General features: G+C 48.7%; 3 protein-coding genes across 5 annotated transcripts; 2 read left to right on the top strand and 1 right to left on the bottom strand.

Moving 5' to 3' along the window:
* The first annotated feature begins 11,518 nt into the window (after positions 1–11,518).
* On the top strand, positions 11,519–15,584 carry c23h12orf29 (chromosome 23 C12orf29 homolog). Of its 2 annotated transcripts, none has more exons than XM_036518234.1 (7): positions 11,519–11,704; positions 12,141–12,255; positions 12,511–12,597; positions 12,709–12,825; positions 13,802–13,999; positions 14,200–14,369; positions 15,084–15,584. In XM_036518234.1, exons 1-7 carry the CDS (start codon positions 11,615–11,617, stop codon positions 15,264–15,266), a joined length of 960 nt encoding a protein of 319 aa, XP_036374127.1. In that variant the 5' UTR covers positions 11,519–11,614; the 3' UTR covers positions 15,267–15,584. The 2 variants fall into 2 exon arrangements, with proteins under 2 accessions (XP_036374127.1, XP_036374126.1); XM_036518233.1 differs by having other exon boundaries at positions 12,138–12,255.
* Positions 15,585–15,853: 269 nt separating this feature from the next.
* cep290 (centrosomal protein 290) lies at positions 15,854–42,681 on the bottom strand. The gene is made up of 54 exons (XM_036517776.1): positions 42,470–42,681; positions 41,530–41,654; positions 40,959–41,036; positions 39,371–39,440; positions 39,114–39,160; positions 38,554–38,697; positions 38,141–38,194; positions 37,241–37,387; positions 36,971–37,153; positions 36,671–36,760; positions 36,294–36,416; positions 36,081–36,101; positions 35,629–35,752; positions 35,237–35,409; positions 34,811–34,973; positions 34,556–34,656; positions 34,342–34,408; positions 33,607–33,725; positions 33,430–33,514; positions 32,879–33,009; positions 32,089–32,253; positions 31,684–31,833; positions 30,573–30,688; positions 30,377–30,479; positions 29,991–30,221; positions 29,671–29,844; positions 29,390–29,501; positions 29,077–29,282; positions 28,645–28,796; positions 28,411–28,522; positions 27,611–28,066; positions 26,947–27,111; positions 26,368–26,475; positions 25,955–26,089; positions 25,307–25,573; positions 24,936–25,043; positions 24,591–24,790; positions 24,010–24,223; positions 23,776–23,913; positions 23,333–23,554; positions 22,353–22,481; positions 21,704–21,846; positions 21,292–21,447; positions 20,504–20,627; positions 19,452–19,586; positions 19,075–19,161; positions 18,792–18,956; positions 18,135–18,257; positions 17,771–17,943; positions 17,307–17,448; positions 17,040–17,113; positions 16,667–16,767; positions 16,279–16,388; positions 15,854–16,191 (listed from the first exon to the last, which is right to left on the bottom strand). Exons 2-54 carry the CDS (start codon positions 41,629–41,631, stop codon positions 16,006–16,008), a joined length of 7,404 nt encoding a protein of 2,467 aa, XP_036373669.1. The 5' UTR covers positions 41,632–41,654; positions 42,470–42,681; the 3' UTR covers positions 15,854–16,005.
* A 288-nt stretch (positions 42,682–42,969) lies between these two features.
* tmtc3 (transmembrane O-mannosyltransferase targeting cadherins 3) lies at positions 42,970–64,185 on the top strand. 2 transcript variants are annotated; one of them, XM_036517993.1, is made up of 14 exons: positions 42,970–43,349; positions 45,378–45,591; positions 45,934–46,152; positions 46,736–46,835; positions 49,446–49,561; positions 49,779–49,951; positions 50,640–50,892; positions 53,339–53,487; positions 53,998–54,118; positions 54,647–54,758; positions 56,844–56,947; positions 61,413–61,582; positions 62,112–62,338; positions 63,029–64,185. In XM_036517993.1, exons 2-14 carry the CDS (start codon positions 45,403–45,405, stop codon positions 63,895–63,897), a joined length of 2,802 nt encoding a protein of 933 aa, XP_036373886.1. In that variant the 5' UTR covers positions 42,970–43,349; positions 45,378–45,402; the 3' UTR covers positions 63,898–64,185. The 2 variants fall into 2 exon arrangements, with proteins under 2 accessions (XP_036373886.1, XP_036373885.1); XM_036517992.1 differs by having other exon boundaries at positions 53,983–54,118.
* The last annotated feature ends 5,542 nt before the right edge of the window (positions 64,186–69,727 follow it).

Below are 69,727 nucleotides of genomic sequence, written 5' to 3'. Positions count from 1 at the left end.
CAGCACAGACACTCAGCACAGATACTCAGCACAGACACTCAGCACAGACACACAGCACAGACACTCAGCACAGATACTCAGCACAGACACTCAGATCACTGCTCTTAGCAGGTTCCATGTGTGCTCAAGGCTGCTTCCTTTCATTTTGTTGGTTATTATTATTTGTATAAATGAATATAAAAAAATAATTTGACTTTTGTAAACTTTTCTCCTTTTGTGTTTTTGTGAGATGCATTGGTCAGCTTCTCCACAGTCACTGGGAAGCTATCTGAGCTGTTTAACAACAATTTTTTCAAGTACTGTGCTGAGAAAAGGTGGGTTTCCAACTGGGTGTAAAATTACTTCAAATAGGAGTATCTAAGTAAATCCTTTCAATAGCAGTTTGGCAAATTGAAAGGAAGCAGGAGGCTGAAATCGTGTGGCATCACTTACCCACCCCAGAGTCCTGGGGGCTGAAGCAATCCCAGAATTCCTCAGGATAGACACAGGTGTCCGTATCAGGGGAGATCTGGACCTCCAGATCATTAATGGGCCGCCTCCATCCCACGGCCGCTCGCACTGACCCTGAGAGCAGATCGTAACTGATGCTTCGCCAGGATTTTACACCTGTAGTCAGAGAAATATCATGAAACAGTTTCATTAATCAGGCCAATCCCAGACCGCTAATGCTCTCTCTGCAGGATCTGACTGATGTATCCCACCTCTGCTGCATGACATTCACAGACCTTCAGCGCTCTCTCTGCGGGGCAGACGGCGCTGCCAGATCCCAGCCCTCCGCCCACTGAGGCCAGAGGCAGCCTCCTCCGAACTTTAAACCGAGTGCCTGAGGACCAGGCTGCCCTGCGTCCTGCGCTGATCTTACCCTGCCCCGCGTCTGCACACTGATGTTTCCATGGTGCTCTCATGCATGGTGCTCATTTGGCTACAAACTGAGGAGAGATCTGACTGGTGTTTCGCTGTGCTCAGTCTGACCGCTGTTTCACTGTGCTCAATCTGACTGGTGTTTCACTGTGCTCAATCTGACTGGTGTTTCACTGTGCTCAGTCTGACCAGTGTTTCACTGTGCTCAATCTGACCGGTGTTTCACTGTGCTCAATCTGACTGGTGTTTCACTGTGCTCAATCTGACTGGTGTTTCACTGTGCTCAGTCTGACCGCTGTTTCACTGTGCTCAATCTGACTGGTGTTTCACTGTGCTCAGTCTGACCAGTGTTTCACTGTGCTCAGTCTGACCAGTGTTTCACTGTGCTCAATCTGACTGGTGTTTCACTGTGCTCAATCTGACTGGTGTTTCACTGTGCTCAATCTGACTGGTGTTTCACTGTGCTCAGTCTGACCGCTGTTTCACTGTGCTCAATCTGACTGGTGTTTCACTGTGCTCAATCTGACTGGTGTTTCACTGTGGTCACACATATAACTTTCTTTTTCACCTGCCTTCACCTTTCAAAGGAAGTGTTTGACTGGATTAAATTATTGTTGTGGGAGCTCAGGGCTGCCCCATGGGTGGGGTGTAATTATCACCCAGCAGCAGCAGCAGGAAATATGGGGGGGTTTATTCGGGAGACGGGGGGCCCTGAAACCGGGAGATAGCAAGTGTCAGCAGTGACACCTGCACTATGGTCGAGCGGAGCTGAGCTCGCGGGGAGTATCTGTCTGACAAACGCTCTTTAGCAGCAGAATTAGCCTCTGATCCGCTAATCAATCTGGAGCTAGGAGCAGAATGAGCAGCAAAGTTTCCATACCAGCCACCAATGAAATACTGCACCAGCTGATGGGGGCAAGGCCAACACAAACTGTAAAGTTTCTGTGCTTTGGAGTTCACATTGTAGCACAAATTTACAATAGAGTGAGTTCTCACAGCGCTTGGATGGGTCGATGATGGATTGACAGATGTCTGGATGTGGTCTTTATGTACCATTGCTGATTATGTCCCTGATGAGGAGCTGCTGTATAGTCCAACAGTAGTGTGGTAATAGTAACAGTAGCAGTAGCAGTGTTGTAACTCTTTACAAAGCCCAAACACCAAGTGATACATTATTCTGTTATTAGAGAACATGTTATTACAAGACATCAAAAAATGTTTGTATGCACCAGATTATCTCCCATTGGCTTTTTAGGGCCTGCATCTCACCATATCTGTCTGGTAATTAAAAACTGCATCTTAACCAATCAGAGCAGTAATTACTGCATCTTAACCAATCAGAGCAGTAATTGCTGCATCTTAACCAATCAGAGCAGTAATTACTGCATCTTAACCAATCAGAGCAGTAACAGTAAAACACTGGAAGACCCAATGTGGAAGAACCTGCCAGTGTCGCTATGGAGATGACAGGCTGCCTGACCATTAGGATGGTTCTAATCTCTGTTATTTCTCAGCCTGCTGGGGAAACAGGGAGATAACCTGGCAACCCACCAGCAGGACTACCTGCCAAACAGCATGTGGTCCTCCCTGAAGCTCAGGGTGATAAGACTGCGAGGCATTTAACAGAAGATTCTCTTTTTGAGCAGCGCTGTGATTGGTTAATCATTGCAGAGGTGTGATTAATCATGGCCCAGAATGAGAGCACTTTTGGGGAGGGATCCATGAATATTCAGCTGCTCTCCCAACACTCCTCGCTGCCCTGTTTTAATCACGTTTTTGACAATAATGCATCCTTCATCTGGCAGCGAGTTCCCCAGGGGAGGTCTCTGGCTCTATTCCTCGTTGTGTTAATTTCCCAAAATGCAGCATTGTTGCCTGGCAGGTACGAATATGGAAATGGGCCCTCATGGATCCTTCCGGATGTGGGAGTGTAACGTGTTCAAAATGACTCATTAGTTTTACACAGGATTCCACTGTGAATGTGGATCACCTTACACATCTGTGCCAGTGAAGTCTGTGTGTGTGTGTGTGCATGCATGCGCGCACACACCTGTGTTTTTCTGTGTGTGTGCGCACGCACGTGTGTGTGTATGTGTGTGTTAGTATGTGTAAGTGTGTGTGTATAATGCAGATTCTCACACAATGTATATTACAGCAGTGAAAAAATGCATGGTGTGATGCCTAATTTCTCATTGCCCTCCGTGATCAACTTCCACAACATTAAGGTCCATATTTTACCACACTGCTCCCAGACAGTTCCTCCACTGCCCTTGAGAGGCGTCGTTTTGGCTCCACTTTCTGGAAGTGTGTGACTGAATACAGCGTGTGAAGGGTTGGAGGTTGTAGAAGCAGTTCTGTGGTCAGTATGAAGTGGAGATACAAAGCGTTTTATGCGCAACCTTACAAAGCCAGTCATGCCCTGTGTGAAATCCAGACCCCTTCTCTGTACATCTTGTTCTTTTCTGCTGTATAAACTCTGGATGAATGGAGGGAAGACGCTCTCTCTCTGCTGTTTACGTTGTTCAGGAGCCGGCTGGGAGATGCAGGAGAGCTCATTATCAGCAGCCCATGTTGTTTGTGGGGGAAGCAGCACTGTGTCACACCAATTTCCGTCAGCCCCATTTATCATCAGGGGTCCTGCTGAGAGAGCAAGCTCAGCGAAATAACAGCGGGGAAAACGGCGGGTCTGGCGAACGTTCTGCTCACGTGCCTGTGATGCAGCGGAGATGCAGCGGTGACCACGACTCCTCCAGGCCGTTTCCACACCAGGAGGATGCATATTCATTTAATCAGGTCAGGGAACACACCGGAGCAACAAGAGGACACCAAGGTGTGTTCTCTGTAAAATAGTCAGTTACCCGGTGATTATCTTAAAACGCTGACACTGAAAACCTTTCTGTGGAAAGTCAATTCAAGTTTTTGTTTTTGTTTTTCACTGGCTGCACCAAGTACACACAAGCCAGGGGTACTTACAAAGTAGACTGAACAATGCTGGGTCCAACCAAACAGTTTCCCTGGGTTTGTTTCACACAGCACTACCCTGGGTTTGTTTTTAATGTCAGATGAAAGTTTCAATGACGTGACACACTCCTGCACAGCCTGAGCAGCAGAGGATTCTGGGATTGCTGAAGCAGACGGCTCCACTCAGCCTCCTGCATTAAGGCCGTCAGCGGCATGCGGGAGAGAGCAGCAGCTCAGTCCTCGCAGCTCCTGCAGCTTCCTGCGCTGCGTTTCAGGATTAGGGGAAGGTTTTTATTTTTCTCCTCAAATTCATGCTGTCTGGAGAGACGTCCAGGGTCACATCTCGCTCCCCCTGAGCTTTTGATCTGTGGGTGAGCTGGAGTGATTAATTAATCCTCTGACTCAGACAGCCGTCAGAATCACAGCAATGCACCATGGGACTGCACTGGCTTCTGTGGCTTCAGCGTCTGCTGGACCGTCACCTCGTTTGTGGAGTGAGTGTACCCATTCCCCCAAAAACTTAGCACTGTGTACCTCGGCTGCTCCCGGGCAGGGCAGAGCTGGAGGGGGAGGGGTGGGAGGCTAGACGACGCCCGCCAGTTAAAGTGGAAACATTGAGCCGCCCCGTTAAGGTAGCATAAGCGCCTCTGCGCTCTTCTACTTGCATTGATTAGTGTTTTTTCTACTTCGAAGGCAGTGGATCTCAGTGGAGCATTTTAGTGCTTAAAACCACTATGCATTTCCAGACAGCGGATCAGCACTGTGGTTCCTGAAGGAGTCAGCAGGGAGACATTGGCTTTCAGGCTCTGGGGGGGGGGGGGCAGAGAGGCAGCCAACCACTCCCGCCCCACCTGTGTATTCTTCATTCCCCCCCATCACAAACAGAGATTCGTTATGTTACCCACACCCCACGGCACTCCTGGTACCTTGTTTTGGTGTGTCACTCCCACTTCATGCATTTTAACACTGGAGACAAGGTGCTGGGAGACCCGTCAGCACTCCGCCTCTCTAGCAGGGGAGGTGTGTACGTCCTCATCTTATTTATAAGGATAAAGGATTGTGTTTTCAAGGCTGGGAATGTGTTTATCTAGTATTGTGTTGATACCACTGAATACACAATGCTGCTTGAGAAATCCTAAAACCAAACATCTGCAGAACAACTGGTGTGGCCTACTGAGGTTAGGCCCCCTGCGTCCAAATCAGGGATCCACTGGGGTCAGATCCCTTGAGAGCGAATCAGAGATCCGCTGGGGTCAGATCCCCTGAGAGCGAATCAGGGACCCATTGGGGTCAGATCCCCTGAGAGTGAATCAGGGATCCACTGGGCGTCAGATCCCCTGAGAGCGAATCAGAGATCTGCTGGGGTCAGACCCCCTGAGTCTGGTGCAGTGGGTTTGCTTTGTAGAACAGAGGGCAATATGATGTCTGGGTTTTGAATTGTACTCTTGCTATACACTCTTGCTAAATCCACAGCATTAATCTTTTAAATGAAAAATTGGTCTCAAATGATTATTCCAAATGTTACTACCACATGAAAAGAATAGTTAAATTATTGGGCATTAAAAAAGGAATTTAAAACATGACTCATTTTACGTTCCTGATGGAAAATTTCACTTCTTTCTGTTTTTGCTTGAAAATGTTATCTATTTTTCTCTGGTGATATCTCTGTTCTCTGAGAGCGATTTTTTCATATCCAATGGTGAACCTGAACGAAGCAAACACGTTGGAGCTTGAACCCAATCTTCTGTTTCAGAAGCGTATCTGGTTGTAAGCTGCTTCCCATATAACACCGTTGTGTTTTTAATGCCTGACACTGTGTGGCATGTTTGGAGCTGTCTGCCAGAAGGCTTTCCGGCCGCTTTCCCTCACAGACTGAGCAGATCTCAGGCCACTGCAATGAAACGGACCCTGTGATAATGTCATCACTCACATCAGCAGGAAGTCTCTCTCATCAGAACCAGATCATCTGCATTTCCTGTATGGCCTCTCTGGCTTCCCTGGCTGTTCTGAACAGAGACAGAGTGAGCGACTTTGCTGTCTGTAGCATCCAGAGGGAGCTCCAGGATGCTGGGAATATAATCCTCTCAGTTTAAAACAGCAAAGGCTGCACCTTATTGGCAACGGGTAGAAAGGAAATGTCACATGACCTTGTTCTGAAAGAGCTTTATGGCAGGTGAGGGTGATGGACCTGGCGTAGCGTTACGCAGACCGAGCTTCCTGTCCGAACACAGCGGACTGTTTAAACCTCGATGCACCGGAGCTGAACGTGTGAAGAACACAAGCAGCCATCTGCACCGCTGCCGCTCCCCTCCGAACACCGATGCAGTGTTTACACATGAATTACAAAGTCTGTGTCTGGGATTTCCTCTGTCAATAAAGGCTTAGTCTCTGCATTCAAACGCATGGAAAACAATCTGTGTGGGCAGAAATGAATCAGAATCCTCACTGTTTCAGACCCAAACTCCCCTCATGAAGGGCCAGAGCTGAGACCCTCTTCTCTGTCTGCTTCCGTTTGCACACACACACACACACACACACACACACACACACACACACACTGTGGTGGTGTCTTCCCCACAGAGATAACGATCACAGACACAGAACATGACCCAGGGCACTTTCCCAGTATAGCCTCATACAGAATTATAACTTTTTGTTTCACTAATTTTCCAATGTTCACTTTAAGAAAGACTGTATTTTATACTATTACCATTCAGCAAATGCATTGGAATTTAAAGGTGGAAAAATTGATGATTATCAGACAAGAAACTCCAGGGAAAGTGTTTAGTTGGCCATCCCGAGAGTGCTTGAAGCAGATTGGTGTATCCCTGTCTGATCCAATGCCCCACCGGGAATGCCTTTCATTCACTGTCTCACACACCCACCCGAGGTGCTTCATTTCCTCCCTCTCCCTCTCTGCTCTCTCTCTCTCTCTCTCTCTCCCGCCCCCCCCCCCCCTCTCTCTCTCTCCCTCCCTCCCTCTCTGCTGTCTCTCTCTCTCTCTCTCCCTCTTTGCTGTCTCTCTCTCCCTCTCTCTCTCCCTCTCTGCTCTCTCTCTCCCCTCCCTCTCTCTCTCTGCTCTCTCTCTCCCCTCCCTCTCTCTCTCTCTTTCTCTCCCCCCCCCCCCCCCCCCCCACTCTCTCTCTCGGTTCTGCTCCTGCTGATGCTCTCTGTCCGGGTCTCACCCCAGAGGCCCGATACAGGTGCTCTCCCCAAATCCAAACTGACAAACTGGCAGCTTGAGAACATGGAGGTGTTGCTTTGGCTGCATCTTTCATTTCAGAGCTCAGCTGCATTTAACCAGCAAATCCTCCACTGCCTACGACTGAAATCTCTCAGACATGTCTTTCCAAAAAAGCCAAACCTGTCTCCTTTTCTCTCCTCTCTCAGTCCCCAGACAGACCTCAGTGCTGACACAGAGCCTTCCGAAATGTCTCTAGCATTTAAACAGTCTGACAGCTGAAAGAAACAGCCCTGAAACGTCAGGGAGATTTTTTTTCAACCGAAGTTTAGGATAAATTACGCTTTCAGCAGCGTAACTACACTTCAGCAACCAATTAAGACCAAATAAGTAGATTGTTTGTTATTGCTATGCTGAACTTGGCAGAGTTTCAGAGGTCAGACTCTTCCTCTTTTTCAGCATCTCCCTGATTAAACTAGCACTGAAGGGTTTTAATCATTCACTACTTTATTTAACAGTGATTTCTAATCTAATCCAAAGGGTAAAATAATTACAATAAAATGCATACACACGTTTGACTGAAGGCCTAGCATGTATAGGTGAATGTTTCCTGCTATCTGTAGCCCAAAGGGTCTGGTTCCTCCCCAGACAGCACCAGGTCTCCCCACAGCTGGAGGCTCCCACATTACAGTACATTACATTACATTACATTACATTACAGTACATTACATTACAGTACAGTACAGTACACTACATTACAACAATGTAACAAACAGAGGGAAGCTCACTGAGAGCTGTGTGGCTGAACTCTGACCACAGGAAGTGCTTGGATTAACAGGAAGCAGGAAAAAGCTGGGAAACGGAGCAGGGGTTTGGGCCTCGGACGCTGGCAGACGTGAGAGGTGTTGAGACGCCAGTTTTAAAATCCTCTGCAGCATGGTCTGAGGTGTCCAGAAAGCTATCAGCACAATGCAGGCTGATCACACATGGTCAGTGTGAATCAATACTGTTTTAGTCCAGGTTGGCATCATCAGCAGGTGTGTGACAGGCACACTGTGCCTTGTGAACACTGGCAGGTTGGAGCTTATCATGTGGGAGCTTTCAGGCTGGTGGGGGGGGGGTAAGAGACTGCACAACCAGCAGTGGCAGAGAGATAAGCGATGGCTGGGGTCGAGAGAGAGAGAGAAGGAAAAAAAACAAGAAAATAGAGACATGACAACATATTAAAACATTGATTCCGGAGGCAAAACTGAGATGAGTTAAAGTTAACCTCAGATATCAAGACCAATAGTTTCTAGCTGTTTAGTTTCTATCCATTTTAAAAGTGACATTGATCCTCATATTAATGGCTGCAGGCCAGAGGCTCCATCCTCAGCCAGGGCCAGGCCTCTGCAGGCTGCATGTATTCCATTCGTTTTCTGTGGGTAACAGGAAGACTATAGAATGATGGGATGTTGGAGGACTGCCTACAGTCAGAATATGAAGGAGCACAGCTGGTGGTGCCTGCAGCTGACCTGTGTGCTGAGAGTGAATGCAGGATTTCAGAGGCAGTCAGCTGCAGGAGAGTACAGTGTGAGAGGACACGGTCTCCACACAGATCAGTACTGCAGCATTTGGTTTTAAATAAATAAACAACAGTATAATAAACAGCAGAAAATCTGTAACCTCTGGGTGGACTAAGGATTAGACACGCCTGCTTCAGGCACTTTATGCCTGTTAGGGGTGTGATCCCAGGAGGCTCTGACTGAGGTTAAAACTCTGATTATGGATGCAGGAAACAGACATCTAAAATACCATAAATATTGATGATTTTTTTTCTTTGCTTCAAAGGCCAAAGGAGAGGACAATTCTGAATGACATATTAATGATCAGTGGAGCAATCTTGAATTAAAAAAAAAAAAAAAACGCAACAAAAATGATACAACTTTACATAAACCCCAGATGTAAAAATTAAAATTCACATTCATGTGATGCTTAATGTCACCGGATATTATGAAAAGAGCAATAAAGAAAACTGGCACTTCATAAAAAACAGAGAAGTGAGTGAAGCATTGAGGTCTCCTTTCAAACAGATATGCTGTGCTGTGCTGAGGTTTGCCAGGGCATTGCCTGTGTTCAGACCATTTTCCTTACACATCACATTCTGTGTTAACTATGATTGAGTCCTGCTGGAGTTTAAAATATGCTGAGTCCGCATGTTTAAATAGCTAAGCTGGCAAAGCTCTATATTAGCGTATAATAATTACCCAGCAGTGATGTGGCTTGCGGATTTTGACTGGCCAATCAGAGTTAATTAAAAGCTAATGCCCATGATTACCTTAAACAAACAGAGCACTGGCTCTCACCCATCCGGCGTGAGCGTCATGCTTTTGCCAGAAGTCATCAGGGCCAGAGAACTGGATCACTTTCCCACCATTAATCCGCTCAAAAGATGATCTGAATTCAGAGAGAAACCTTCACATCTGCATCTCCGTCTTTTTAAAGAAAATGTGAGTGTTGAGTCTGAGGTCCGAGGGCCTTTCCATGGGAAGACTCCCTCTGGACCACAATGAGCACAGTGCACTAAAATGGCCGGCAGGCAACTATTAAGCTATTTTGGAGCTGAATTCTCAGAACAGCTGTCCGAGCTATGTGCTGTGCCCAATCCTAATTGAGCATATTTCATATTTCATATGCCACCATCCTCATATGAATAGTGTATTCACTGCCGTCAGTTGAGATTGCCACAGGGCTGTGATCACATCACCTCTCCTAAAAAATCACCGCTCTCTAAAGCTCAGAGCAGCCTGTCCTCAGACCCTGTGTTCTGGGCTCACTAGCGCTGGGTTCTGAAAATGAAAACCAGATGCACCACAATGAACCCTGGGAATGCTCCTCAGGTCAGATGAATATAAATGACCTTCATTAAAGGTCTGTGGTTAAGTGGTGACGGGTGATTGTCTCTGAGAGATGGGTGGTTTCGGTTTCCATGGAGTGGAGACTCTAAACAATGTTAGCAGTGAGCACCTTGAATCAAAGGCCTGGGGGAGGTGGGGGAGGGGGCTAGTGGAAACCGGATGAGAGGGTGATGAATGTACACTCTTTAACCTGTATCTGATCATACTTTATCTCGCATTGTATGCAAATGGATGTTAAATACATGAGGAATGATGTGGTAGCAGAACAACATTTGTGAACATCACAGTTCTTCAGTTCTTTTCCTGAACTTTGGCATCCATGGGGTGATTATTTGTTTATTTGAGGGATAATTCTTTGGATTTTGGAATTGCTTGCTGTACTGATCCAGGACCAGTGAGATTTGCACATCATATTTATACATTTCAGTGGCAACAGTGGGGGTGTTCATAACAGATATACACAATTCAGTTAATTATACTGTATACAAAATGACACTTTCAGATGTCTACAGCTCCATTGCAGATACCTATGCCTCAGTTACATATATCAACACCTGAATTATTGATGCATACTACTATGCAAATTACCCTGTTACTGTTACGGAGTACCTTCAGCTACGTTGTGAATAACCACTATTTTACTGTGGATATCTGTACTTTAACTGAAGATCTAAAGTGACTGATGGAATATGGAATCTGAAATCAAGTGGCATTTACATTTCAGCTTAAGATGTCAACATTTCAATGCAGGTCCATGCCCGTAACTAATTTCAGACATCCTTAAACAATCTAGCGATCCTTCACCTCTATTTTTCATTAATAAACTGATGCTGTGCATGTATTCTATACTGTCCCATACAGGGATAAAACACTACTATATTTGTCAGCATCACTCAGGTCTGTAACTCCACAAAAATCTGCATTCCATAATCAAATATATGAGGCGGTTTTGATCGTCCGCACAAATACTGTTCGAAAGAGAGTATGACTGAGACAATACTGACACCTGGTGGTACTAAACGATAATCCAACTAGTCCACCACAGTCTTTTCAAAAGCGGTATGTTAATTTTCTCAGTATTTGAATCTATTTAATTTGATTATTCTATTAAATTAAAGAATTAATTGTTGGAACACCATTGCAAAGTGTTTGCAGTTGTGTACAAGGTTTAAAATGATTATAGCACATCATGTGTGCACCATGTAGGCCTATATCGACAGCATTCTTTTTCCTACGATGTTGTCAAATGTAAGAACACGGTTTACTCTGATATGACGTACTTCTCTTGCACACTTCGTTGTTTTCATTTGGCTGTTTCTCGTCTGGTGGACAGTTTGTCGGCTTGATAAATATCTAAGCATATCAAGCTGTATTCTGGTCCTCTCGGTGACTACTGTATTTTTTTCGATCTGTCTGCTTATGATTTATCTCGTGTATTAGTTGTTGTGGTTCTAGTTCTACATGTAGAGATCGTAGTCGTACACATTTCTTTATAAAACAAGGCCCATTTGCGAACTTGCGCCACAAAAAAACTACAAATTCCTCCATGCAGTTCAGCGTCAGCGCTGCGCGTAGCACGCAGCCCCGGAAAGGGTGTTTTCAAAAAAAGGGGGTTTGGTCACATGTGACAGCTATTGTTAAATGCCAAAATACATGCTCATTGAAGGCCACTGTCATTACGTTATATTCGACGGCGATTAAAATATCAGAAATAATGCGCCGCCTCGGTGCAGTGCAGCAGAAGATGCCGTGTGTGTTTCTGACGGAGGTGAGAGAGGAACCATCGAGGAAACGCGAAAGTCAGGTCGGTGAAATAAGCCTACTAGCAGTTAGCCAGGCTAACCGCAGCATCTCTGGCAGGGGAGATCGCTAGCATGACTTACGTTTTCTAGGAAACACAGTGTTTTGCTTGTTATCCATCAGTACCACTGCGCAGCTGTTTAACGGAGAATGTTTTATTAATACTGTTATATTCTCCGTTTAGCATCGTGCAGAATCATTACTGTTATTTTAAGCCGCTAGTCAAGCCAGGGATGCGCCACATTGCCAGCGCTGTTGCAGCTGAGGAAAGGCCAGCGTTAGCCAAGCAGCAGTGCCGCGCAAAGGGCTGTAATGTTGGGCAAAGCCTGTGTGCAGCGTGCTGATGACGCCCACCTCGGAGGCGCCGGCCCGCTGCGCTGTGAGGTCCGGCAGGTCTGCAGCTCATGTCGCTGTCGCACGCCGTGTCTCCTGCGCAGCAGTTCCAGGTTGTCGCGACAGAGCGCGTGAACCCGCGGGCGCTGCAATCAAACATCCCCTGCGCCCTCGCGACAGAAAAGCTGGACGGCACGTGCTGCTACGTGTCCCTGTACAAAGGTGAGTTACCTGGAGTACAGTGCTCACTCAACACTGCTCTTACCTGTCGCCGTGTGTTTAGAAATGGAACACTGCCAGGATATTTAACGGAGCAGAAATTATTTCTTTTAAATTGAAAGTATAAACACTGAAATGAAGTCTTAACATGGTTTTACTTGTGATGAGTGCAGTACGTCTGATGTTAAGTTCTCTTGTGGTGGAAGTTGCTCTGGATAGGAGTGTCTGCTAAATGTACTGTAATGTGATGCTACACAGGGGAGCCATACCTCTGGGCCCGGTTAGACAGGAAGCCTAGCAAGCAGGCTGACAGGAGATTTAAGCAGTCGCGGAAGAACCGTGAAGGTAGGCCATTCCGCTTTCACTGTTCCAGTCCAGGTCCCGGAGACCCACTGTGTCTGCTGGTTTTCATTTGAGGTGAGCTCTCAGATTCATTAGGTTTCTTGTCTTGCTTAGAATTCACTTGGAATGTGGAGGAGGACTTCAGGAATGTCCCAGAATCCTGGATTCCAGCACACGGGGTCCAGCACTGTAATGGACGGCCCGTTCCTGATGAAAACGGACACATTCCAGGTAGGCCTCTGTGTGGGCCTCAAGGTGGCGTCACAGAGCAACTGCACCCTAAGTGTGTGTGTCAGATCCCCTAAAAACATTCAGTCTGTGTGGAACCAGCACTTGTGGAAGGAAATCACTGCTCCCCATTTCGTACATTGAGCTCTGTCATTTGGTTACAGGTTAATTCAGACTGTAATAGATAATACCACCTAATATCTGCATTTTTAATTGAAAGGGAGAGTATTGACACACTTGTTATGCAATGAGCCTAAAACTGGTCAGATTTCACTAAATGCCACACAGGCACCCTGTTTTGGGGGTGTCTGGCTGGGCGTGAATTAGCAGCAGAAGCTGTTCTGATGCTAATGGCCTCCCAGGGTGCATCAGTCACATTTAAAAGAATTACTGGAGCATGTGCGTATTCTGGCGTGGAGCTCTGATGGTAGGAACAGGCTGCTGAGGTGAATAATATTGTCCTAAATACCAGGTGCAGTCCTCTCCTCAGAGTCCAAGCCAAAGATAACCATTGCCGATTATAGAGGTTTCCGTACCACACATACTTCTCCTTACTAAATCATTGTAAATTAACAGCATTAAAGCCTTTGTGTGGGAATTTTCCACTGAAATCTGTGGCTGGAAGGACAGGCTTGCTAAAGGTGTGTGGTTTTTCCACCACCCTGCAGCTGTTTCCACATCCCACAAACCATCAGCTGCGTCCTTCACAGGGACCACCGCTGTGGGAACTCTCGCACAAGGATTTGCTCATGACCTGTTTGACTGGTGTGTTTGTTAGAAACTACAGAGAGCATTCAGAGCAACATTTTTTGAACTTTTTGTAAGGAATTGAAGCAGTCATTACTTATTACCATGATTATTTCTGTTTACAGATGTTAGTGCGTTGTGAGCAGGCATCAGAATGCAGTAATGGTTAAGCAGTGAGTAAAAGGTTACTTGCTGTGAGGATGATGTGCCTGAACAGCTCTCTCTCTGCTAGGCTGGGTCCCGGTGGAGAGAAACAGTAAGCAGTACTGCTGGCACGCCTCGGTGGTGAGTTACGACACCGGGACAGCGCTGGTGCTGAGGCCCGGCTCAGAGGACGGCGAGCTGCTGGAGGTCGCCGCCGTTCCCCTCTCAGAACTGCTGGAGCAAACGCTGGAGCTGATCGGCACCAACGTCAACGCAAACCCGTACGGTAAGCGTCCCCCGACCCCGTCCTGAGCGCGCGTCCCCCGACCCCGTCTTGAGCGCGCGTCCCCGACCCCGCCCTGAGCGCGCGTCCCCCGACCCCGCCCTCCGCGCGTCCCCCGACCCCGCCCTGAGCGCGCGTCCCGAGCTGTGCCCGGCGCGAGGCTGTCCGCCCATTCGCGTAGTTTACGCTGTCCTGTGCCGCAGGAATGGGCAGCAAAAAGCAGCCCATCCACCTGCTGGTGTCGCACGGAACCCTCCGCATCAGGAACGCGCCCGCGGTCAACTACCAGCAGCTGCTAGCCTGGTTCCAGGAGTGCGAGGAGGGCAGAGTGGAGGGCATCGTCTGGCACTGCAACGACGGCACACTGGTGAAGGTAAGCGGCCAATAATGGGACTCTGGTGAAAGTTAACAGCCAATAGCGGGACTGTAGAGAAGCTGGCCGCCACTTCTTTTATAAATGAGCTGAATAGAACAAAGGCTAAAAGAAACAATAATTTATTTTAAAATCCAAACAAAGACAAGAAACCAACCTATACAAACCAACAGCAGGAACAAAATGACCTCTGTCCTGCTCTCCAGCCACACCTGTATGTAATCAGCCTTCAATTAGTCAGGTGTGGCTTGTTAGCCAGTAGGCTTGTTTCCATACAAATTACCAGCACATGCACAATTAACATTTAGCTTCAAGGGAGAGGTGAAGGCTCCCCTGGGACCCTGATGAAGGTCAAACAGCCAATCAGAGCATGGCAATGGCTGCGTTGTAGCACTGCACCTTTTCATTTGGACTGAATTGGCTCATTAAATATTCACTCTCAAAATGTATGAATTGTAAACCAAGTTGCTCTGGTTAAGAGTGTTTTCTCAGCAGATAAACCTAGGATTAACTGTTGAGAAACAACATGGAAAAATAGTGCGGCAAGCTCATTAAGGCAGGTGTGAACCTCTTCAGATCTTTGACTTCTTAGACTTTGGTTTCTTAGAGGAGTTCTAATCCAGGTGCTGAAAGCTGTTATGCACCGTGAGCGTCGTGGAAACGGCCTCTTCCTTTGTGCCCTGCGGTGACAGACAGTTTGTTCTGTTTTTCCAGCTCCATCGTCACCACCTGGGCTTGAAGTGGCCGGATGGAGACACGTTCCTGAACAGGAGGCCTGTGGTCATCCGCGTTCCCTGGGAGAGTTACGCGCTGGACAGGGGGGCACAGGACTTGTTTGCTGCTTTCTCAAGCTTAAATGGGCGGCGTTTCGACAGTGTTCAGGATATTCGCTTTTAGGCATGAGCAGAAACACTAAGGACTGGAAACTGAAGGCATTCCTGCACACCCAGCACCCATAACCCTGTTTACATGGACTTTAGTTAGATTCCCAACACTAGCATGAAATGGCGCACTTCATTGGTGGTTGCTGAATAATGGAGTTCGCCGGTTTTATGTACATATATGAGGGCTTTGGAATCAACCCCCAAGCGCTTCATTTTGATTTGCACAACTTGCATAATTTAAAAAAAACAAATATTTCTCAATTTGTATGTGATTTTCCTCTGCACTTAACGGTTGCATTCCTCTGAGCCAAATAACCATAAAGATGATTTAAAATGCCAGATATTGAGTGATTTTTTTTAAATTGATGTTCTTGTAAATAACAGGCTTAATAATCAGTCAGGAATGGACATGCAGGACGAAGCAGCTACTTTAAACCACAGACATTTATTAACTCACAGACATCACAAACATAAATAATATTAAAAAGTAGCAAAAATACAATCCTTTACTACACATTTACAAATATACATGAGTCTATAAAACAAAACAGTAAAGCGGTAACCGTTCTACTCGTTATATTCTCTAAACTCGAGCTGCATACGTGAAATGGATTATAGTGAAACTCTACAGTGGAGTGTGACGTCCGTGGGGAACCAGTATCAGATACATCGAGCTGTGCAGCTACCCTGAAAAGGAGCTCATTTCCACCACTGCAGATCAACCAAGGCACTTCGGCAGCAAAACCACGTTATCATATGGACACGTTCGATGGAAGCTCCACTTCCACGCCAAGCTGCTCTGACATTTTCTTCAGCTGTTCCTCCAGCAGAATGTTCTTCTTTACCTCTAAATTGTAATTAAACTTCAGGTCCTCGATCTCTTCAAAAAACGTTGGATCGAAGTTCTCCAGCTCTTTCTTCAACCTTTTCACTTCACCCTAAAACATAAAGGCACCCTTCTGTCAGTGAAAGGAGAGATTCCCCCAGCAGTATGCATGTATGTGCGCTTGCCTGCCAGTCGGTACCTGTAACTGCCTCTTCTCCAGGTTTGCTGCCTTTAGCTGTTTCTGCAGCTCCAGCAGCTCCTCCTTCACCCTGCTCTGGGCTCCGCCCCTTTCCTGTATGTCTGTCTGTCCTGTAATCGGAGCACTAACAGCATGAGCTCTGGCCAGTGTAGTGGCCCTGTATCTGCTCGGTGTTACTGGTGCTCTTGTGTCTGATTAGAACAAACCAAGCAAGTCAGTCTTTGTCTTGCTGATTGTTCTGCTGATTGATGTTTCAGTACTGATTGGCTGTCAGTGTGTATCATCTAATTAATTATTGTCCAATAAAGGTCAAGTATACTATGTGAGGCCCAAGATTCTAGGTAGAAGCACAGAGTTAAGGATCTGGTTTGTCAGGTACACAGCTCACCTGTCTCCAGGGGGTTAGATTTCGCTCCTCTCTGCTCTCTCTCTGCACTGAGCTGCCGGAGAAGCTCCGCCTTCTCTCTCTCCAACTGCTGGTTGATCAGCCTATCAGAAACAAGATACATCATTCTGCAATCTGGGCATTGCATTTGCCACTCAATCTCTATTCTTAGAAAAATGCCAGCCGGTCACCGGAATCTGACATTCTTGTTTTGTGGAAAGTAGAATCTGTAATATGGCTATGACTGATTTTACAGTGTAGAATTTAGGCTGTAGCTTTTTCACCAGCAGATGGAGCATCTGAAGCAAGTGCTTTCGCCACAGCAACACCTGTGGTTGTGTCTCTGATACTGTAGTTCTAGAGAGTGCGTCTGTACCGTACTGACTGGAACTCCTTTGCGAGGCCTGCATCTGTCTTGGCGTCCTCGGGGAACTGCCTCAGTAGGTCAACCTTGGGAGAGAAGAGCGTGTTAGACGCAGGAGAGCTCAGTGCCCGCTCGCACGGTGAGCGCTGTGTGGGCGGGCGGTGTCTCATGCAGTGTCAGGGTGCGGGTGTGTGCGGAAAGCCTCCTGTGTGCTGACTGGCTGGCTGCCACAGTCCCCGCGCTGTGCGCAGGGAGGAGGAGGGAAAGGTGAAAGGTCACCTGCTCTCTGAGCTCGCTGATGGTCCGGGCGCTTTGCTGCTCTCGCTCCCCAGCTTCCCGCAGAAGCTGCTGGAGTTCTGAGAGACTGCGGTCCTTCCGGGCGATGTCACTCTCTAGGTCTCGCATTTTATTTTCGTACATTCTGGCAGGGGGTGGGGTAGATGGTGAGACTTCCACAATGTCCAAACTGACCTGGCCTGTGTTTGTGTGACACCTCGCCTCACCGCTCAGCTTACCTGGGAAAGGCTCAAAATCAGCTGTACCAGCTCTAAAATGAGGGCAGCTACCATGTGCCATCAATCACTTACTGGAACCAATCAAAAGGCTTTGCTTCAAATCAGTAATTCAGTGATGACACACGATGGCTCCACCCAGTGGGTTAGAGCTGATGAGGCCTCACTCTCACGCGACTGTGTTCGAAGGTGTTTGGGTTCTGTGCTGTGGGGGGGGTCATGGTGGGTCACCTGGTCACCACAGTGGCCCTGCCGGCCTTGCGGTCGGCTGCGTCTGGCGGGGGCTCCCTGTGCTCCGCCGGGGGCTCTCTGTGCTGGCTCTCCTCCAGCTGGGCCTGCAGCCTCTCCACGCTGGCCTCCAGGCTGCTCCTGGCTATTCTCAGCCTCTCGGCGCTCTCCGCCTCCTGCCCCAAAATCACACCGCTGCTCTGCCTGTTCCTGAACATTCTATACTTTTCAATTTACTGAATTAACTATGAACTCAGTATTATTTACAAAAAACACTTCCATTAATTTCTACTCTTAAGAGCGCAGTCAAAACAAGTGTAAAATGGTGAGGTGTGTGACGTGTGTCCGGTCTCGTTCGGTGGAAGACCTTCTTGAGCTCCTTGCGTAGCCTCTCGTTCTCCTGCAGGATCTTCTCCGTTCCTCTGGCCGCTGACTCAGTCCTGAGAACCTGCTGTCCTGCAATCTGCGCCTTCAGCCTCTCACATTCTGCCTGAAAACCAGGCAAACCAGGAAACATGACCACCAGCAAGTTACATTCCTCTGATATAATCAGATCAGACACTCTACTTCTTGACTGAAATAATGTCCAAAATTGCACCTCTGTCCCAAATATTTTCATTTCAAACAATGGCAGTTGGTACTATAAGACTCCACGTAAGCCCAAATGACCCGATTCTCAGCCATAGTGGAGTTTTTAAAAAAATTTTTAATTTTTTTAAATTTTTAAAATTTTTATTTTTGCATTTTAATGGACTGGGAAGTTGAAGGTGTGTAATGAACTCTAGTGCAGTCTATCTGAGGACCTTGGGTTTGTCTCTCTCCACTGAAAGGGCATCTCAAATGTGCGTCAGGCAATGGAGAGTTTGCATAACAGGTGTTACTTATGCCTTAACCTACACACCCTTCTGTCAACACTATTATTTATTCTCAACTGTGCTATGAGTTTTTATGTTCTGGAACAGCTTCTTCCTGTATGCAGGGTGAAAAGTTATCCCAGGTCTGAGTAAAGTGACCGTTTAGATACCCTGAGTTTTTGGTTGTCGAGCTCCAGGGCAGTCAGCTGATCCTGGGTCAGTGCCTCGGGGGTCCTTTTCAGCGCCTCGTTCTCCCTCTGCACGCGCTCCACCACCTTCTGCATCAGCCCGATGGTCTTCTCCAGCTCCGGCACCGTCTTTCCGCTCCGCCCAGACTGCACAGCAAAGGGTTAAACACGCACACTTAGGACACGGCACTCTGCACACCGACTCACAGTGCGGTGTGGCACGTGGTGTGTTGCGTGTGGCGTGTTGCGTGTGGCGGAGACTCACCCCTCGCACGTGTCCCAACTTCCTCTCCACCTCCGCCTTCTCCTTCTTCAGAACGTTACACATCTCCTTCAGGTCGCTCACCTGAGCCTGTGCAGTCATGCAAAGAAGACAATATCAGACATTATTAGATAATCACAGATCGCTGAACTGGTGAGACTGACATCCATCTACAGCTGAATACTGTCCAAAGATATGTTGTTTCTTTTTCTATGCTCCTTTTCACAATCCTCTAGAGATGACTTATTTTTTAAATCATGAATGAAGAGGTTTCAGATGGAAAAGGGGATATCCAGACAAACTCAGATATCTGTTTAAATGTGGGTATTCTTTGTGTGTCTGGGGAAAAGATCTGCTTCGCTGTGAGAGTGACGTCTGACCTTCAGCCTGGGCAGGTCTCTGTTGGCCTGCTCCAGCTGGAAGCGCAGCTCCAGGTTTTCAGAGGACAGTTTGAGGTTCTCCTTCTGCAGGTCCTGCTCCCTCTGTGAGGGCGTTCCAGTGCCTCTGCCAGACGTCTGAAACATCAGAGCCAGATGAGAGTTCACTCTGAGTGCCGGCGACAAAAATTAGCACAGATCCGAAAGTCAACAGGGGAGCTCAAGACAAAAGCATGTCCTCTGGATGAGACAGACAGACAGACAGACAGACAGGTGGAGGGAGAAGGCTGGATGCCTACAGCATTACTGATGCGAACTGACTTGCTTTTGCTTCTAAGGTAGGGAGGTCTACAGGCACAGTGGTTTGTACCTCGCGGAGTCTGGATAAAGACTTGGCCCTCCTTATGAGTGGTGTGACAGTCAGAGTCTGTGGTTTGGGCGACCGCTGTGCCCGCTCTATGCTCCCTGGAGCGCTCTGTGCGAAATCCTTGCGCCGGTTTCTGAAGGGGCTGCCCGGTGACAGAGCAGCTCTGGGGATCCTCTGTGGCTCTCTGATCACCCAGTCCTTGGGTTTGAGCTCAGCTGCGCCCTCACGGCCCCCCACAGTCCTCCTTCTGACCGCACCCCTTCCCCGCTCCCTTGAGTGATCTCGTTTCAGCGCAGGCTGATTCCAGCGCGAGTCTTTCCACACAGGGCCTCTGGCCTCCCCAGACTGCCTCTGTCTCTTCGGACTGGTGGCTTTCCCCACAGGGTCCTCTTTGGCTCTTTCAGGTTTGCCTTTTCCTAAATATTTTACGTTCTCCCTGTCAGAGCCCTCACGTGTGACATAGAAAGTCTGCGATCGAGAGGCCGTGGTTGTCTTCACACACAGAGACGAGGACAGCAGTGGATGGAGAGGAGAGGAGGGGGATGAGAGGCAGTGTGAAAATGGAGTGGCAGACAGTAACAGAAATCCGGAGCACTGGATCAAATTACCAACTTACAGTAAGATATGAAAGGGATTAAAGAAGCAGCCATGCTTGCGCTAGGTGCTTCCTCTTCCTGTCAGAACTTACTGAGGGTCTGGAAGGCGACTCTTTGGACAGCTGCCTTTCCAGGGAACGCAGCTTCTCCTCCAGGTATCTGTTCCTGAGCTCCACGGTCTCCATGGCTGCGTCTCTGGGCAAGGCCTGCCGTTGCCTGGGGGGGAAGGGGGGAGGGGACAGTGAGTCCTGGGAGAGCGGGGCTTCATCTGCCCCACGATGAGCAGGGCTACCACGGGCTGTCAGTCATGGGCGTACCTGAATGAATACTGCTCTGGCCACCACATTATAAAGAAGATTTGGAATCTCATGAAAAGTCAAATAGAGGGGCAATAACACTGGTCCTGGCTGTCAAACGGAAGTTGTGAAGAAGCTCAAGCTGCTTAATTTCTTTAGTCTCAGGAAAGCGAGACTCAGTGACGTTTAAAAAAGAGACCAATAAAGTGGAATACAGAAAATATTTCAGTTGGATTCTGTCGGAAAAACAAGATGTGAGAGAAGGAAATTGATAAAGGATAAATATTGCACAGAAAGTGCTACTAATGTGCATGCAGTAGACGTTCAACAGAGTAGTATGGGATATACTGGAGATTCACGCTATAAAAACGAAATCAGCCTCTATGTGCTAAATTGCCTGTATTAAATCTTTTGTCATTAAACTCAATGTTTACAAGAATGAAACATTCTGATTTGCTCATATCAGTCCCTGAGAACATAAGGCAGCTTTGTCTGTTCAGAGGCTTCCAGAATCCCCCCGATGATGTCACTCAGTGCACACTGACAGTGTTAACACTGTGTAACACTCCCCTCTGGAGACTCACTTTATGGTGATGATCTGCTGCTCCAGCTCAGAGTTCCTGCCCTTCAGCTCCTCGATCTCCCTCTCTGACTCCACAGTCCTCGCTCCCACGACCTGGTCTGCAGTCACACCGCGAATGCGGAGCTTCCTCTGCAGAGCGGCTTTCTCCTGGTCCAGTCTGAGGGGGAAAACCGTGAAACGTACGAGATCAGGTGCTGTGCCATCACTGCAGGAGGCTTACCAATGCACATTCACTCCCACAACAACCACAACAAGCTATCTGTGAATGGCTAGCCTTCAGTAGCTGATAGACTCTAACATTTATCTATGTAATAATTTATTTGTTGATTTTATGTGCTGTCATCATGTTCAGGTGTAACATTAGGACCAGCATGCAGACGCTGCAGTATCTGCACTTTGTGGCCGGCACTGACCTGGCGTACAGCTCCTTCAGCGTGGCCAGCTGCTTGGCCAGGACCTCGTTCTCGCGCTCCTTCTCTCTCAGTTTGCTCCTCAGGCTCTCCATCTTGCTCTGCCACCTCTTCCCCTCCTCCCAGCGCACCACCTCCTCCTTCGACTGCGGAGCACAGCACGATCAGGCACGCTCAGCCAACGGCAGCCACGACACCGCTACTCACACTGCTATTCACACCGCTACTCACACCGCTACTCACACTGCTACTCACACTGCTATTCACACTGCTATACACACTGCTATTCACACCGCTACTCACACCGCTATTCACATTGCTACTCACACCGCTATTCACATTGCTATTCACACTGCTATTCACACCGCTATTCACACCGCTATTCACACCGCTATTCACATTGCTATTCACACTGCTATTCACCCAGCTATTCACCCAGCTATTCACCCAGCTATTCACACAGGTATTCCACTAACTGATTTGTTTTTTAAGCACACTGCGGTCGGGCGGGGTGTGGGCCTTAGCACTGTGTAAATACTGTCCCGGGGCTGAAGGGAAGTGTGTAGATATGAGTGCAAAGGGCAGCAGTGTGTCAGGACTGCCCAATCTGCTCTCACCTGAGTGAGTCCACAGCGAGAGACACCTGTCTCACCTTGTCAGGTACAGGCTTCCTGTCTGCGGCCTCGGAGGCAGCCTGTCTCTCCAGCTCCGCCTCCAGCTTGCGGATCTTCTTCTGCAGCTCCTCCACCGATGGACCCCTCCCCTCTGACTCGGCTTTGAGCTGTCCAATCAGGGAGCAGACACTGCTCACGTTGCGTTTCACACTTTACATGATGTGCCTGATTTATACTGGACCAGTCCCCTGTGACCCACGCCCCTGCACATGTAGGTCAGGATCTGGCTTACTGACCGCAACATGAACTGACCTCACGAGCACTGCTGGGTCAGGCGAAGCACAGCTCACATGCACAAACACCCCACTGAGAACATTATTATTAATCATCACAAAGAACACTGTGTACAAATCTTCCTGGAATTTCAGATCCAAGGATCCATAAATTACAATCTATCTTTATGTTTGGGGTAACAGAGTTTACAAGACTGACCGGAACGAAATGGATTTAAGCAAGAAGTACATTTTTTCCATTCTAACACATCATCAAGAGTTTGGCAGTCCTTAGAATCAACAAATATAAAGAACTGAAGTAACACCTGCTTTAAATTCCTCACGTAAAGCTGAAGTCAGAGCAGCTCTGCAGTATCTCTGCGGTCTGCTCTTTCTCAAACTGCGCCCAGCCTCGATGGGCAGCGATGTCTCTGTCTACATCACCCATCAATCACTCAGCCCCTCCCCCCAGCACAAGCCCATCACCAATCAATCCCTTAGCCCCTCCCCTAACCACAAGCAGAGCACAAATCAATCACTTAGCTCCTCCCCTCACCATAAGAAACGCACCAATCAATCACTCATGAGAGCCCATCAGAAATGAGTGCAGAAATAAAGCAGGAGCGTTTGGGTGGATGTTTAATGTCAAGGAGCGGAGGGGGTATTCACTATGAGGAGACATATTCCAGTCCATCTCGTAAAAAACACACAAATCTATCCCATAATCCCTCAGTAATCCCACAAACCTGCAGGCCGCTCGTGAGCCTCTTGACTCGTTTTTTCAGCTCCTCGATCTCGTCCTCCCTCTCCTCCTTCTCCTTCTGCAGCCTGGCCTGAGCCTTCAGGCCCCTCTGCACCTCCCTGTTCAGGCCCTCCATCTCCTCCTTCAGAGAGCTCTCTCTGCCTTTCGCCGCACGCTGGCTCTCCTTCGCCGCCTGCAGGTCCTCACTCAGCTCCTGGATACGCGTCTGCGCCCACACGCGTGTGGAGGGACGAGAAACACACTCAGTGATGCAGACAGCGGCTGTGTCACGGCTGTGTAAAACGTGTGAGACGTAAGTATGTAAATCATGATAGTCACCCTTGATTAAGACAACTGAAAAGCAAGTAAATTCGGAAATGATTTCCCCCAGTGACTGTCAGGTTGGGCAGCGTGGTGTGGGGGTGACCGCGCCCCGCCCTGTCCTACCCGCAGCTCCTTGGTCTGCTTGTCCACCAGCAGCTGCACGTTCAGACTCTCCTCCCTCTGTGCGGCGCTGGCCATGACCTGCTGCTCCGCGTGCGCGCTCATCTCCGCCCGCAGGTCCAGCAGGGCCTTACTGAGAGCCTGAGAGAGAGGCACAGCGCAGGAGTGAGGGGTGAGGGAGGGGTGTGGGGGTGGGAAGGGGGAGGACTGTTCCAGGTCGTCATGGCGAGACTTTACCTTCTGCTGCTTCTCCTTCTGTGCCAGCTGGGCTTTGAGCCGCTCCACCAGGTTCTTCATGGTGTTGGTGGGGGAGCGGGTGTTCGCCTCCTTCTGGGCCTCCAGCTCCGTCTGCAGGTACTGCACCTCCTTCTCCATCTGTGCCGTCTGCACCCGCAGCTCCTCCACCTGCTGCTCCTGCTGCTTCAGCCGCGCAGCGCACTGCTCCTGCAGCCTGCGTTACAGCAGCGTCACTCAAACATTACACAAACGTTACACACACTCAGCACTGAAGAGCCCTAAGCAGCAGAGGCCAGGTGGTGCTACAGACCGTGTCATGGCTGGTCAGAGGCGGGCAGGATGAGCAGCAGACAGATGTAGCACCAGCAGAGCTACAGGTTCACATTCATTAGTAATGGGTGGGCGGTGTATCAGTCTCAGAACACAATTGAAAACCAGAAGGTTGCAAGATCAAATGCCGGGGCATTACAGCTGTGGCAGTGTAATAACTGAAGTGCATTTGGTGCTAGCCTGCCTCTGTGGTGTTCTGTCTGTGTGGTGTGGCTGCAGGAGGCCTGTCGCGTTCGGCTGGGGCGGCTTACTTTGCTTTCTCTGCGTTGTGCTCTTTGACCTTAGCGGCGACGATCAGCTTCTGTCTCTCCAGCTCGGCCGTCACGGCCTTCAGCCTTCCGCTGAGGGACGACAGCGAGTTGTCCTGCTCCGCCACCGTCTGCTCCATCTCCGCCAGCCGAACCAGGTGCTTCGGGGTGGGGACGTCTATGGTGGGTTTCCTCATCAGCTCCTGCTCCACAACGCAGACAAACACTTTACCACAGAGGAACTGAAGACACGTGTGGTTTAGCAGACGGGAATTTAAGTCATACATGTGCAGCATGCATCACTTCATATATCACTCAAACGCAGGGCTCCGATGGGGAGCTACTGACCAGGGCTGTCTGCTTGAACTTGTCCAGCGATATGTCTGTGTGCAGATCCAGCTTCTGGTGAAGAGTCCTCATCTCCTCCTCGTGCTTCTTCGTAATGTCTTCCTGGTCCTGTTTAAGGAGACCCATCAGGGCGCGTCAGATGCAGCTAACTGCAGAGACCCGGCAGCAAAACACTCTCACAGTCACAACAGGCATCTGTTTCCATCCACTTCTCATTACGTACTGAAAATATGAAAGCAATTAAAGTCGACCATCTGCTCAGCAAATTGTGCACACAGACCCTCTCCACTGCTCCGCTAAGCTGATTATTCAGGCAGATCTGAAGATATTAGCTCGAGAGAAACACAGACAGCGCAGGCGGGGTATGATACCTGTCTGGCTCGGGCCAGCAGGTTCTGGTACTTCTTCAGAAGCTCCTCCTTCTGGCTGAGCCGGGCCTGCATGCTGTTGATGGTGTGGTGCGCCACCTTGAGGGCAGGCTGGTTGTCGGGGTCGTCGTCGCGGCGGGAGAGGTCGGCCATCAGCTTCTCTCGCTCGGCAGCGGCCGGGAGACGCAGACGCAGTTCGTTGATCACTCTGTCACGGGACAGGATGCTCTGCTCCGCCTTCCACAGCGCTGCCTCCTTCTCCTTCAGCTTCTGTTAGGAGGCACAAACTCACACCCTCAGCGTCCCTGCCCCCCACTGCCCAGGCACCAGCGGTGCCCCTGCTGGCCATGAGCTCAGACTAAACTTCACCCCAGCGCTGGACACTATTTCACCACTGAGGGTTACAGCACATGGACCCTGTGGAGCTGCCAGCATCTGGAGTCAGAAACTATAGGAAAACCTGCAGTTGTAACAAGTTAAATGGTCTGTTCTCATCATTATAATTTTCTCTGTAAACGGACAGATAAAGGCCTGCAAACCGCCTGGGTGTTGTCAGGGACAGCCATGTCGGTTTGCCCTGGGAGGAAACTACCAGCCGCTTGCCAGTACAGCTGACAGCAGAGAGTCAGATGAATGACGAGGATGTCCTACCTCATCCAGAGTCTTGCAGGTTGCTTGCGTTTCCAGAATGGTGCGAACGTGGTCCTTGATCTTCCGCAGAGCGAAATCCAGCTGGTGGGCCAGAGGCGTGCTGGGATCGGGGAGTGATCCGGTCGCCTCTTCAAACTGCGACAACAAAGAATAAACTATCACACCTCAATCTGCAACAGAGAGCAGAATAAACTATCACACCTCAATCTGCAACAGAGAGCAGAATAAACTATCACACCTCAATCTGCAACAGAAAGCAGAATAAACCTCTATCTCAGCAAACATTAGGCTTAACTACAGAGGCTCAATGTGTAAAAACACAAAGATCCAGAGAACTAAATGTGTCTTGTTTTCTGCTCCAGCTGGGACAGGCACATTTTTAACCAACGTCACGTGTGTGGAGGGGGTGGTACCTTTCGTGCTGTGCCCACGATTTCATTCTGCTGCTTCTCAAACAGATCCAGCTGCCGCTCCAGCTCCACTTCCCGCTGATCCCAGGACAGCTGGTGCTCCTCATACAGCTGTGGGAAGAACAGTGCTGTTCAGAAAATATCTAACCCACTGATCCCAGAACAGGAAAATACTGTCAATATATCAGCCCCACTCTGTCTTAACATGACATCTGCTGCATTTTAAAGCTCTGTCAGCACAGTGTAGGAGCATTACAGTGTGTGATACTGAAGCTGGCTGCAATGGATAGTGGAAGATCCTGAAGGGGATTGTGGGTAATACTGAAGCGCAGGATTGTGGGTGATACTGAGGTACAGGATTGTGGGTGATACTGAGGCACAGGATTGTGGGTGATACTGAAGCACAGGATTGTGGGTGATACTGAAGCACAGGATTGTGGGTGATATTGAAGCACAGGATTCTGGGTAATACTGAAGCACAGGATTGTGGGTGATACTGAAGCGCAGGATTGTGGGTGATACTGAGGTACAGGATTGTGGGTGATACTGAGGCTGGCTGCGCGGGACCGCAGGGACACTCACGTTGTTCTGCCGCACCAGCTCCTCCTCCAGGCTGCGGATGTGCTGCTCCTGCTGCGTCACCACGCCCTGCAGGTGGCGCTGTTCCTCTCTGAGCGCGCTCAGCTCCCTGCCCTGCCGCAGCTCCTGCAGCCGCAGCTCCTCCATCCGCCTGTGCCACTCAGTCACCTGTTTCCATGGAAACGCTATCTGTCAGGTCACAGCGGTGGTGCCCCACAGCCTGTGTGTGTGTGTGTGTATACAGCATGCATTATATCTCTACCCGCGCACAGTACCGCAGCCACATACATGCAAAAACTCCCCAACTACTGCAGATACAGCTCTCAACCTGAAAACGCTGAAAGCGCAGTACAGTTACGCTCTGAAAACCTGCTGTCTGCTTTTTGGAGAGCGTTGCAGAAATGAAACAGGTCACAAGGAAATGCCTCCAGGGTCTGACTGTATGATACTGAATAACAGAACATGCCCTGGAGGAGGATCAGCATCTCTGTGAGTGAGTTAGTGTGAGTGAGGAGAGAGTGTGAGTGGCTGAGTGAGTGAGTGAGTGAGTGAGTGAGTGAGTGAGAGGTGAGAGAGTGAGTGAGTGAGAGGTGAGTGAGTGAGTGAGTGAGCGAGCGAGAGGAGGGAGAGCGTTCTGTGGGTGTGTCCCGCTCTGAGGGGGGTGCACCTTCTGTGCTCCTTTGCCGTCCTTCAGGGAGGCGATGAGCTCCTCCAGGCCGCTGTGGCGGAGCTCCAGCTCCTGGGCCCTCTGCTCGGCCCTCCTGCGCTCCTGCCCGGCCCGCTGCGCCTCCTCTTGCCCCCGCCGCAGCTCCTCCTGCAGCTGCTGCAGCGTATGGGACAGCTGCTCCTGCCGGCGCAGCGGCAGCGCCCCCGCAAACTGGCTGCGCAGCGCCTGCACCGTCTGCCGCAGGTGCCGGGCGCGGTTTCGGCCCTCCAGACGGGCGTGGTACAGCGCCTGCTCCCTCTCGTCCAGCCGCTGCTCCGCCCTCAGAAGGCCCGCCTCCAGCTTGCGCGCCTTCAGCACCGCCCCCTCCAGCTTGGCCACCGCCGTCGCCTCGCTCAGCTGCAGCGCCACCAGGTGCTGGTGCAGCTTCGCGATCAGCGCCTTCTCATCCGACTGCGCCTGCCGGGCACGGGGCACAGGTCAGAGGTCAGAGGTCAGAGGTCAGAGCAGGTGGACTCTGATTTAGGGTCACTCAGGACTACACACCTGCAATAACTATACTGTAGTTCCTATGAGCTGAATTACAGTCTCTTAGAGCGCTCTTTTAGAACTCTGTGAATGCAGCAGGCCAGCCTCAGCGCTGTTTTAATGAATCTAATCCCTCCAGAGCCGTCTGCCCTTACCCTCTCTGAGGGGTCAGAGCAAACCAAGAGCATAAAAGACATGACATCACTCCTATGCCTTTGAATATTCAGGTGACAGAGTTTAATAACAACACCAGACAGGACAGCAGTCAGTCTTACCTGGTAGTCCAGCACCTGTCTCCTCAGAGCTTCTACCTCCTTCTCTCTGCACTGCTGCCTGGACTCCAGTGTGGTCACCTGCATCTTGGCCACATCAGAGACCTCCCGTAACCTGGGAGAAAAAAAACATATTCCACAAATCAGGCACTACACACACACTAACATTACACAGTTGAATTTTATAGTTTTCTGCTAGACCAGAGAGTGCGTTTTTGGTGTGTGCGCAGTACGTACTTGGACACTTCCAGTTTGAGCTGGGCCTCGGCTTTCTCCAGCTCAGCAATGCGCTGACGGTCCGCGTCGCTAATCGCTTTGCTCACGCTGTTCGCCAGCTCGTCTCGCAGGTCCTGTTCGGTCCGCTGCGCCTCCAGGTGCTGTTTCGTCAGCTGGAGGCAGAGACAGTCCCGCACACTAACACACCTCCCCTCACAGGCTTCAGCCCAGGAAATACAGTCACTACCGAGATAAACCCCTCTGTGGGTGTATGCAAATGCAATCAGAGAGTTCCCCTCACAGCATGGTTGGTGCAGCGGTAACTGCAAGCTGTACAGGAAAAGTGATAAATGCAGTCAATCCTGCTGTTTCAGGTCACACCCTGCAGTGGAACAGCAGCTCCACAGCGTTACGCACCCCAGAGAACTTGGCCTCCAGCTCGGCGTTACGCACCTCGGAGAATTTGGCCTCCAGCTCGGCGTTGCGCTCCTCCACCTGCCGCAGGGAGCTCCTCAGGTGCTCGCACATCCTGTGGGCATGCTCTGCCCGCTGCCGCTCGTTCAGCTCCTTCATCTCCAGCACCGCCATCTTCCTGGAGACCGACGCGATCTCGCTGTTCGCCAGAGCCTTCGACGCCTTGTCCAAGCCGCTCTCCCCACCTGCAGCGGCCAATCACATTCAGCGAGAGCTTGTTTCACGCGCAGCAGGGGAGGCAGCGCTGATACCCTGTCCGTGTGGCGTCAGATGGAGAGGAAGGGGACCGTACCTGCCGGGGTGAGGTGCTCCATGGCCTGCTCTAACGAGTGCACTTTCTCCTTGCTGATCTCCAGCTCCTTGGTCAAGGCTGTGATCTGCTCTTGCAGGGAGCTGTTCTCCCTCTGAAATAAAGACCACAGGGGAAATACGGAAATGTGCATGGAATCTAATAACTTTCAAAGTATTTTTGTTTATGTGGACATGTGAACGGTCCTAGCAACAAATACCAGCTATCACTGTCTTGGTAGTGGGCTTCATGACCAAGTCATGAAATACAGTTTGGTAACTAACCTCTAACTGTTCCAGGCTGGTTGCTCTCTGGACCAGATGGTTGTCCTTCTGCAGAAGGTCTCTGTATTTGACTGTGAGTTCTGTGTACTGTTTGTTGGCCCTCTCTAGTTCTGACGAGGAGACGCTGTCATCCAGAGCTTTCTGTAAGGCTGCGATTTTAAACGAGGCCATATCCTGCAGGAGGAACACACAACAGCCTCAGCTCAGCAGGTACGGCCACTCACTGAGATCAAATACAACTGGATACAACAGTCAGTGAAACGAAATGTGATTGGTTAAGAGTCAGAGAAGCGAAATGTGATTGGTTAAGAGAGACGCACCTTGTATCTCTGCAGGTAGCCGATCCTCTTGGTGACGGTGGCCTCCATGTCCAGGAAGTCACTCCTCAGCTTGTTGTTCTCCTTCCTCAGGTGCTGCTCCATCTCCAGCAGGGTGGTGTAGCGCCTGGTCAGCGTCACCTCCTTCACCCTCAGCACCGTCATCTTCCTCACCGCCTCCGACACCTCCTTCCTGATCTCTGCAGGGTCCCCCTGCAACACCTGCTGCCAGTGCTGGCACAGACGTTCAGAGGTTAGGACATGCGCCTCTGACAGCAAAGATGATCATCAAAGTCTATGTTAATAATAAATATGCTTTGAATATGACTGGCCGAATGAACAGACAGCAGGCAGGAGCAGCCAGTCATGCGGTTAGGAGGCCCACTTACATCAAACTCCCCGATTTTCACAGCATCCAGCTCCTTCTGTTCTTCAAGCTTGTTCTTCAGCTCCGTGAGCGAGTCTCTCTCTTTCTGCCAGGACTCCCTCTCCCTGCAATCAGACACAGGGTGCTCAGACGATGGGCTGTCAGTCCCCGAAACGCTGCCCTGCGCTGGTCTGAAAGGCTTCCCCTCGCCCCCCTACCTCTGATACTCCCTGTACAGCAGCCCCTGCTGATGCCGAATCACAGCAAACTTCCCCTTGTACTCCTCCAGAGCCGCCTCCAGCTGCTTACTGGCCTCCTCCTTATTCTTCAACTCCTGCAGGGAGGATGGGAGAGTCTGCTGCCACTGTGCACCTGCAGAAGTGTGGCTGTGTGTGTGATGTGCACCTGCAGAGGTGTGACTGTGTGTTTGATGTGCACCTGCAGAAGTGTGGCTGTGTGTGTGATGTGCACCTGCAGAGGTGTGACTGTGTGTGTGATGCATACCTGCAGAGGTGTGACTGTGTGTGTGATGCATACCTGCAGAAGTGTGACTGTGTGTGTGATGTGCACCTGCAGAGGTGTGACTGTGTGTTTGATGTGCACCTGCAGAGGTGTGACTGTGTGTGTGATGCATACCTGCAGAGGTGTGATTGTGTGTTTGATGTGCACCTGCAGAGGTGTGGCTGTGTATTTGATGTGCACCTGCAGAGGTGTGGCTGTGTGTGTGATGCATACCTGCAGAGGTGTGACTGTGTGTGTGATGCATACCTGCAGAAGTGTGACTGTGTGTGTGATGTGCACCTGCAGAGGTGTGACTGTGTGTGTGATGCATACCTGCAGAGGTGTGACTGTGTGTGTGATGCATACCTGCAGAAGTGTGACTGTGTGTGTGATTCATACCTGCAGAGGTGTGACTGTGTGTGTGATGCATACCTGCAGAGGTGTGATTGTGTGTTTGATGTGCACCTGCAGAGGTGTGACTGTGTGTTTGATGTGCACCTGCAGAGGTGTGACTGTGTGTTTGATGTGCACCTGCAGAGGTGTGACTGTGTGTGTGATGCATACCTGCAGAAGTGTGACTGTGTGTGTGATGTGCACCTGCAGAAGTGTGACTGTGTGTGTGATGTGCACCTGCAGAGGTGTGATTGTGTGTTTGATGTGCACCTGCAGAGGTGTGACTGTGTGTGTGATGTGCACCTGCAGAAGTGTGACTGTGTGTGTGATGCATACCTGCAGAGGTGTGATTGTGTGTTTGATGTGCACCTGCAGAGGTGTGACTGTGTGTTTGATGTGCACCTGCAGAGGTGTGACTGTGTGCTTGTTGCATACCTGCAGAAGTGTGATTGCATATTCGTTCAGGGAGGTGATGACCCCCATGCTGGTTGGAACGATCTCCTCAGGGAGCTCCAGGGTCTTAAAGGCCACACTGTTCCCTCCCGATCGCCTCAGATCTTCAACCTCACTCTCCAGCTGCAGTACCTGCCCATCAGAGGGAGTGAGGGAGGATTGCACTGTATAAGAAATCAATGCACTAAATACATGAAGCTATGTAAACCATCATGGATGCGGCTTTCTGTGAACAATAATGTAGTACAATGCAATGTAGAATACTTCTAAATGCATGAGGACATGACAGAAGAACTCGAACACAAAGCCCAGGACTGATTCCATGTTATTCTGCTGTGACTGCCAGGATCACTGAACAGCCTTCCGTTCCCAGGTTACTGCACGTACCTTCTCATTGGCTTTGGCCAGCTGACTGACAGCTCTGGCTGCTTCCTCTCGGGTGAACCTCATTTCCTGTCGGAGCTCCTCATTTCTTCCTGTCAGCTGGTCCACCTGTGCCTTCAGGTGGAAGCTGGCATCAAACTTCCCCTCCGAGTTTTTCATCTCAAGAGCCTGAAAAATTCAACACCAGATGAACTCTGATGTCACTCTTCTTTAGGGTACCTCCCTTCAGTCACACCCTCACAGGGCACTTTTCACAGCACTGTTTCCAGAGGGAATATGAAACAAAACCGCCCAATCAGACTAAACTGTGCACACACACACAGTGCACACACAGCGCACACACAGCACACACACAGAGCACACACACAGAGCACACACACAGCACACACACACAGCACACACACAGCACACACACAGCACACACACAGCACACACACAGAGCACACACACAGCACACACACAGCACACACACAGCACACACACAGAGCACACACAGAGCACACACAGAGCACACACAGAGCACACACACAGCACACACACAGCACACACACAGAGCACACACACAGCGCACACACAGCACACACACAGCGCACACACAGAGCACACACACAGCGCACAGAACCCCAGAATGGGTAGGGATATATTTGCTGTGACTCATTTGAAGCAATAACAGTTTTTTGCTTTTAAGTCTTTTGATTGTTTTATGTTTTATGTTTCAGTGCAGGACAGACAGTTGTTAGGGTGTCTCCCCCTATGTGGGGTTGGTGGCAGCAGAGAGATGCAGGCAGCTCACGCTGATGAGTCTCTGCAGGCTGGGGATGCTGACTCCGGTCTGAGGCTGCATGCTCTGCACTTCCTGGATGGCTTTAAGAATGTCCTTCATTCCTTGCTCCAGCTGTTTGTTTTCCATCTGCATGTCATTAACTGGGGAGACATACAGAGAAGCTCAGGAAAACTGAAGCTTTAACCTGATACATCAGCGCTGGCCCCCAGGGGCCCATAGCTCTGTGTGTGGCCCCCGAATTGATGGGAAAGGTAAACAAACCCATGACAGACCCATGACCCAATCCATCATTAAAAATGTTATTGTTTAAAAATGTTATTGTTGGGTCCCGTGAGACACACACAAGTCTGTTACACCACAGACAAACGCCGAGTACATTCTCAAGGACAAAGTGTTCTGGTCCTTCCTGTCAATAAGTGAGCCGGGTATTCCCTTTGACAATAGCGTGTAAATTCTGGCTCCTGCTCTGAGTCACGCTGGCCACGCCTGCGATACGCTGATGTGCTGTTCTGTATCTACAGAAAAGCCACCTGCAGCACCGCCAGCAGTGACGTACTCACACTTAGCTCTGAACTGCGACGACTCTGTTCTTTTGAGCTCCAGCTCGTTCTCTTTGCTCTTCAGTTCTCTCTGGAGGTGCTCATTCTGTGGAACGAACACAGGAACTGGGTTATAATGGTACTGCGCCACATCACATCACTGTGGGTGGGACGGAGAGGAGCCTCTCTCTCACACACCTCTCGCTTCAGCTCCTCGTCATCAGGGGCGCTGGCAGCAGCTTTTGGGGGTGAGGTATACCGGACACTTCTAACCCTGTCTGTGCTGTCATCCATCTCTAAATGGCCTGCAGGCAACCCTGAACAGGAGAAAAACATACATGCATTCACATGCATGAAAAATCAGCAGCGCATACAGGAAAACAGGGGTCCAGAGTAGCTCAGTGGTCAAGGCGTCTGCTTTGAATGCAAGCTGAGCCCAGGGTCAATTCCAGCTGTGTCACTGGCTGACAGTGACTGGAAGCCCATGGCACCAGAACGAATTGGTCTCATTCCCCTGGGGATAGCATTAGGTAGATCAGCCTGGGTCTGACCATCTTACTGCACATTAGTACACCCCTGCTGGCCAAACGAGCGTCCAGAGTCTGTCTGTATGAAGCTGCACAGGCTTGGCATGGGGACTGTGGTATGTATAGAAGAGGTATTTGACGTCACGTGTTTTGAAGTGTGTCACGTGTGTTCTCTGCCAGATGATAAGGGGTGGTGCAGCGATGTCTAAGGACAAAACTGGCCATTCCACATTAAGAGAAAAAAAGGAAAAAAATCATTGGACATTCCAATTATAAAACAAGGAAAACATTACCAGTGTGCTGACACTGAAAACGAGGATAAATCTAATCTTCTGTGACTTAGCCTTAGTTTGCTCCTCTGCCACACCTTCTGCTGCCTCTGTGGCTCCGTGCTGCACACCTGTACCTTTGTCCTTAACGAGACTCCTGATCTGCTTCTTCAGATCCAGTCTTTCCTCTTCCAGGCGTTCAATCTGTGGGGAAATTCGAATGCATCAGACCTGAATCTGTGCCCAGAAGAGCAGAATGTCCTGTTTATTTTCCCTCTCTGTGTCTGTGATGCTTTGAGCGCACTGCTTCAGACGGGCCTGGGAAATACACCTGTATCATCATCACTGTACCTCCTTCAGAAGGACCTGGTTCTCTGCTTTGTACTGCCGCTGTTTTAAAGCCCTGGATCTTCGAAATTCAGTCAAATCAACTTCTTCTTTCGGGTTTAGCCCTTTAAATAAAGCACAAACAATTATAAAGATAAGGGAAGGCTGGTCTCAAAGTGCTGAGGTACAATACCGAGTTACACTGGCACTAATGTTATTTCCTCATTCATACTCTCCTCCTCTGAGAGACTCGATTTCTGAGAGATATTTTCAGCTGACCCAAACGTTCTCTCATGTCCTCGTTCTCGTCCAGCAGGTCGTTGATCTTCAGCTCCAGCTGGTTGATCTCCTTGGTCATGATCTCGGCCTCCCGGTCTCTCGTCTTCAGCTGGTTTTTACACTCTTTGATCTCAGCCACCGCGGCCTCCAGCCCCCCCGTCCCCTGCCATTCACAACGGGAGCACAACTGTCACCAAACAGGCTCTGCCCCCAGCAACGGGACTCAAAACAATCCGAGAGGAAACAGTGGGCATTTAACTGTGATGTCACAATGAGAGGTTTCTCTCCTGAACTTCCAGGCCTCTCATGTACTGTAGTTAACAACGTCAGCACAATGCTCGCTGCACAGGCTCCGCCCCTAGCAACAGCAGACAGAACATGAGCAGGTACAGCAGACGGTTAGAGGAGACGTCACAGTGAACTCACAGACTCATAGAGTCTCATGCGGGCGAGCAGTTCGCTCAGCTCCTTGTCCTTCTCTCTGGCGTCGGACTCGGCCAGCTCCGCCACCCTCTCTGCCTCCTGCACTCTGCGCTCCGCGGCCTGCAGCTTGGCCTTCAGCTCATCCATCTTCTTCTGCTGGATCAGCGAGGGAGGCCCTGGGGTGAAAGGTCACGCTGCAGTCATCCATCCCTGACCCCCCCGAACCCCCCCGCAGCAGCCCCACAGACACCTGCTGCTGCAGGTATCCCAGTGGCACCCAGCCCTCATAAGGTTAATGCTAATAATACTACACATATATCTTGTATGGTTTTCTGTTCACTGATAATGCAGAGTGTTACAGATCCCCTGTGCGCTGGGGAGTATGCCGTAGGTACCTCTCTCTCTCTGCAGGGGCGTCTTGAGCTCCTCGATCAGCAGCGCGTTTTTCTCCATCTCGCCGGTGTACTGCTCCACCTGCTCACTCAGCATCTTAATCTGGCTGTCCCGCTCCTGCACGGCCTGAGGAGCAAAGACACGTGGGATATCATGCACCTCCAGGACCCCGGCCGTGAGGACAGCTCCGTCTCACGAGGGGAGAGCAGTGTCACTCAGTCAGAGGCAGCGTTCTGTGGCAGCTAGCACAGATTCCAACCAACCTGAAGGTGCAAGTCTTCAGGTGTGGCTGAGTAACACCGCTATCTAGTGGCACAAACTAGTTTCACTCATAACAGCTGGCCCCTGTGCAGCTCTGTGACATGTGAGTGTGCACATGTGATTAAATACTCAAGGAGGGACAGGAAAAGGGAAGTGAGGAAGGACGTGAGACAGGAAGAGGTGGAGTACTTACGGCACACAGCTCGTAAATAACCTGCGTGGGGTCAGTGTGGCAGAAAGGAAAAAGAAAGAGCAAAAATTCATGAACAAAACGAGGCCAAAGAAAATGAGTCCAGACGACAGAACGAGGACACGGAAAGGTCAGAGAGTCAATGTGAGAGAGGAATGCTGGGATTGCCACAGATCTGCGGCGTCCCGGCGCAGAGAGCAGCGCGGTGGGACGCACCTGCTGCAGCGCCATCACGTTGCTTTTGTCCGAGTCCATCTGAGCCGACCGCAGCTTCTCTTTCAGGTCTCTGATCATCTGCTGGTACTCAATGATCTCATCATCCTTGGCAGACAGTATCCTCTGAGAATAAACAGACACAAACGGAAGTAATGAAAAAACTGGCACCAGCACACACCAGTGTGTGAGTTAGTCCTGTAAAGACCATTCTCTGAGGTGTGTGAGTTTGTCCTGTGAGGACGGTTTTTCTCTGAGGTGTGTGAGTTTGTCCTGTGAGGACGGTTTTTCTCTGAGGTGTGTGAGTTTGTCCTGTGAGGACGGTTTTTCTCTGAGGTGTGTGAGTTTGTCCTGTGAGGACCGTCGGGAGTGACACACACCTTCCACTCCTCCACCTTGGCGTTGACAGCAGCCATCACAGGGTCGTCCTCCTCCGCCCGGCTCTGGATCTGCTCTGCCAGCTCCCTCACCTGCGGTGCAGATCCACAACAGACACAACTGTACACCCCCACACGCCACACTCACCTGTAAGCCCCGCCCACCCAGTCTCCCTGATCCTTATTTACCTGCCCTGAACACCAAACAGCAGGTACATCATATTTTCACTGCACGCACCATGTGGAAGATCATGTGTTTCTCACATCATATTGTATAAGTGTTTTGCATGTAGGGGCTGTTACTTGGATCTTGGCGTGGTCCCTCTCCTTCCTCAGCTGGTCCATAATGATGTCGGTCTGCTGCACCACGATCTTCATCTTGTTGTACTCGTCTGTCATCTTCTCCATCTCGCGCACCGACTCCTCCAGACTCTTCTGCATTTGCTCACCCTGGGCCTTCAGAGAAGCCACCTCGTCCTCTGCGCGCTGTGGAGAGGGACTGTGGTGACTCCGCCGGGCTGATTCACCCTCACTCCCCCACCCCCCTCCCCAAAGTGGCGGTGCTGCAGGTACCTGCAGGTCCTCCATGCACTGGTACAGCTGCCGGTTGGCCGAGTTCAGCCTCCTCTGGGCCTCGCTGCTCTCCTCGCGGGACGGAACCGGCTCCTTCTGATCCAGCTCCCTCCGGTAGAACATCACGTCCCTCTGTAGCTGCTCATTCTACACACACACACACACACACACACACACACACACACACACACACACCATCCATGCACACACACACAAACACAAGCACACCCACACACACACAAACATGTACACACACACACACACGTACACAGCACATACACACACACACACACACACACACACACACACACACCATCCATGCACACACACACAAACACAAGCACACCCACACACACACACACACATACGCGCACACACACACACACGTACACAGCACATACACACACACACATACACACACACGTACACAAAGCATGCAAACAGGCACACACACAGTTATTGGCAGTTCAGTCAAAGTGTATTTGGAGTTACTTGAAGAATCTGACCTGATAAGTTGACCTCACTACTCTCACTCTCTCTGCTAGAACACTGTATCTGCTTCATAGCTTACCTTCTTCTTAAGCTGTTTTATCTTGAAGATTTGGAAAAAGAGAAAAAGAGAAGAAATGAAATGAAACGATGATGATGGCGATGGTGACAACAGAAACAGCAGAAACAAAGAAGCATGCGAGAAAGAATGTTCATGCTGAAACCGTGAGAAAAGGAGAGCGAAGGCGGCAGAAGCAGATAACATCAGGCTGGCCTCTCACTGCCTCACTGCGTGCAGGCCACAGCATCCGTCCAATGGGGACGCCCTAACAGCCTCAGCTTCCAGAGACTAAGGGTGCGGACTGAAGTGGCTGTGATTTCTGAACACTGCGCTAATAAACATGAGCTCACCTCTCGTTTCAACTTCCTGTTTTCATCCTCGGCTTCTTCAGCTCGAGCCGATAACTGCACAAACAAATCACAACTGAGACCTCGGGGCAAACTACTACAGGAAAACATGTACTGATGCATTGGTCTATGCATTGTTACAATAACATCAGTAGCAAAGGGGTGCTTTAAAATTACAGCAGCTGGAACCAGTGCCTTAAAGTAATATATATATATAGTATTTAAGGTGTCCAATACTGAGCCAGCACTCGTGCCAATCTGAAATTCATTAAACTATAAGTCGTATTCTCCCTCTTAAAAATGGCTTATTTGCTAGCATTAGAGTATCGGCAGCACCACCAGGAATAGACGGTACTGCATCGTAGTCACAGAGGGGAAAGGTTTCGCTGAGTAACGGGGGTCGTGTCAGAACGTACTTCTTCGTTGACTTTCTTCTCCTTGTTCGTCTCCTTCTCCATCTGCACCAGCTCCTTCTCCTTGCGCTCCAGCTGACTCTCCAGCTGGCGGATCTCATCGCGGAGGAAGCGGGTGTCTCGCCCCCCTGTAGCACGCTGGGCCATCTGGACAGGAAGTGTCCAGGCAAAGCCACACAACAACACACAAAGAGCGGGTTATTCCCACACCCTGCACCTGTTCACATTACACGCTAACACTGCAGATACCCACACAAACCATCCAGGCTATTCCAATCTAAAGGCCTTTACACAAATCACAGCACCCCACAGGTCTGAAGGTCCTGCCAGACAGACCCGTCGCTGACAGCGAGAGACAACACCACAAAGGGAATTAGCTGCATAATCTTCTTAAAGCCAGGCAGCGTACAGTGTTTTGGCTCTGTCAAGGATGGGGGTTGGAAGTACTACACAATCTCAACTGCCTGTCCTGTATGATATGTAAACAATGTGCAATGCTCACAATAATACTTTAGATGATTTTACATTTGATATCACTAATGTTTTCATTCAGAAAATCTTACCTCGAGTTCATTTTCTAATTTGTAGACTTGAGCTTTTAGTTGGTTTTCTGTGAAACACAAATGGAAAACATGTTGCAATCTGTGAAAGAGCAGCATTTCAGCTGTAGAGTTTAATTTCCATTTAGCAGCCACCTTCTGCTGAGCTGCACCCATTTCAGACCCTGTCAATACAGTATGTGTGAGTAAAAAAACAAGCTTTGGATGCGTACCCTGTTAATACAGTATGTGTGAGTAAAAAACAAGCTTTGGATGCGTACCTATTTCAGCTTGCTCTGCACCAGCTTTGTCAATGACTTCATATGCACAGCTTACTTCCTGCACTTTCATCTAGGGGTCAGAAACAGCTTCAGAGATGAGAGAGTAACCACAGCACATCCAGATCCAGCACAACTCCACGCTATCGCAACACCTCAACAAATGCACCTCCCTTTCCACATTTCAAATGCATGCAAAATATCCAACACTGCACTGCAACAAGTGTGTCACTCTCTAATGTGAAAATCTGATTTTGAAAAATAAAACTCAAATACTCAATCATTCAAGTGAATTTATTCCATTCTATGAAGAAAATACAAACCAACTACAGAGGGTAGACAAAATAATGGAAACACCTAATGCAAAAGGACTTGCGGTTTGAAGTAACTAAGTCGCAACTTAAAAGGAGTTTCCATGTTTCGTATTACTGTCAATACTAATTACCAATGTTTAGACATTAAAGAGACATTTTAAAATCAAACTTTAAAATGTAAGTTACTAAAGCAAAATGAGATATCTAAAAGACTTTAAAAGAGGTCAAACAGCTGCCCAAACTATTAGTCTGCCCAAATTGCAGATGCGTCAGTCACAGAAACAGGAAAATTATATAATGTGTACATGCCAAACAAGGGAAAGCTGCATGACTACAGACGCTCACCAGCAGGGACAGACAGACAGAATAAAAAACACAAAACAAGGCCCTCAAAAACAAGCACAGAACTAAATCTATGATCAGTCTGATACCATCCTCAGTCCCAAGTGAAACTGTACACTGTGATTTTCTCAAATCTGATATTTATGGTAGCGCCTCCATTCGAAAACTGTTAGTAAACAAGGCCAATGCACAACAATGCATAACCTGGTGTAATGAGCACAAAACCTGAATTTCTGAGCAACGGTAAAAAGTAACTTTGTGTGATGAGTCGTCTTTTACTTTTTACTGTATCTGGATGGGTTCATGCTTGGAGAAAGCCAAAGAAAGCCTTCAACCGCCATTCCTTGTTGCAAACTGTTAAATATGGTGGTGGATCTGTTGTGGTATGGCCAGCAGTGGGAGTCATTGGTTCTGATTATTACTCTGTGTAGCAGAATTATAGTGAAGGAACATGAAGCCATTTTAGGGTGACCAGGTGCACCCCATCGCAAGATGATAACACCCCCATACATGCTGCTAAATGGAATGGAAGAGTGGTTACATGAACACCAGAATGAAGTCAAACACCTACCATGACCTCCCCACTCACCAGATAAAACATCATTGAACCTTTATGAGAGGTTCTACAAAACAGAGTATAGAAGGGGTTTCCTTCATCTCTCAGAGAACTGGAGGCTTTGTTGAAAAATAGTCCAATATCCCACTAAAAACAGAGGAAAACATGCATAACAGCATTCCAAGAAGGACTGAAGCTGTTCTGAAAGCAAAGGGCAGCCAAACTCCTTAGTTCTTAAATATTCCTATATTTTTTGGTGCTTCCATTATTTTGCCTACCCAAGATATATGCTACGTAAGTAAAGAAATGACAGGATAACAATGATTATTGACAGTGAAATGTAAGAAAAGTTGGAAGGTCTTCGATGTTGTGGCCAAACCTTCATGATGGTCTGAGTAATTCTGAAAAGCTGGATTAATTTCTCACTGTCTCCACCTTTCAGGTCTTTCGGCTGAACCTGCAAAGGATGGCCGTTACTGCAAGCCCTTCATGTACCCACATATTTGCACAGATCTGCAGAGGTGTGAAGCAGTGTTTACTACAACAAGCAAACGTGTTGTTGCCATGGGCGGCAGTGCGCTGTTGCCATGGGCAGTGTGAGGTGTGAGTGCTTGACTCTGGACCTTGGAGTAAGTGGTTCCAATTCCAGATGGCTCATTGCTTTTGCAGTCTCCAGCAAGATGCTCTAACACTGCATGAATGTGCTACAGAATGCACAGTGTAAAAAGGAGGGATGGAGGCAATGGAAAGGAACAACCTTTACATTAATAAAATAATGTTATGAATTATGCACTTGGTGTCTATATTAGAACTGACACTGAACTAAAATATATACATTTCTTAGGATGACAAATGATATATAAATATGCAATATAATAACGCCTGCAAAAAATAAAATAAATGATAAATGGATAAAACCAATGTCTGAATGACTGAAACAAGGGAAATACCTTTGATATCAAATCGACAAGCTCATCAGTCTCTTTATCCAATCCTCCCCATTCATCGGGGTCTACCTCCATCAGTTTGTTCCAGTCTAAGCTTGGAGGCATGTTCAAAGGCGTGCAGCTTCAATCTAGGAGAATGGAAATCATTTGATGCTGATAAATAAGCCGACCCTAGTCAGGATGTTGTGTGTCTGCGCTTTCAGAAAGGCGGGGGTGAAAGGTCAGTGAATTTGCCAATCAATGACGTCACAATTCGCGGTTGCAATATTTTTTTTTGTTTGTAGCTATTTATCCAATCCATGACCTAGAGTAATTCCGCAGATTAATAAAGTAGTACTGTTCATCATTATTTAACCAATGATCTACAAAGCTAGTGGGACAGCTAGTAAGCTTCATAAGATGCTACTACAACTGTGTCAAGCAGTCGACAATGTTGATAGCTAGCCAATACTACTAACGACACTAATATAAATTATTAGATGGCATCTAAGGAACAAGTTAGATTTTACTTAATATATGATTCTGGAAAACAACTAACAACACACAAAACGAAGGTATAGATGCATATCGAGCTGCAGAGAATGCATCACAGAGAGCACCTAGCTAACTAGCTCTGTAACGTTGCGACAGTGTTTATGACAACACTGACGGTTAGCTGGTTAGGTCTGGCAATCTACCGTTAGCCAGCCAGCTAAACGTGTGAAAAAGATCATCCACCAACAGTTCCATGGCTACGACAGCTATCATAACAGCCCCAACTTCTTTGAAGATTTTGACCACTGCACAAGTCTCACACCGGTAACTTTACCAAGCTAAATTATGTCATCAAAATACAACATTTATAGATATCACTATCAACAAACCAATCTTGCAATTATAACTCGCTCTCTGGCTAAAGTACAGTTATCTTATCTATCTTGGATAGCAAGAATTGCCCAGGTACCTTCAGAGGGAAAAGACTACTACTGAGACTACGCGCTTAGTGCCGCGTTAAGGATCAAACATGGAACTCCGTGTTGAAATATCGGACAACTGAATTCCGGTTTGGAAATTTTCCGTTCATTACAGCTAAAAATGCATTTTTACTGAATAATTGCAGGATCCGACATCTTGCCACTGCCTAAATCTTTGTAACAGTCACCGCTGCTAGGCTACCGCTGCAAACAGCCGTAAATGAATATGCTATCTATTGCTTTACGGTACTGCCGTGTCACGTCGCAAAACCAGCATTCAACATCCAACATTTAAAATTAAATTTACTTGGCTGGCTGCTGTATTTTTACAGTTTCATTAATGTGTATGGGTAAATTATGCTCTGTTAACATTTTAATTAGGTGTTTTTGTTGTGAATTTTAAAGCAAACAAAACAAACATTAAATTAATCGGAACGGCTCCTTTAAGAATGTTGAACTCTACCCCGGAAGTACTGTTAGCAGTAGAATTTATTACAGTGAGCTGGCTGTGATTAAGCTCAGGGAATAACAGATACTAAAAATCCAATCCTTTTCACTTAATATCAGCCTGGGTTCAACATGAAGAGAGGGTAAGAAGTAATCTTAAGATTGCTGGTAGCCCGCTAGCTGGGTCGCTAATAAGATAGCCAAAGCCAGGTAGTACCCTTCCCAGCCAGCTATCTAAGCCTGTCTAACCCCTATAAGACTGGCTGAATGGGAGAATGCGCTGCTCAGCGAGCTAGCCTGAGATCCACCCTCTTTACTAAGCTGTCCGCTGAAAGAATGTGCCGCTCGGCGACCAGTTAGCCTGCGATCCACCAACCTTACTGAAGCTTTGGCAAGCTGGGTAACTGCGTTCTTGGATAAAGGGTAAGATGTCTAGATAACTGCACTTATAAGTTGACAGGCTAACTTTTCCCCTCAGTCAGTAATGTAGAGTGTTTTTTTTTAACTCGTTGCATACGAATAAGTCAAACATCATCAAAAAAACAACGTTTGTTGGAAAATATCTTGTTAGTTGAGTTAGCTAAATTCTGTAATGTTACAGATTTGCTGGCTAGATAACTGCCAGCAACAGCAGCCAGTTGGCTAGCTAGCTAGTTAAGCAGTTCACTGTAGATAGTGTGATACAAACCCGCACATGCGTTCCGTTGCAGGTTGGAGTGTGTTTTCATTTTTACCACTCCGAAGTCCTGTCATTTTCATTGATTTTGCTGTCATTAGAGTGACCTGAAACGGCAGGGCTTAATGCGGCTCTCCTCCACTCCCCCGCCCGAAAGACGCGATCGCCGCCCCGGTTTATCCCGGGATCCTCATACTTTAAACAGCTTGTATTTCAGTGACATTTGACTTGCAACTTTAAAACTCATCGCTTATACGTTTTATTGATTTATTGTTTTATTTCATATGTGTTGTAGGCTATATTACATGAGCTAAGATACAAGTTAATTCATTAATTCATTCGTTGAATTTGTAATTATTGTTATAGCTTGTTAATAAGTAAGCAAGTTTGGGACTTGAGCTGCCGATATCTAGACTACGTATTCATACGTTGTTAACTAGTCGGTAACTGGTTATGAACCGTGTACGTAACTTTTTGGGATCAGTTGCACTGGGGCTTTATCCCCGAATCTTTGTATGACATACTCCGATGCACAGAAGTGATATTGCGATCTTAGCTGCTGCCAGCAGCTGGGATGCAAACTCGTTTAAACTGCTATAACTGCGTAATATCCCGCTGCCAAACCTCACCACAACACGTATCAAAAGTGAGAAGGGCTGGTGGGGGGCTAAGAAATAGCTTTAAAGAGGGGTCTGAAGCTTGTAGGAGTCCCTACGCAAAAAAAAGAAAAAAATGGGACATTTTCACCTGGGCAGGTGATGGCTAGAATTCCCCCGTTGCTCTTTACCAGATTTTTGATGGCTGTGACGAAAGGGCGATTGTTTTGGAATGCACATTCCAGTGACTCCCTGCCAAGATATAACATATAAAATTGAGATGCTAGTCAGAATGCTTGGTTTAGTGTGAGGAAATGGCTAAGGTTAGCCAGAACGTTTTGTGCAAACGATTGTGCAACTCATTTACAGGTTAAATGACAGGATGGATCTTGCAAGCTGGCAGACATCACTCTGGCATGTATCAGCGGCACTGCCAGGTCCTGCAATCCCTCTGGCTAACTAGTGTAGCTACGGCTTTAACAGGAAAGAACTCGTTGCTACAGCAACTGCCAGAACCACCACATGACTCACAAATATATTAATTTCTGTAAATCATAATAGGTTGCCTTGTAAGATATTCATAAAACATTATGTACAGGATGATGGACAGTTTAGGTGGCGAGATGTGGGAGATGCTGAGAGGAGATGCCGGTGAGCTTTAGACTGAGTCACATGTTGCCGTTTAGTTGTCTGTCAATCAGCGGGATGAAAGAAAGCCAGGTGACCTAACAGAACATCACCACCATGAAGTTCACAAGTTAATCTGGTCAGTACACTTTGCAGTGAACACAGCTTGCACCAGTCTGTGTCTGTGCTTTAACCCAAGGTTTTAGAGAGGAACACCTGCAGGCCTTGTTTTGTGTAAGCGTTTGCTAACTGCAAGAAAGTGTGTAGATTTGGTAAAAGGAAACAAGCTTCTGCAATAAGCTTGGTTTTTTTTTTGTCCTGTCAGTTTAGAGCAGCTGTGTTGCAGGTGCTCGTTTTTTGGAGAGCTGTGACGTGTCTGCTACATTCCACACGAGTGACCTGTTGGCAGTGCACAGATTCACAGCTTTTTATGTTGACCTGTATTTGATGCACTGGGAGCAGTAAAGCAGGGTGATTGGCAGGGTGATTGGTGTGATTGGCAGCTCAGCGAAAGCCGTGGTTTGAATGACATGTTGTGCTTCTGCATCATAGCAGTCCATGAGGAGTACGCTCAGAGATGGCTGTGGTGTCGTGGAAGGAGGTCTGCCTGTTGGTCACCGTGGTGATCGGCTGCTACTGGAACAGCTTGTCCTGTGGTTTTGTGTTTGATGATGTGTCCGCTATTCTCGACAACAAGGACCTGCGCCCCTCCACCCCACTGAAAAACCTCTTTCTCAATGACTTCTGGGGGACGCCCATGTCCGAGGTTAGTGATGTACTTCCTGAATCCCAGTCAGTCAGATGCATGGTGCATACTGTGCTGTGTAGTCTCTGATCGGCACTTTCACTAACCCAGGTGCCCCAGTGCTTCATCCAGCTGAAAGTAAAATGAGGAAATGTTTTCTGTGGTTTCATTTGCTTTTGAATCAGGTTTTACTGTAGCTATCTGGCTTTCGAAGCCATCATTTCGGAGAGCTCAGAATGCTAAATAGCGGAACATACTTTTTCCATGTTAAATGACAGTAAGGTTTAAGATTAAGGCGATCATTGTCTGAAATCGTTTGGAGTTGAGTGTTCTGAACATTGCGCATTGCTGTCTCTGTTGAAGGAGAGGAGTCATAAGTCGTATCGGCCTCTGACGGTGCTCACCTTCAGGCTGAACTACGTGTTCAGTGAGCTGAGCGCCCGGTCCTACCACCTCCTGAATGTGCTGCTCCACGCCGCCGTCTGCGTCATCTTCCTGCGCGTCTGCCGGCTCTTCCTGGACAGGACGCCCAGCAGGGTGGCGGCCCTGCTCTTTGCTGTCCATCCCATCCACACTGAGGCCGTGAGTCCGCCAGCGTCCCGAGGGACTGTGTCTGAAGAGTTCACTGTGAATCAGTCAGCGCTGCCAACAGCGTGGACCAGTTTAAATATGATGAGAGCCAAGTCTGAACCTGCAGAAGTCTGCCGTCTGTTGTCCGTTCCACATTTGTCTGAGTTGATCTAGGCCATAGCAGATCCTTCCACAAGATGGCAGCCATCACTCACTCTGTCCTGGTTGTGTCCCCTTCTCCCTTACTGGCATACTGCTCTTCCCAAGGCAATATGTGCACTTTTTCCTCAGAGTTGCATAAACACAGTTTATATTCAGGGTTCTTACCAGGTCTTGGAGCATCATAATTAAACCGCTCCCAGAGTTGCAACTGCTGATGTGAAAATAAGGTGGTATATTCAGATCCACCTTGAGTAAAACCTTATCCATTAGGCAGAGTGTTTTTTAAGACTTCTGACTTGCCTCATTTTATGTTGTATTGTCAGTGAGTATTTGTGATGATCGCTGGTCTCTCTCATTGTCAGTGCAGTATTTGTGATGATCGCTGTTCTCTCTCATTGTCAGTGCAGTTAGTTCTTCCTGGTTTCTCCTGCAGGTCACTGGTGTCGTTGGAAGAGCTGAGCTCTTGTCCTCCATCTTCCTGCTGGCCGCTTTTCTGTCTTACACCAAATCCAAAGGCACTGACCATTCCATCGGTGGGTTTCTCTCTGAACGCTGGCAGCTCTTTTAAATGCCACTCCATCTATAGCAGCCCTGTCTTAGACAAGTAGAAATGAATTTTCGTCTCCCTGCACCCTGAAACTGACGGGGGATCTGAAAAAGCAGAATGATTTCAGAGAGCCTGGGTGGTTGTGTGGAAGATGTGGTAAGATGTAACACCATGACGATGTGCTGTCAGACTAAAGTGATGTGCCTGGAGGGAAAACAGGGGAAACCATCAAAATGCTGTTTATCATAAATCACAGCTGCCAGTGACAGTGATACAGAATATTAGGTGCAGATGAGTACTCTGACCAGCTCCACCAAACGTCCACATGGTACCAGTTAAATAAAATGCAAACAGTTGGTTCCAATAAGTATTATTTGTTTAACGCAGCAATGATTGTAGTCAAATTTTCATAACTACACTTTAAAACAGTGGAGCCTCAATAGCAAATGAATCCATTGAAAGGAAAGTTTCAGAGCTTACGCCCTGATCTGTACCAAAGGTTGATCTCCTGTTCTGGAGCATTTTTCCTTTTATACATTGTCCTTCCGTCGGTCTTTGTGTCAGAGGTGCTTCTCAGTCTGTGCATCACCATTTCTGCACACATTTTCTAGAAACATGACACAAATGACATCCTAACTGCGTCCCCAGAATCCTGTTGGTGTTCAGAGGTTGCGGGAACAGAGGCTCCTAGCAGGTTTTGGGTTCCCAGTCTCTAACTCAGTCAGTTATGCTTGTGTCGATAAAACATCATACTAACGTTATCTGGACTGCGTCTAACACTCACACCTTTTCAAGGTGATGATGCCATCACTCAAACCTGTTTACAGTTGATACCTGCTTACAAAGAATTTTGGCTACCCACACAATTATTATATATCATAAGTGACCTTCTAAGGTTTCACTTGTGGTAGGGCTTGAATGGTGTTATGCTTACGCTCACTGGTCTGGGAGTGTTGTTAGCCTGGTCTGACACTGCTGTTTATTTAACTTGAATGGATACACTTATGTTCTATTGTGCTGGAAGTTGCTCTGGATAAGAGCGTCTGCTAAATGCATGTAATGTAATAAGTCAACCAGCTCAGTGCTAGTTGATCTGTTCTCTGCTCATCCGCTGAATGCCTCATGCTGAAAATTTCTCCTCTGACACTGATTCATCTGACACATAGTTTTTTAGTCCTCCTGTGTTCCAGACAACTCAATTCATTTTTATTTGTATAGGGCTTTTTGTCACAAAACAGCTTTACATTGATCCCTGGCCTGAGACCCCCTGAGAGCAAGCCTAAGGCAACGGTGGCAAGGAAAAACTCCAATTAACAGGAAGAAACCCAACTCAGAGGGGGAGCCCATCTGCTTCTGGCCGGCACTGGGCAGATAGAATTAGAGAGAGTCTTAAAGTTGTACAATGTACTTTAAGACATTTGGGTTAGATAGACAGCAGTAATTAACCACATCTAGCGAAATCTATCCTATAATGTCCGGTTCTTGGCACGCGGTTGGCTTGATGGGCAGGGCAGCGAGGTAGACAGGTGAGTGAGTAGAATTCACAGGCAAATTCCTCTTGAAAACCTCCAGCTTCAGTGCATCACAGTGGTGGTGGTGATGAATGAGTAGTGATTTGTCACTGTAGTGACAACTGCGTTTGACTGTGCAGATTTTAGCGCAGTGCTCCGTCCTGGTCTCCTCCCAAAGTTGCCGCCTGATGGCCAGGAGGAAGGCTGGTGTTGGGTTAGAGTTAGGGTTAGGGGTAGGGTTAGGGTTAGGCTGGTGTTGGTGTGGGTTAGGGTTAGGGTTAAGGTTAGGCTGGTGGTGTTGGTGTGGGTTAGGGTTATGGTTAGGGTTAGGGTGGTGTTGGTGTGGGTGACGGTGTAGAGAACACTGTGTCTGGAGTTGGCATGTATCGGCTCCACTGCCAGCTCTTACCAGTATCCATGCTTTGATTTCTCTCAGGGCAGGGTTTGATTTTCCTGTTTATCCTGATTTCTTTGGGATCTCTTATCTCTTCCATCTTCTTACACACAAAAAGTGTCTGTTCAATATTCCGGAGACCATTTTTCAGTTTTACAGATATGACTTCACATCTGTGCCCATTGGCAGTACAAAAAACAGCTTCAGCATGTCTCTCCCCAAGTGGATGTAATGTGGAAGATTGAGTGTGTGCTTTTCTTTGCTGGATTTATGTTCATCTGGTGTCAGAGATGATGTTAGAAACATTTATCATCCTGTGCTTTGACACAGCTCATATTGGTGAAACTTTTTTCTTTTTTTTTTAATTTCTTTTTTGCAGATGCCTTAGTACAACAGGTGTGTTCTATAAATGCCCTATATTTCTGAGTGTGCCAGTCTTTGATCTGCCAGACAGCCAATCAGTGAACCCACAGCTGATCCTAATAATGATCCTGCAGTTCTCAGAAGGCTGTACTAAATGGGTGATAATTTGTGATCTGTCAGTAAAGCAACACTGATTTCATCTGAGGCAAAACTCTTTCACTTTGACTATGAGAATAACAGGCTTTGATTGGCTGCTGAGAGTGATGCGTTGATCTGCTAAAACGTGGCTTTCTTTTGTGAGTGATTGTACTGCATTTTCCCCTCTCAGTGTGGAGTCCCATTGCACTGACTGTGGTGTTGGTTGCCGTGGCCACCCTATGCAAAGAGCAGGGTGTGACTGTCATCGGAGTATGCTGTGTCTACGAGGTGTTCGTAGCTCAGGGGGTAAGGGTGTTCTGCTGTCAAAACTTTGAATTTTAACTTTGTTTTCTGGTCTCAGAAGAAATGTGTCATATTGACTTGATTTTTCTCTTAATCTATTTATTGGTCGGTAATTGTAAGTAATCTGTGCATCTGTGTAGCGGTGTGTTTGTGAATGTTGGTAATTGAAAGGACTCTGTTGCTGTGCACCTGTGTAGCGCCTTTCTGTCCTCTCTTGCAGTTTACCCTGCCGCTGCTCGCGGACACCTTGCTCCAGGTGATACGTGGCAAAGACGGCTTCCCGCACGCCGTTCTGCAGACCTTCCTCAAGCTCATTGTCCTTGTCATCAGCACCTTACTGCTGGTGATCATCAGAGTGCAAGTGATTCAGTCTCAGCTACCTGTCTTCACCAGGTGAGACTCTGGACACGCACACATGCACACACAACAAAAAGAGCAGAATTATAGGCTATACTCTGCTTTTAAAACAGTCTGATGTTCCAAACACAACTTGTGTGTCAGTGAAGCAAAGCCTGGGAAATGTGCAGTCACCCTCCACTTGCTCTGATGTTGGGTCACCTCCAAGTGGCAGCTCTTTAGAGAAGTGCCAGGTGCGTCATCACATCAATCACCCGGAACAGACAATCTGCATGCTCCTCTTCCTGTCTTTGAATCAGGTTTTCCAAGCGTGAAACCGTGAAAGATTAGTGTCCTTTATAAAAGAGGCCTGACACGAAAACAGTGGACAAATAATGTACAGTAATGAGAAAATGCACAGCGCAAGCGATGGTTAGACACGGGCACACGCTGCAGCTCAGCTGCTTTTGGACAGCACCCCAGGCCACAGAGCGTGGCTGTTTCCTAAAGATTTCCCCAGGTTACTTCTAAACAAAAATATAGCATTGTTCCCTTCTCTGGATTAGGGAGGTCCACCCTTGCCGCTTGTATAGTTCACATGATAAAGTGCGCTATCATTAGTTGTAATCTGGGTGGTACTCAGTATCAGGCAAGATTTTCAGTGAGGTTTTTCAAATTCAGATTTCAGCAACCAAGCTGCCAAGCTATTGCACAATATACCTCATCGCTCTGCTCTCCTCTTCAGGTTCGACAACCCCGCCGCTGTGAGCCCCACTCCTGCCCGGCAGCTGACGTTCAACTACCTCCTGCCCGTCAACGCCTGGCTCCTCCTCAACCCATCCGAGCTCTGCTGTGATTGGACCATGGGCACCATCCCTCTGGTGGAGTCCATCCTGGATGTGCGAAACCTGGCCACCCTGGCCTTCTACAGCGTGCTGGCCCTGCTGGCCCTCCAGAGCCTGTGGCACGCCCACCAGTCCGCCAAGACCGTCATCATGGTGAGCTTCCCCACACCATGCCCCGCCCACATGCCCGACTGTCCTGCCTGCCGTTAACAGCGCTGTGTAGATGTGTCCTCTCCTCCTCTCCTCCTTTCCACAGACAATCCTCCTCTCCCCCCTCCTCAGACAGTCCTCCTCTCCTCCTCTCCTCCTCTCCTCCTCTCCTCCTCTCCTCCTTTCCACAGACAGTCCTCCTCTCCTCCTCTCCTCAGACAGAGTCCTCCTCTCCTCCTCTCCTCAGACAGAGTCCTCCTCTCCTCCTCTCCTCAGACAGAGTCCTCCTCTCCTCCTCTCCTCTCCTCCTCCCCTGAGGCCGCGTGGCTGTGTTGCAGCGCCTCATCATAGCGTGTTTATCTGCCCGCAGACGGACGCTGTGAACCTCACTGCCACATTATTGCGGAAGCCCCTCGGAGTGGCCTCTGGTGGAGAGGGATAAATCCCAATTATCAGCCTAAAAATAGCAGGCGCCCTTGTCCCCGAGTCAACAGCACACATTTCATCAGCGATCGCAGACACGCTGTGTTTGATTTGGCTGCACCCCTCGACACCTCGTTCTCAGTCTGCAGCTCGTTAGAGAGGCACGCGGTGTGTTGCTCCAGATGGATTAACGCTGTGCAGAGTTAACCCTTCGCCGCCCTGTTCCGTGTCTGAGGTGTGCTTTGTGACTGTTTCAGCAGCGTGCCTCCTGCTTTAATCTGAAGGTATTCCATTACTTTTAAAAACACACATTTTGTGACATCAAATCTGGTCCACAAATGCTGAAGTTCCTGTCTGTTTGAGTAAAAATAAACTACTAATTATTCTTAGTAATTATTAAGAATCTGCCAGATCTGAAGAAGTTCACTCTGATTGGTTGATCTGATTTAGTGGTCCTGGCTCTCCAGTGACTGCAGCTGAGTCTTCATCTGGTAAAAAGAGTTTTCTGTTGCTCATAATCCCACTGACACTGGCGTTTCTGCTGTATGCATACAGTTCCAAACGACCCGGTTTACAACTGCATTTCCTGGAGTGCACTGCTTAACGGGAAAATGATTTCAGTTACAAATGATCTGTTTTACCACTGAGTTTCTCAACAATTGCCTGTGTTCAGGATTATCTCTGGTCAGATAATCGGGAAACTCAGGACAGGAGCCCAAGGCTGCAGAGGTGAGACGAGGCAAAGGAGAGGCCTTTGCCCTGATTGAAATGATTGCTTTTATTTTATTTCCTTTTGTTTTTGAGTTTTTCAAAAGTAGATTGTTGGGTCCATCATTAAAGCCGGTCAGGAACTACGCAGTGGGCTTGTGTATTTGTTGCTGGTCAGGGTGCAGAGACAGGTGTTTTTCGGTGTGGAGTGTGGATGGTGCGCTCTCTCTGTGGGCGCGGTTTGCAGGGACGCTCCGGCACTCTGTGGAGCTCGGCCTACGGCTGTAACTTTCCCCTTGTTGGTTTTGGCCCCGATGTCTCTCGCTGCTGCCAGAGCTAATCAGACCTGCTGAATAAATGTGAATTCCTCCCTGATGAAGGCAAACGGCTTGCTGACGTTGAGTCTCATAATGGCACTGACGTGTTGCTTGTTTTTATTAACGGTTGAATGGTGATGTGTCACTGTGTCCGTTTCAGGGTGGAAGCTCTGCATCACTTTCAGCAAGGTGCAGATTCAGGAGACGCATAAAACACACAGAGACTCCACAGTGTCAGCCTCCTGACCGCTCCAGCTGGAGGGCAGAGCTCGGATCAGACCTGGACCGTGTCTTTAGGCTGTTTGAGAATACTGTGTGCTTGGCAGGAAGGGTGTTGAGTTCCCCACTGTGCCAGTGTGCCAACACAGCGAGCATCAAACTCTGCGTGGCCTCAACCGTCGCACATGGTTCAAGGGCTCAAATATTTTGTGTATTATGTGAGAGGAAGTATATATACATACACACATACACATACATACACATACACACATAGTGCATCTTCCTGCTTCCTTTTAGTCCCATCATTAAATTAGCGTGTACCGCACTCTGATGAACGCTTGTATAGACACTGCATGAGGCCCGGTATGCGTGTCCCGCGCTCCTTGCTGTTCATGTTGAATGGGTGAAATCTGTGTAGCTGCCCGTCCAGCGGGTGAGGGGAGAGATTCAGCGGCAGAGGCAGCGAATGCCACACACTGCAGAGGTTTCCTGCTCTTCCTGCTGCAGAGTGCAGAGTCCGTACATGCTGATCAGGTGGTGTTTATTCCAGCTGGAGGCTTCCTGAGGAGACCCCCTAAGGAGGCTTCCCCCTGCAGCCTCTGCCCGGAGCGTCCCGCTTTGATATATTAGAAGCGCGTTGACCTGAGGGTGCCGCTGTGCGGGGCTGACGGGTCGCCGCAGCGACGGGACAGCACACAGTGCGCTGGGCAGCGCGTGTCCTGCCGCCGGACGCCGGACGCTCCAGCCCGGACCTTTATTCGTTTTTGTTTCTCTTTCCACAGGCCCTGTCTTTGATGGTGCTTCCTTTCATTCCTGCTTCCAACCTGTTCTTCCCGGTGGGCTTCGTGGTGGCGGAGAGAGTGCTGTATGTGCCCAGCATGGGCTTCTGCCTGCTCGTGGCGCAGGGCTTCAGGGCCATCTGTCACAGCGGGTGAGAGCGCCCCCCGGTGGTCATGCCTGCGGAGTCCGGGGGAGGAGCCAGGGGGAAAAACACACAGCACAAAGCCGCCTTTCTTACACAGCCGAGATGTTTTCGAAAAGTGAATAACCTTTTTCTTTATTGGAATGAGGGCAGGAGGAGCTCCAGTCAGAGCCTGCTGAACTTTAATGACCTCACGCAGAGTGACCTCCCTCTGCCGGCCTGCGTGCTGCTGGCTCTCTGTCCCAGTGGAGCCCAGTTCAGTTTAAGGCTGTCCCTGCTAAACAGTGCTCACACATCTCCCTGCGAAATCACATGCATCGGAAAACTCTGAAGTGCTTCTAGTAACCTTTGAAACAGTCTGCCAAAGCAAATTGGAGTTAGGGTTACACCAGAGACAAGTTTATGAGCCCTTGGTGGCCAGCTGTTTTTCTGTGGTCGCTTCACAAAATGTGCTTGCCGGAGCATAAACGTTTAGCTGCAGGGTGTGTTGTTGTAACCTCTCAGGCTTCTCCTCTGCAGAAATGTGAAGAGAATCTCCTGGCTGTGCATGGCCTTGCTCCTCGTTACCCACGCAGTGAAAACTTTCAACAGGAACTGGGACTGGGAGTCCGAATACACCCTCTTCACTTCCGCTCTGAAAGTAAGAGCCGCTTTCTTCTCCTTCACTGCTGTGTGCTGCTTCCGGCGTGCCGCTCTCTCACTCGCACACTGTACTGGACGTCTTATCAGCAGCTGGTACAGCCACCTTAGATACATTGCTGACCTCAGGTGACCTCAGGTGTCAGAACTGCCTCAGGTATGTCTTGCACTTGAGCAAAACCTTTGCTAAGGGATGTAACTTTTCTATTGACCTGCCTCCAGTAAGTGTCGCTGCTGAGAGGGTTTTAAGTGAAAGGAGTGATGGCGGTTTTGTTTGTCCTCCTCTCTGTTGTTTTAATGTCTGAGTCGGCAATGTGGTGTAGTGGCAATGAACTAGGCTTGTAATCGAAAGGTTGCAGGCTCAGTTTCCCTCTGGGGCACTGCCATTCTTCCCTTGGGCAAGGTACTTCACCCAAAATTGCCTCAGTAAATATCCAGCAGCATAAATGGATAATATGTAAAAACTGTCACGTATATAAGCCGTTCTGGATACCAATAACAGTCACATAACATAACATGTGTTCCTCAGGTCAATAAGAACAATGCCAAACTCTGGAACAATGTGGGTCACGCGCTGGAGAATCAGAACAATTACGAGCGCGCGTTGAGATATTTCCTCCAGGCCACGCGAGTACAGCCAGGTAAGGGTTACAAGGCTGCGCATGTTTACGGCGTTTCTCTGGGAACTTTGGGGTTTCGTCCAAACACATGAGCAATATGGGAAGGGAATTGCGTGAGGAAATTGTTATTGTAGCAATATTGTTGAATTTACTAAAACTGACATATTTAATTTAAATGTGAGTTTAATAGCAGTGGCGGCCCTCCTGAGGTTTTTGGCTGTCTTCCGTCAGGAAAATGAGCGTGACTTATATGCAGAAAATCGCCCATACTGCTGTATATACCTCCAAAGGAAGCATTTTTTCTGTGTGTGCATTTCTTTACGGGAGAACTTTACAGCCCGGCAACAGTCCGCAAAACAAAGAAGCATCTGTGCTTTTTGGCTGATTTACTGCTCATAATCCTACATATTCATAATGTGTCATTGTCACACGTGTTTTGAAATGCGTAGATGATTGGCATCTTCCTTTAAGGGAATATGTGAAGTTTTAGGGTGACACCCAGTGCTCCTGGGTTGCCCTTTATCCCATAAAGGCTCATGAGACAAACCACAGGCATAAGAATGATTCAGTTATTAGAAATATTCCTGTTTATCGCTTCTGTGAATAATTCCTGAAATTCCCTTTGCTGTCGCCCTGGGCTTGGACTGCTGGGAGTTTTATTCTGGTTATTCAGTGAAATCCTCTGTAATGTTGCGTCCGTTTGCTACCCTGCTGCAGGTCTGAGCAGTGAAACGGCTTCATTTCCACCTCCCCGGCCGTCATGTTGATTTATTTGCCTCAGATTTCATGATTTCACGCCCAAATCCTTTCCTGACAGCAGTTTGTATAAAATATTTTAGATGTTAGATATCCCAAACTTTTGCAGTTTTTCTTTTTTTAATTTAGCTAGTTGGGTAAAGTTATATTGGTTTATCTTCTCTGCATACATAAGCGATCAGAGAGGTTTGTGTTTAGAAAGAGCAGGTCCAGCAGATTCTACACAGACAACGATTAGAGCAATGGCCAGACTGGCAGAAAGATTCGGTGATGTCATCATCTCTGAGAGCCCACTGCGTTGCTCCAGCACGCACTGACGGCTTCATGCATATCCATGCAAGTCATAAATCATGTCAAAAAAGATACTCTGACAGTTCCCCTTTAAGGGTGAATAGTTTGCATGTTGCCGTGAGATCTGTTCAGGCTGTGTGGAAAGGACTCGGGCTGGTGTAGGATACAGCAGGAGTGGTTGTGTGTGTGTGTGTGTGTGTGTGTGTGTGTGTGTGCTCATTTGAATGTGTGCGAGATGAGACCTAATGCAGCAGTGAAGTGCTGGCCGTAATGTGCGCCTAAGTGCCTTCAGTCTGGAGTAATGTGTTTAGAGCCTCTCTGGGGGGGGGGGTGTGGGGGGGGGCAGTTTTCCAGAAGAGAATCATTAATTTTTTTTTTGTTTCTCATAGCATGTTTGTGATCTTTTTTTAAACCTGTACATAAGTCCATTAAATTGCAAAGCACTGATCCCAGACGTTGGGCAGAGTGCAGAGGCCGTGGGTGTATATGGTTAACGGGAGGCAGTTTCATGGCCTGGGGTGAGAAGCGTTTGAGAGGTGTAGTTTGTCAGGCTGGCAGGCAGCCACAGCACAGAAACGCACGGCTGCTCGACTTTCCCATCCGTCCACGCTGCCGTGTTCACGAGCACAGGTCCCTGTCTCCGAGCCTCATTTATTCTGCTGTTCATCACTGTCACAGGCACAGACAGCTCTGTGGCGCTTTGATCTGCACCGCAAACGGCAAACCTGGTGACATTTCATATCAGCTTACAGGAGAGAACATTAATATGGAGTAACATTCGGGACCATTTTTTATTTGTAATTCTTTCATGTAGTAATGTGTGGTTGTAGTTGTTTTTTGTAATTTTTGTATAGTTGAGTACTTCAGGTTCATTTTTAGTTAAGTTCTGCACTGCCGTTAGTTAATCTTTTTAATGTGCAGTCCTCTTTTGTAAAATTGAGGGGGAGTGTTAGAGCATCTGGAGAGGATGAGAGTGACCCCCCCGCACTGAGCCTGGCCTCACATGCCCTGAGTGGCGATCTCACTGACTGCAGTGTAACTGCCCTCTCTCTCCTGCAGATGATATCGGAGCTCACATGAACGTGGGAAGAACGTACAAGAATCTGAACAGAACCAAAGAAGCCGAAGATGCTTACATGGTCGCGAAGTCTCTCATGCCACAGGTAAGTAAAGTATAAGTGACCTTTGACCTCAGAGGTTGATGTGACTTTCATTGACTCTGCAAAACTAGCTGTGGGTCAGTGTGGCTTCATGAGTCCTGCAGTGGAAAAAGCCACTCATTTGAGAGTTTTAGATAGTAATTTAGATAGTAGTTAATGGCATATGGTGGCTCCAGCCATTGAAGGGTTCATGGCTGCTTTGAACAGGATGAAGGTCTGTGCAGGGGAGAGAGCGGCAGGTTTGTGTGGTCAGGTGCGTCAGGGTGCAGCCGGTGCAGGGGTTATAAGCAGGCGCCGGCAGCCTGTGCCACCGGCATGTGCCGCGGGTCCTGGGTGTGCTCTCTTCAGCTCATGACACTTTCAAAAGGATCGCACTTCAGGTTTTATGTGAATATGAATCTTTATCATTCTAAGGTGCTCATGTAAATGACATCCTTTTTTCTCTGAGGGGAGAAATGTGGAATAATTTTTATTCATACAATGCCAGGTTTTCTTTTTTTTGGCACACATTGTTCATGCAGATGGGAAAGTGCTTTGCAGTTTATTGCAAAAATTCCACCCAGAGCAATGTACAAATGCACAGTTCTTTTCACAAGCATCAAAGTATGGCTGTTATGTGTCTGTGAGATCATAAATCAACTCTTTCTGGTAGTGTTCACCTAACACTATACTACAGCAAGATTCTTGTTGGAAAACATAAAACATGTATCTGATTTAATGAATAAATTTTAAAAACAGAAAAATTCATTTAACATTTTAAGAATTCTATAATAGGCCAAAAATCTTCAATCACAAAAAAAAATAATAATTCGGACCTTTTTGAATTTCTTTAATACTGGCGACTCTTTTACTGTAAATACTGTGAAGTGGTGAGTAAGAGATTAATAGTGAACTTTAGCTAACAATGGCCTCGCAGACAGGTTTCAAAAGTTGTGGGAATGATTTCTGATAATGCTGTCGGTGAAATCCTGAACCAGACGTCTGTCCAGGTTAGAAAAGCCCAGGCCGAACAGCAGCAGTGCATCCAGTTTTTGTGCTGCTGCAGCTGTGGGGCAGCTGTGAGACTGTGGGGCAGCTGTGAGACTGTGGGGCAGCTGTGAGACTGTGGGGCAGCTGTGGGGCAGCTGTGAGACTGTGGGGCAGCTGTGAGACTGTGGGGCAGCTGTGGGGCAGCTGTGAGACTGTGGGGCAGCTGTGGGGCAGCTGTGGGACTGTGGGGCAGCTGTGGGGCAGCTGTGGGGCAGCTGTGAGACTGTGGGGCAGCTGTGGGATTGGGGGGCAGCTGTGGGACTGTGGGGCAGCTGTGAGACTGTGGGGCAGCTGTGAGACTGTGGGGCAGCTGTGGGATTGTGGGGCAGCTGTGGGGCAGCTGTGGGGCAGCTGTGGGACTGTGGGGCAGCTGTGGGGCAGCTGTGGGACTGTGGGGCAGCTGTGGGGCAGCTGTGAGACTGTGGGGCAGCTGTGGGATTGTGGGACTGTGGGGCAGCTGTGGGGCAGCTGTGGGACTGTGGGGCAGCTGTGAGACTGTGGGGCAGCTGTGAGACTGTGGGGCAGCTGTGGGGCAGCTGTGAGACTGTGGGGCAGCTGTGGGACTGTGGGGCAGCTGTGGGGCAGCTGTGAGACTGTGGGGCAGCTGTGGGACTGTGGGGCAGCTGTGAGACTGTGGGGCAGCTGTGGGGCAGCTGTGAGACTGTGGGGCAGCTGTGGGACTGTGGGGCAGCTGTGGGACTGTGGGGCAGCTGTGAGACTGTGGGGCAGCTGTGAGACTGTGGGGCAGCTGTGGGGCAGCTGTGGGACTGTGGGGCAGCTGTGAGACTGTGGGGCAGCTGTGGGGCAGCTGTGAGACTGTGGGGCAGCTGTGGGGCAGCTGTGAGACTGTGGGGCAGCTGTGGGGCAGCTGTGGGACTGTGGGGCAGCTGTGGGATTGTGGGACTGTGGGGCAGCTGTGAGACTGTGGGGCAGCTGTGGGATTGTGGGACTGTGGGGCAGCTGTGGGATTGTGGGACTGTGGGGCAGCTGTGGGATTGGGGGGCAGCTGTGGGGCAGCTGTGGGATTGTGGGGCAGCTGTGGGGCAGCTGTGGGACTGTGGGGCAGCTGTGGGACTGTGGGGCAGCTGTGGGGCAGCTGTGGGACTGTGGGGCAGCTGTGGGATTGTGGGACTGTGGGGCAGCTGTGGGACTGTGGGGCAGCTGTGGGATTGTGGGACTGTGGGGCAGCTGTGGGATTGGGGGGCAGCTGTGGGGCAGCTGTGGGACTGTGGGGCAGCTGTGGGGCAGCTGTGAGACTGTGGGGCAGCTGTGGGACTGTGGGGCAGCTGTGGGGCAGCTGTGAGACTGTGGGGCAGCTGTGGGACTGTGGGGCAGCTGTGAGACTGTGGGGCAGCTGTGGGACTGTGGGGCAGCTGTGGGGCAGCTGTGGGACTGTGGGGCAGCTGTGAGACTGTGGGGCAGCTGTGGGACTGTGGGGCAGCTGTGAGACTGTGGGGCAGCTGTGGGGCAGCTGTGAGACTGTGGGGCAGCTGTGGGACTGTGGGGCAGCTGTGGGGCAGCTGTGGGACTGTGGGGCAGCTGTGGGGCAGCTGTGGGACTGTGGGGCAGCTGTGGGACTGTGGGGCAGCTGTGGGGCAGCTGTGGGACTGTGGGGCAGCTGTGGGGCAGCTGTGGGACTGTGGGGCAGCTGTGGGACTGTGGGGCAGCTGTGAGACTGTGGGGCAGCTGTGGGGCAGCTGTGAGACTGTGGGGCAGCTGTGAGACTGTGGGGCAGCTGTGAGACTGTGGGGCAGCTGTGGGGCAGCTGTGGGACTGTGGGGCAGCTGTGGGACTGTGGGGCAGCTGTGGGGCAGCTGTGGGACTGTGGGGCAGCTGTGGGATTGTGGGACTGTGGGGCAGCTGTGGGACTGTGGGGCAGCTGTGAGACTGTGGGGCAGCTGTGGGACTGTGGGGCAGCTGTGTGCTGTCAGTGAGCTCTTTGTGACAGTCAGTTCTGCCCTCTGAACTGATGCTCGGCTGACTGTCCTCAACGCTGAAAGTTCTGTTTGACTGTTGACACTAAAGGTGCTCTGATTTGTTGTCTCATTTTTAATATTCGGTATTCAAAAGAGTGAGTCAAAGGCAGAAATGCATATCTATCTCTGTCTTTGCTGCTTGGGAGTAGGATTAACGTCAGCATCCTCTCCAGAGAGACGGCCTTCCTGTGGTCACATGGCTCATGCTGCTTATCTATCAGAGATCAGCGCACTGAAGAAGAATAGGCTCCATTTTTTGAAATATAATACAGATGAATAGTCCAGCTGGAGTTCTGCCTCCAGCTGCAGTTCCTCTCCTGCCCCATCATTCTCTGACCCTTCCCATTCTCACAGTTACCTTTTAATCCTACTGTATGTCCTCTTCAAGTGAAGTAATCAAAACCATGGAAACCAAACGAGTAGAGTGATGGACCTCTGTGTCCGTGATTACCTTGACCGGATACCGGTCTAATGCATCGGGATGTTTGATCCAGCACCACTGAGCAGCTCCCAGTTTCAGCATCAGATTTCCCCTTCACAGACCTCCCAGTTTTAATCACTCTGATCAATCTTTAATCTAATCAGTCGTTATTTATCAGCAGTATTTATTGAACTTCCCCGCTATAGAGTGGTCTGCATGTCGGCTTGTGTCTCCGGTTGCAAGGGCCATATTGATTTTTTTTTCCCCTACATTTAATGTTTAGATTCATAATTACGGAGGAGAGGGACATGGTGAACCTGCTATCTCAGAAAAAAAGTTACCACTGTAATCCTTTTAAAAATCAGATAACAGAGCTATGGTAAACTCTGCCTCTGGAGCGTTCCTGGAGGTAGCTTCCCCTCTGCGGAGCCAGCCAGCGGTTGCCATGGCACGGTTGTGCTTTTGTGCATATTTCCAGCCCTGATAGACAAGCCTCAGCCTGGCTATGAGCAGCTGTGAGAACCAGGCAAGAAATGTAAGCATGAAATGTTGCAAAGCGTTGCAGAGGTGGTTAGCGCATTAAAGTGATCATCTGTGGGTGATTTTATATCATGCTAAAACAACCCTACACACACTACAGTGGGACACGTGCAGGTGTACAGATATTTGAAAAGCAAAGATGTGTGAAATGTGTGTAAATATTTGTGCGGCTTGCAAATATACAGTGAACATAAACACGTTTGGGGTACATATACAGTAGATGTTTGGGATACATTATTTTGAGAAGGCTACAGGATGGTATGGCTGCTAATGTGTGGTAGTAATTATGTCCCATGAGAAGCATTAGGACAGTAGATTGACAGCTTTTTAAAGAGTAGCAAAATCCCAGAAAACAGTAATTTAACTACTGATATTATCATTTAAAATGCATGTTTCATGGGATTTGTAGACCAGCTCTGTAAAAGGACGCTTTCAGGGAGGGCAGGTGAATGTGTGATACGCACAGATGGTTCTGATTCTCACCAGTGTCCCTGTTCCCCAGATCATCCCAGGGAAGAAGTACGCCACCCGCGTGGCCCCCAACCACCTCAACGTCTACATCAACCTGGCCAACCTGATCCGCGCCAACGACTCGCGGCTGGAGGAGGCCGACCAGCTGTACCGGCAGGCCATCAGCATGCGGCCGGACTTCAAACAGGCCTACATTAGCAGGTAGCACCACCACGGCCTCCTGCAGCATGGTGGAGCCGCGGCTTCTGTCCCACGCAGGTTTAACCTCACGGGGCTCTGTGTTTACTGATCTGGGGTCAGTCCACAAACATTTTTTTTTTGTGCCCTTTGTTTTGTAGTCTACTTTTGAATCAACGTGACATACTAACTTTTTGGAAAACCATACAATATGAAAATGTTCAACCATATCTAATATTGTTGTTGAGGCAATTAAATTTATTGGTTATGGTACACATTATTAACCAGAGGGAATTATCAGGCCAAAGCAGCATGGCACACTGAATTCAGGGATATCCCAGGAACAACAAGAGCATCAAGGACAGGGATACGGAGTCTTTGGTAAGCTGCTAGACAGCTCCATGGTTTAGTTTTCTCCATCTTATAAGTTTCCTTTCACCACTATTCTGTCATTCTCTCTCTCTCTCTCTCTCTCTCTCTCTCTCTCTCTGTCTCTTTCATTCTGTCTTTCTCTCTCTCCCTCTCATCCCTCTCTCTTCTCTCTCCTCTGTAGAGGAGAGCTGCTGCTGAAGATGAATAAGCCGATGGAGGCGAGAGACGCATACCTGCGGGCCCTGGAGCTGGACAGAACCAATCCCGACCTGTGGTACAACCTGGCCATCGTCAACATCGAGATGAAGGACCCCTCGGAGGCACTGAAGCACTTCAACCAGGCCCTGGAGCTCAACCCGCGCCACAAGCTGGCTCTCTTTAACTCTGCCCTGCTCATGCAAGAGTCAGGTGAGTGACCACAGACTGGAGGCCACTCCTCACACAACAGAGGAGCTGAAATCAACAATCTGTGATGCATTACATGAATAATGATGATGAAGCTGGTAATCATCATAATGTTCAGTAACCATCAAACCTTACAAACCTTGCAAAGGTATAGAGGTTTTTTGGGACAGGAGGCCTCCATAGCACATAAACTTTGACAATACATAAAGCGTGATGTGGAGTTATCATTTTGTAGAGGGAAGGTTGCAGGCTTAAAGCCCAGGTGGGGCACAGCTGTTGCATCATTTAGCAAGATATTTGAATCCCTTCCATCTGATGTTTGCATTACAGGTTTAACACAAGCACGCATAGCTTCCCCTGTGTTAGGCAAGCAGAAAGGGTGTAATATTAACACATTGGCATGAGATCCTAGTGAACCGAAACTGCAGCACTGACTCACTGACTATCCAGCTTCATCACTTCTAATCAAAAATGCGGTCGTGCTGTTCCAGGATTCTCATGAACACAGTTTCATACGGGCAGTGAGAGATTTTTTTAATTCATTGCTTGCCAGGTAATTTTGAAAGTTATCTCTTAAACAGGAAGGAACATGCACAAATATTGTAGAAATGGATGAAATGTTTGGCGGTGGATAGTTTGAGTGCAGGCAGGTGAATGACCCCTTTTTCCAAACTCACCTGCTGGTCCCGGCAGGTGAGCCCTCGTTCCGGCCTGAGGCGAACCGCCGCTTCCTGCTGTACGTGGAGGAGGAGCCGGACGACGCCAACGGCTACTTCAACCTGGGCATGCTGGCGATGGACGGGCAGGAGGACGAGGCAGCGGAGCGCTGGATGAAGAAGGCCATCTCCCTGCAGCGCGGCTTCCGCAGCGCGCTCTTTAACCTGGCCCTGCTGTACTCGCAGACGCGGCGTGAGCTGGAGGCGCTGCCCGTGCTGTCGGAGCTGCTGCGCCACCACCCCGAGCACGTCAAGGGCCTCATCCTGAAGGGCGACATCCTCATGAACCACAAGAAGGACACACGGGGGGCGCGCGAGTGCTTCGAGAGGATCCTGCGCATGGACCCCGCCAACGTGCAGGGCAAGCACAACCTGTGCGTGGTGTACTTCGAGGAGCGTGACCTGGTCCGCGCCGAGCGCTGCCTGCAGGAGGCGCTGGCTCTCGCCCCCCACGAGGAGTACATCCGCCGCCACCTGGCCATCGTCCGCAGCAAGATGGCCGCCATGAGCGCGGCGGGAGAGCCGCTCGCTCCAGCAGGGGGGGCCGGCGACCCAAGCCCGACGGAGGCCGTGAAGAAGAGCCCCGCCCCACAGGGCAGCAGCGAGCAGAAGGGCGGGAATCCCTCCCCTGCCGAGGGCAGGAATGGTGGGAACGGGAACAGCGAGCGGGCGGGGCAGTGGGCGGAGCAGGAGGCGGAGCAGGGGGCGGGGCAGCGGGCGGAAATCAGCCAGCCCAACAAACGGACTAAAGCCAAGTCCACAAAAGAGATCACAGACATAGAGAAGAAACGGGCGGCGGCTCTGAAGAGGCTGGAGGAGATTGAGCGCATTCTGAGTGGAGAGTAAGCTTGCAGAATTCAGCCGAGCTGCATCCCTGCAGACTGTTTTACACCACTGTTTAAGGGAGGAATTCAGATGAACTGGGTCGCGTCTCTGAAGGCTGAGGGGTGCGGGAGGCGGCGGGGCTTCCAATCTGCAGCCTGAAAAAGCACGAGTATCAGACACACTGAAGCCCTGAGGCTTATACGCAGAGAGTGTGCACATGCGTATCACGTCTGAATGTGTCATCAAATTCCGTTTATTTAAAACTTTTGTTTTTTTTTTTTTTGCTTTTTTGTACTTGTGGATCACTGGATTTAGTTTGTGTGAATTTGTTGTTTATTTTTGGTACGAACGGTTTCTGGTGGATATTCTGATTGGGTGATGGGGAGAGAACAGTGATGTAGCTGATCCTAGAGCAGGAAGAGCACTGTGGACCAGTCCTCTGCATCCCTGCATCTCCATGACAACGCTGGGATGTCCCGTGCTCTGGCAGGTGTTTCCCGTGATGGGTTCCATCTTAAAATGAAATCATAATCGTAACACACAAGTTTCAGGGCTAGGATCCCAAACTTCAGGTCGTTGGTGTCATGTGTCATTCAAACACAAAAGTCCAAACATAAAATCGCTTCTCTACGGTGATGGTCTGATACATTTTTTTTTTAATTGAGTGAGTGATAACTTAATAATCTTACCCATATCTTTTCCATTTATCCCCCATTATGCTGTTATATGTATTTCTTATGTAAGATTGTCTCATGTTATGTAGTTGGGATGTCGAATCTTTTCACACCAGCTATCCGCGATTATTGTGACTTGATCATATCTACACACATTTGAATTCAGTGAATCATGATTTATCTAGTAGTATTTATCTATTTGCATTTGGAACTTTTTAAGGTTTCTGCTATATGCAGTATAACATTTCACATCAGATCTGCACTTTCAGGTGTTTTAAGCTTTGATTCGACCTCTCTGGTTGACTTCACTGAAATGCAGTTCACACACATTCATCAGCTTTACCGTCAGCGGGCGTGTGCGGCAGTGAAGATGTTCTCACTCCTTCCTGTTGCGTGTGGCCAGTGTGGATCTGATGCGCAGTTTGACTTTCTTTAGGACAGGTTTGTGCCACTGCAAACACAAGGAACACTAGAAATGCAAGGAACAGCTCCACTGCCCGCGGCTCTGCCTTTTAATTAGGCCACGTGTCCGAAACGGCATGGCTGTCGGTTATCAGCGTACCACATTCACAGTTTCCAAACGTCGTTTCTCACAATTTGTGTTGCATTCAGAACAGTCGTGCTTTAGGTTTTCTCCAGAGGCCGTTTCTAGCCTGTCATGACACTACTGAAAGCACAGCTGAGGCTGTGCTATGGCTACAGGGCTAAGCGCTAAGCCATGATGTGGATGAATTGGGACAAAGCCAAAGGGGGCACTTTAGACAGGAGCACGAGTGGGAGAGAAGCGACCTGCTGATAGTAACTGTGCCCATTCTGTGATCAAGCAGAGGCACATGCATGTGTACAACTGCCGCTAATGAAGCCACATTAGTCAAGCTCCTTGTGACTACAACACTTTTTGGATCTTTGTTTTTTTTTTTACATGAATTGATGCCTACAGTCCAAATCTCAGTGCTAAATCAGGTAAGCCCAACAGCTTGCAGACACACTGCTCTGTGGCTGCCAGGCGATTGGCTGATGCTGAGCAGGGTGGGGCTTTGTGCATGCTTACATGAGAGTCCTCCTCAGGAAAGCAGCTGCAGCTGGAAAACTCCCCAGTAGGGGGCATCCTTTCCCTGGGAGTCGGTTGTTGGCATTACACACTGAATGGAAAATGAATGTCCCAGCGCAGTGATGGGGACACAGCACAGTGTGAGATTGTGTCTTTCAGAGGAGACGTTAAACTGAAGCCCTGACTCTCTGTGGTCATTAAAGACAGTGATGTTCATGTCAGAAATGGCCAGGGGTCTCACAGAAGCTTGGCAAAATTCAGTCAGGCATTCTCTCTGGCCATCCCCTGGCCTGATTGGTTAAGTAACAAACCCACCACCTGCGAAATACAAATCATTGTATTCTTTTATACTGATGAATTAAAACACATGTGATTGTTCAAACATCATTAAGGTCTGATTGACAGGCTGACTTCATTGATGGCTTTGTTTTCCTGCATTTGGTTTGTCCTCTCAAATGGTCTGCTTTGATGTTTATCTGAAGTATTATTTAGAACTGTGTACGTGACATCATCCATATTAATGCACAGCGTCGGGAGTCTTCACATTTGCAGATTGCTCACTTTTTTGTGCTTTTTGCCCTGTTTTTATTTCATATTTCATAGCCACTGACTTTTTGTGGGTTATTTATCTGCATGAAAATGATATCAACTGTCATGTTTTGTCTGTTAAAGAAAAGTACAATTCAGATGTATGTAAGTGATCGTACAATCATGCATACCAGTGTGTGCTCCTGTGCGTTACATGTTTTGCCATTGATAAACATGGGTTTTATTTTATGACTGCTGTATTAACTAAAACCCCTGGTACTGTTTGATTTATGAGCCCGATTTTATAATTAGGAGGAATGAAACTCATTTGTGTCTGGTAGGGTGTGACGGGGCTTATTTCTTTCAAATAAAAGCCTTTTATGAGCCGAGTGTCCCCCTCAGTGTGTCGGCCAGGTGGCGTTTCTGGCAGGACCCCCTGCTGCTGCCTGCAGATTTATGAACCATTTAAACACCTCTTCCACACTGTCTGCACTCCGGTGTGTTCCATTCACACCTCCTAAACTATGGCAGTCTGTTTTTCACTGCTGTCCTCACCTCCCTACACGCACGCACACACACGCACGCACGCACACGCACGCACACACACTCTGAGCGCACTCCTGGTCAAGTCACTATGAGAAGGGAACTTTACTACTGGAGTTTTGCAGCTGCTCCTTGTGTTGTTTTGATAAAAATGTCCTTAATCACTGGATCTCTAAAATTCTGTTTCAGTTATTATGCTCGTTATTTTTTTAGTGGATGCAAGGATCACTGGCTGAAGGTAACCCACAGTGCCTGAGGGACACATCACATGACCGATTCACCCAGCATACTCTCACCTCCACAGGGAGAGGGAAACCATACTGCACTCAGCTAAGCTACATTTACACATCAGGAATCAGAGCAAACTGCTTTGAAAGGTTTGCCTCTATTTTTCTAACTGCTCTGACACACACTACCTTGATCACTGCTTTGTAGCTGAACTTTCAGAATGGTACTCCTCTCATTCGACATTTTAAAGCATGTGCTTCTTCACAGACCCAGATAAAAGTGGGAAGCAGGTTTGTGCCAGTGTACATGCACAGTGTACTCCCCCTCATCCTCCACGTTCAGAATGTGATGCTCTTTCTGTGTATCTCATTCTGACGTTAATATTTTCAGGTAAATTCAGCGATTTAAACGCATGATGGTGTCTAAGCCTTAAGCAGCTTTTGTTTCTCTGTGTCACTTGAATTCAGGATCAGGCTCTGTGGAGAGTTTGCACAGAAGCCCCAGCTACTGAGCTGAGATGCAGGGTGTGCATGTGCAGCTGCGTTTCTGCATGCAGGGTGTGCATGTGCAGCTGCATCTCTGCATGCAGGGTGTGCGTGTGCAGCTGCGTCTCTGCATGCAGGGTGTGCGTGTGCAGCTGCGTCTCTGCATGCAGGCTGTGCGTGTGCAGCTGTGTCTCTGCATGTAGGGTATGTGTGTGCAGCTGTGTCTCTGCATGCAGGGTGTGCATGCGCAGCTGTGTCTCTGCATGCAGGGTGTGCGTGTGCAGCTGTGTCTCTGCATGCATGGTGTGCATGTGCAGCTGTGTCTCTGCATGCAGGCTGTGCGTGTGCAGCTGTGTCTCTGCATGTAGGGTATGTGTGTGCAGCTGTGTCTCTGCATGCAGGGTGTGCATGCGCAGCTGTGTCTCTGCATGCAGGGTGTGCGTGTGCAGCTGTGTCTCTGCATGCATGGTGTGCATGTGCAGCTGCGTCTCTGCGTGCAGGGTGTGCATGCGCAGCTGCGTTTCTGCCTGAACGCGCATGGCGTCAGACGCAGGTCCTCTGCATGCAGCGCACGCAGCTCCGTGTCACGGACTCAGATTGTTATCTGTCTGACATTTGATCACACACGGAGCGTAATGCGATTATGCTCTCCCTCCATGTGAGCATACCGTTTATTTGATGATTGGATTAGCTTCTCAATGCTTCTTTTGTTGTTGTCATATACAGTTTAAATTGGGATCGCCATGACAGCAGTTCAGCATTTCTGAACATGTCAGCACCCTCCAGACATAAGTCTCACATCCTTTCTTACTGACATCAGAATCTGTCAGTGCGGATAAAGTCCTGAAATGTGAAAGGCATCCTGCGATAACCACAAATTGGGCATTGTTATGAAAGCCTGACTTCCCCAGATACTGTACCGAGAAATGTCTCAGTTTCCTGTTAAAAACATCCAGTGTAAGTGTACACATGGTTTAACATCCCTGGGTTTATCTGTGCAGCAAGCAGTGAGTGTTGCATTAACGTTGCAGGCAGAACTAAAGTGCCGAAGGCTTTGAATGGCACCTGAAGTTCAGACACAGCTGAGCTCAGAGCAGACTGTAGCGTCCCGGTGTTCACTGTCTCTCACCGGCACTTCTGACAGGGGGATTTTAACTGCCCATGATGATTAAATAGCAGAGTCATTAGATGGAATGATTCCACTCTGCCCACAGATCAGTGAGAGTTTGCAGCAACAGTCAATCAACATTATAATGAACCAATGACATGATGTCACAGGGTAACACCTGCTGGGGGCACTCAGGTAAGCGTTTAGATCACATGACCACATGGAGTTGTGCTGCTTATTACGCTCACTACAGAATGGCATAAAATTATTAAGGGGAATAACTGTCAAGAGGGGAAAGAAACCATCTTTACGTCAGGAGAGGAGGCCCACTAACTTCATTACAGAGAAACCCCGCACAGGTGAGATTTGTGGCATTGCAGTGGAGGTGGGTCTCTCCCTGCTCCTACACGCCTCCACACTGCAGGCACTGTGCTCCGGGACTGAGGGAGATGCTTTTCAGACCTAGGCGTGTCAGAGGCTGCATGCTCGCTTCAGTAATTACAATATATAATATCATTATAATATAATAATCTGTCAAGATGCTTATTTAAAGGTATCTTCTTCCTGGTTTCGTATGATTGAATAATATCAGTCAAAAATAATGCCCCCTCCTCCCAGTGATAAAGATGAGATGGGCCTGTTTAGCTTCCCTTAATCAAATCGCAAGCAAACACATGATTTAAGGTAATTACTGCACCACACGACCGTTATTTAATTTTCCAATTAGAGAGTTATAAACCTCCATCATGATACATTGTACTGGACTATTTTGGACAAATAAATTAGCAATCAATCTTTTAAAAAGGAATAAAGTCCTTTACAGGACTATTATTCAATTCCATTATATAGTCTTTACTGCTCTTTGTCTGAAACACAACAGCAGTGCTTTCTCCTTCTGCTGTTCCAGCTTATTCTGAAATGGTTACTCTGGTTACGTGCTTTCAAAAGAACTTTATTTAAACTGCAGTTAGTGTTCTAGCAGCTACGCAAGATTTGCACTGAACGGTTCTAATAATACCTCTGATGCCATGACACTATGCCAAAAACAACCTTTTACTGTAAAGAATTAAGTATAGACTGAACTTGTAATCAGAAGCATGTAAACTTAAACTGAGTGAATGGATGTACATGTCAGACATGTAAGTATCCCCAGAAAGCTAGTCTCTTATGCAGTAATGTATACTGAGTTTAAGTAAGAGCCACCAGTACACATTATCAGCCTAGTGCCTCTCTC

Source organism: Megalops cyprinoides, chromosome 23, assembly GCF_013368585.1.
Source record: "Megalops cyprinoides isolate fMegCyp1 chromosome 23, fMegCyp1.pri, whole genome shotgun sequence".
In the NCBI taxonomy this organism is placed as follows: domain Eukaryota; kingdom Metazoa; phylum Chordata; class Actinopteri; order Elopiformes; family Megalopidae; genus Megalops; species Megalops cyprinoides.
Note: the sequence above shows the minus strand (reverse complement) of the source record. Positions and strands in the feature narration are given on the sequence as shown.

Excerpts from the sequence above, each read along its gene's own strand:
- c23h12orf29 (XM_036518233.1), top strand. The coding sequence starts at position 11,615 with ATGCGCCGCCTCGGTGCAGTGCAGCAGAAGATGCCGTGTGTGTTTCTG. Across the intron at positions 12,256-12,510 it reads CTACGTGTCCCTGTACAAAG|GGGAGCCATACCTCTGGGCC; the intron begins GTGAGTTACCTG and ends GATGCTACACAG. Across the intron at positions 14,000-14,199 it reads CGTCAACGCAAACCCGTACG|GAATGGGCAGCAAAAAGCAG; the intron begins GTAAGCGTCCCC and ends CCTGTGCCGCAG.
- cep290 (XM_036517776.1), bottom strand. The coding sequence starts at position 41,631 with ATGCCTCCAAGCTTAGACTGGAACAAACTGATGGAGGTAGACCCCGAT. Across the intron at positions 28,523-28,644 it reads CTCAAACTGGAAGTGTCCAA|GTTACGGGAGGTCTCTGATG; the intron begins GTACGTACTGCG and ends TTTTTCTCCCAG. Across the intron at positions 18,258-18,791 it reads TCGACAACCAAAAACTCAGG|GCAGAATGTGAGAGGCTGAA; the intron begins GTATCTAAACGG and ends CCTGGTTTTCAG.
- tmtc3 (XM_036517992.1), top strand. The coding sequence starts at position 45,403 with ATGGCTGTGGTGTCGTGGAAGGAGGTCTGCCTGTTGGTCACCGTGGTG. Across the intron at positions 50,893-53,338 it reads CCGCCAAGACCGTCATCATG|GCCCTGTCTTTGATGGTGCT; the intron begins GTGAGCTTCCCC and ends CTCTTTCCACAG. Across the intron at positions 56,948-61,412 it reads CGAAGTCTCTCATGCCACAG|ATCATCCCAGGGAAGAAGTA; the intron begins GTAAGTAAAGTA and ends CCTGTTCCCCAG.